Below are 72,089 nucleotides of genomic sequence, written 5' to 3' on the forward strand. Positions count from 1 at the left end.
CGGATTGTACCACACGCCTGTCTATTGATCTTGGCCCACTCCTTGTCATCCATCTTGTCAGGTTTTTCTTCAAGGGCTATATCTAGCTCTTGCTGACATAAGACATCCAGGATCTCACATTGCCACATACCAAAATTATTGGTACCGTCAAATTTCTCTACTTCAAATTTTGCATTTGTCACAGTAGTCCTTGCTGATGACGATGCTGCTGCCATTTTTCTCCTCAATCCCAACTACTGTATACGTGAACAGTACCGTATACGTGAATAGTGTCGTATACGTGAATAGTACCGTAAACGGTCGTATTCCCCAAGTACGAACCTGGTTCTGATACCAATTGTTGCGCGGAAGCGTGTGAAAGAGTAAAATTATTGTACTGAAAAATCACACTAAGTTCAATTCCCAGGAAAGAGAGGTAGATCACGAAGATCACTTAAATACCAAGTCTTTCCTAGCCAGAATATCCCTCTATCGTAATTTAATAGCACAATAAATCACTACAATCACATTCACAAAATATGCAAAACAAATAATAAAGAACACCAGAATTTTAACGAGGTTCAGCAAATTTTGCCTACGTCCTCGGGCACTACCAAATATATTTCACTCCAAAAATTACAAGTGAAATTTACAAATAGAGAGAGAGAATAATGCCTTAAGTAGAGAATGGCAATTATGGGATGAAGAAAGTAAGCAATGGTTAGGCCTATTTATAGTTGAGGTTCAAGGATCAACTTGCAATGTCCCTATACAATTAGGGACCAAAATTGCAATTATCCCATGCCAACTTTTAACCCAACTTGCCAACCAATATTACTTTCTACTTTCGGTGCCCACCCCATTTGACTTTTCAAACTATGGTGGGTTCCAATACAGATTTTGTCTCCTTGTACATGAATATATCCAAAAATTCCTCCACTTTGAATGCCTATAAAAGGCTAAGACTTCTTCTGAATTCTTTGCTCATTTTCACTCTCCCACACTGATTTTTTTGTTGCTCTCAAAGCTCTTCCTTTCTTCTCTGAATTTTTCAAACGTTCCGATAATAGAAAAAGGTAACGTTTATTCGTTGATTGTTGTAGAGGTGCTACTACTTTGATCACTATTGTTGTTGTATCTTGGGAGACCTTCGACCTACGTTTCTCCAAATACTGTCGGAGCGGCCGAATCTGTCTTAAGGAAACTGTGTTTCACAAGCCTCAACGTTTCGTAAAATCTTTTTCCTTCCTGTTTATTTCAACTTCTGTTACGGTTTTTATTTTTATTTTTGTATTTAACGAATTAATTATAAATCATTCTATTTGATTATATATGTGTTTATTTATATTTAATTATTTTGTTTGCTAACTTGTTTTTGTCCAGCATTTTCTCCTTGGCATAAAGAGCGATCGCTTTTCCACTATTTTGTTGAGCAAAACGGATCGACTCAGTGCCATGGATGCAATACTTGCTTCCTTGACGTTCGCAACAAAATGTCAATTGTTGAAACCCCATTGTAACAGTCAATTCACTTGGAAGTGGATTGCCATTATAACTAAACTCCCCCTTTGCTACATGGTGTGATGTAAGAACAATGCTCCCTATCTCCGCCATTTCTTCTTACAACATCGTAAATAGAATGTCTATGATTGCACTTCACAGAGCAATACTCTTAATTGAATGTGCATGAATGAAGAAGAGGTGTTAATTTGTAAACCTCCAAGGAAGGGGGGAGGGGGAGATTATATAGGTGAATGAACCAACTGCACTGGCTCAAAAAAACAAAGAAAAGTAAGACATTTTGTTTTTATGAAATTTAAATGTGGGGGAAACATGATGTGGCAATACTTTTTTTAGCTAATGACTCATTTTTATACTTCTTCACTAATTCAAAGGATTCCATTTTTTTAAAATCTTGTAAATATTTCTCTAACTTTTCTACTTTTTATTCTAAGGTATTTTGACTAGAGCGGCTATAACTATCATCATATTCCTCGTCATAGCTATCATCTCTACCATCCATATCAACATCCTCATCCTTTATATTTTCATTATCTGGGCCTTCATGTTGACGATCATGTTCGAAATGGATGAATTCTTCCTTTCTACGCCTGGGATTTTACTCTTGGTTTGTCCTATTTGCTTTGCACTCTTCAATGAACTTTTCATTTCTTCCATCTACCTGTTTTTTTTCCTATTCATCTGCTCCCAGATGAAATTATGTTTCTCTTCATATCTCTTTTTACTGGGAGGACATTTGCCCCTCCACACCTCTTATTCTCTATGGCATGTCTAGATATTGTTGATTATCGGACTGATGGTGCTAAGACCTTTGATCCTTCAGTGATGTTACAACTTGATGTTGATTCTGGGGGTTGAAATACCATGGGGGGATATTGATAAAACTGGTTATATGAATTTTGTTGGTAAGGGTTTTGTTCATTTTGATTTTGTGGGGAATATTATTGACCAACATGCAATGGGTCCTGGTTTGATTTCTTAGTCTGCTTCATATTTGCTCTAGTGTTATGACCCATGGGGTCTATAATCTGATCATTAACAGGATCAAACTCAGTACTAGGACGATCACTGCATAGGAGGAGATTGTTATACCTCATGTGGTGAACCTCAAAGACTTCCCAACATACATCGCAGACCTCACAACGTACCCATAGGAAACTAAACACCTGTCTCCCAATGGAATCGACTACATTGCAAACCTAGGCTAGTTAACGAACCTTATCTTGGTGAACTTTAGAAAGGGGACAGCTCCATTAGGACTATGTGAAGGCCACGTGAAACCTAGAGTAATTGAATTGCTAGAGCAATCCCTTCCAAAACTTCATACTCTTCTCATTGATTCTTCCTTCATTTTCTTTACTTGTTTGTCTCACTAGTTAACAATTGGTACAGTAAGAGTGGAAAGACATGACGCATCCAAGTAGAAGTCATCCTCCTAGTATCGATTTTGATCCTGTTAATGATCAGGCTATAGATCCCACGGGTCATAACACCTAAGCAAATATGGAGCAGACCAACCCCACACAAAACCCTTATCAACAAAATCTATATGACCGATTTTATCATAACTATGTGATTCGATTTTATTAATTCGATGTTTAGATTGAGTGTGGCCTCTTTCTTATGGTTAGATGTGACTTTATTGGCTTCGATTATATATGACCTTATTCTACTATGAATAGTTTCTAATGAATTAAAAGAATAATATTGGTGGATATTTGGCTTGCCTTTTGCCTTTTATATGAAAATGAAAAGCTCTAGTTTCGTTTTCAGTTCGATAGGGATGTTCTTTGAATTTAGTAGTTGTTGCCTCTTTTCCAACTTGGATTATTATTTCTTTCTTTTAATTCCACATGCTAATCGTAGGTTTTGTGCTTTGATGATGTTAACAGCTTAACGAAATGGTAGAGCAATTTAATCCTCAATTTTCACACAACCATTACTTTAGACATCAACATGTTAGGTTCTTGTCTCTTTGACTCTTTATTGTTGGATTTCAGTATATCTAAGCTAAGCTAATTTGGGTGTCTTATGTTGCATGAGTTCCGATTATGAAACAAAACTACTAATAAATATTGAGTTAAATTAATGCTTTTAATGTGGTATTTGTGTTTTTTTTTGTGTAATATGATATATTTATTTGATAAAATTATATATTTTGGTACTTGAAGGTGACAATATTAATTTTTTAGTATTTAATTTGGGTTTTAGAATTGATTTAGTAAAAATTAAAATTAACTAATTATATTAGCAATTAAATTTCATCAAATCAACTATAAAACTCAAATTAAATGATATAACTCAAACTGTGTTTGAAAAATTAAACGTAAAATTAAACAAATTTGCAATTAGTATTAAATTTATTATATTAACAAAATCATGAAAAACTCAAACGTAATTATATTAACTTTAGTCAAATCAACTCTAAAACCCTAATTAAACACAAAAAAAGTTAACATTATTATCTTTACGTACCAAAAATATAACTTTTGTTCAGTATAACTACCAAGATTAAAAAAATAAAATCACACATTTGTGAGTACCATAACAATGGTGTTCCGACTTTAGCCTCGATGGTCGACGGCCCTAGAACCTGGCCATTAACTTATGTTCAAGGGTCAAACTATCAACAAATCCGTTATCATCAATAAGTCAAAAGACAAAATTTCACCCAAAGATTTGTGTTTGTTTCACTAAAATAATTCTCCAAAAATTATTTTTGAAAAATGGATTGATTTTCTAAAAAAGTTAATTTTTTGATGTTTAGATTATTTTACATAAAATATTTTTCATTTTTTGGTAAATTTTCCTGAATCATTTTCTAGAAGTTTTCTTAGTAAAACAAACAATATTTGTTACAAAATATTATAGCATTTTCTTCTAATAATCTAAATTTATTTTATAATAATATAATATTTTATAATAATTAATATCATATATAAACATAACAATAAACAATGCCTAATTAAATTTTAATTTAAATTACATATATTACATATATGTGAATTCATAAAGACATTTAAATTGAAAGTGATAAATGAAGATAAATACGATTTAAATAAATATTCATAATACTTAAATTTAAATTTATTATTAAAATAAAATTAAAATATTAAATAATTTATTAAAATAATAAATTATATTAGTAATTTATTATATTATTAAATATAAATAATTATAATATTTGATATGAATAGTTCGAGATTCATTCCAATTTAACATGTTTAAGTCTTGAAAGAGTCCAATGAAAAATGTATCGAATTATATAACTGTATACACTAAAACAAAATTGCCACGATGCCCTAAGTTATGAAAGAAAAAGTTTAGATGCGCTAAAATACAATATTTTCTTATTTAAGAATCGAGGAATCAAGGAAGAGTTATACATAATTTTAAGTATTGTATGAATAAAAGGTAAATTGAAAAGAAAATAAAGCAGAAATAAGAACTTAGTTAATATATATTAATATGAAGCTCCACAGCAGGTATTTCATTTTCTGTAGACCACCATGTGGAAGCCCTCACCCTTTCTCTGGCATAAAGAGTGACCACAGCTCTCATATTTTATCGATCGAACAAACCTGCACCACTCCTCGCCATCGATGCGATACTCGTCTCTGTTACCTCTGCAACGAACTGTCAACTGCTGAGATCCCACTGTAAGAGCTAATTCACTTGGAAGTGGATTGCCATTATAACTAAACTCCCTTTTTGCTGCATGTTGTGATGCAAGAACAACGCTCCCTATCTCCGCTATTTCTTCTTACAACACCGCAATAGAATATGTCTATGATTGCACTTCTCAAAGCAATACTCTTAATTGTGTGTGTAAGAATGAAGAAGAGGGGTTAATTTGTTGGCTCGGGCAAACAAAGAAAAATCAGACATTCTTCTTCTAAAAAATTATATATTATAGCGAGAAAAAGGCTAAATATCTTACGACATCCTTGCATATACTGTAAATGTTTCTTTGTTTGGGTCATTGCGAGAACTAAAAAACTCGACGTTTAATACCTTAAAGTGCTTTTTTTACTTGGTCAAACAGCTAGCCTCAATTTGGTAGTGTGTTGCGCTGAGGTTTTTTTTTTTCATTCGATAGATCGAGAGAGAATCTGAGAGAGAAGGGACATAGCTCACCAGCTTTCTCGATATATGGTTAGTTTCGAAGCCATTAATTTATATTACTCTTATTGTTATCTTAAAGAGCAGGCCAGGTACCACCTACACACCAAAACAAGGACTCTGCGTTTCAATTTTCAAACTTTTTTTTTTAAAATTATATATGTGTAAGTTATAGTATCGACAGACAACGTTAATAATTTCTACTAAAGGAAAAAGGGTTGAATAAAATTAGTTATTTAATGGAAGGATCTTGCTGCGTTGACGATTTGCAACTTCAACCACGTGCTTTGCTCGCTCTATAACCCAACCATGTTAGCCGCAAGGATATTTATGACCATATATATATATGTGTGTTCATATTGCACGATGGGTTCTCCTCTTCAGAACATGTTGTGAGAGAATGAGAAAGTGAGTCAGCTAACTTTGATAAGAATGGTATAATCTAACAAAATCTAAAGACATTGCAAAATGATTTTTTGTTTCTAAGTTTAGAACTAATAATTTTTTGTTTAATTTAGTTGTATCAAAATTTGATTCCTTAGGCTATGAATTCTATTATTGTGAATAATGCTACATATTGTAAAAGTCGTATACTTAACATAACAGCTTTCGATTCTTTATCTATTTGAACTTAGGTTTTTACTTTCATGAAATAATCGAGTCACGCATACATAGTCCATCATCTATTCAAGATTAAGATATGGCACACTATGAACATTACAAGTGAATCAATCCACAGAAAGATTTAACATCTATTCTACTTTGGTCATGTCTGATGTATTGTTAGTCCAATCAGTCACATCTATATCGCTATCTTTTGGGAGTCATTCTCTCTAATGCTCAAGACAAAGCATCTCCCCAATTAGCCTAGATAAACGACATATTAGTCTTTTAATTGATCTGCTCATTTCTGATTAAACTAAAGACATGTTTAGGTTCATCTACTAATACAAGTTGTCTTTTCATACTACGATCCAACCATGTACTACCGCTTAGTTTTAGTTAAATGTTAGATAACTAGTGAGTCAATATTTGCTTCCATTTTGTTTTGTGTGCAAAAATATTGAGAACAATATACAAAGGGTATTACTATAATAAATGAATATTTTATTGAACGAATTTGTTCGAAAAGTACTATGCGTATACAATACGAATATACTACACTTAGAACACCAGATCTAACACGGACATCATCCAGGTTCACATACATTGGCTCATAAGGTTTTATGTTAAGGATACTATTAGTCAACTATTCAAAACGATGTCGCAGAATTGGTTCTCAAGAGTGAACCATGTCAAAGATTCTTGTCAGTTCCACAATAACCAGCGAAACCACTTCAGCCAATTACTAGTCCATGACCCTTTTCAACTTGGGGAATTGATATTTTAGGGTCATTCCCAATGGCAATAGCTCAGAAAATGTTTATAGTTATTGTTATTGAGCACTTTATTAAGTGGATTGAAGCTAAAGCACTAGCAACAATCACAGAAAAGTAGATAGAAAACTTCATTTGGAAATCTATTATATATCGCTATGGCATCCCAAACCTTATTATTACCGACAATGGTACACAATTGCAAGAAAAATTTAAGGACTTCTTCTCTAGTTTACATATATCATTGGCTCAAAGTTCAGTAAAAATGCCACAAACTAATGGACAAGCAAGGATAGCCAACAATAAAATCCTTCAAGGGTTAAAGAAGAAAGTTGATGATGCGAAAAGAGCATGGGTGGATGAATTGTCAGGTATATTATGGGCTTTAAGAGCTACATCCCACACTGGTATAGGTAAAGTATAGCTTGGTATAATCGTTAGTAATACAAAATTATTGAATACGTTGTAAGTGAATTTTAGAAATTCTAAAGTTATACTATTGCAAGCAAGGGAAGCTCTGTTTAAGTTGATGTTCGACATAGAGGTAGTAATCCTAGTAGAAATTAGACTTTAAACACATCGAATTATAACAATCTTTCTTCTGAGCAACAATATTTCATTTTTTTCTTCTATTGTTGTTCATTGGAAGGAATAGGAGACTTCTGATTTATTAGTTTACTCCTCAAAGCACTTAGACTTTGATTAACCGAATTTTTGATGGTTGAGTCTAAAGTGACTAAGGTTGGTAAACTAGATATAGATGAGGTAGGGGCAGTTGAGGTAGAAATGGTGAAAGTAGGAGAAAAAAACAGACATCTCAGATGTAGGCGAAGTTGAGGCAAGTGCAGTGGTAATAATGGGTGCAATAGGAACCTTAGGATTAACGAAGTACTTTCATTATCTCCAGTATGCAAACCTTCACCTTCGCATAAATCCTTTGCATGATAAAAAAATCACTATCAAATTATAATAAACAAGAAGACAATAAAAGCAATACACACTAGAGCTACCACTACAAGACCAATTAAAATTTTAACGAAGAACTCCATTAATAATATCATAACCTGATGAAACACATAATGGATGAATCTTGCCCTAGATTCTTTTAGGTTATTCATCTTTAATGCGAGTGCTTCTCTTGATTATAATAGTTCGTTTGCCTAGTGTTAGGATCGACCGGATTAAGCAACAAGTAAAACAAAATAACGGAATAAATTGAGAAATTGAACACACAAATTTAACGTGGAAAAACCCCCTCCAAAGAGGATAAAAAACCATGAGCAAAGATAATATAATGGCAAAAGAATGAAAAGTACAAAAGATGAAGATAAAAAACTAAACCCTAAAAACCCGAAAACAAAGAACTTTCAAAACGTAAACACAAAATTCTCTAAATGTGTTATGAGTTCTAATCTCTAATGTATATATTTTCTAAGGTTGTCAAAGAACATATTTATAAACTAAATTAGTAAGTCAAATAAACTATGCTAATAAATGCTAAATATATTATACTAATAAATACTAAATCTTCTAGAAAGAAAATATATTTTATTTAACTTGACTTGCAAGTATCTCTTAGAATTTGGGTCATACAACTCTAAAAATCTCCACCTTGACACAAATTCTTACAATGCCATCTTTGCCAAAGCCCGCCACGGGCTTATCTTGAACTATGTAAAGAATTAACTGGGTTGAATCTATGCTCATAAGCTGGAAGACTTCTAGCTTTCGACTTGTGCACTGCCAAATCAAAATTAACTCGGGTCTGATTTTCACGAACACAGTGCCCTAACTTTTCAAAACTTGCATCCAAAAGAGAACCTCTCTTCAACGAAACAGTCATACCTTTTTCCCTCCTATGACCAAGTTGCCTCCGCTCCAAACAAGTTGACTTCATTTTCTTAACGGACGAGGGACATCCAATTTCACCAGTCATTGTAGAACCTTCTAAAATATAAAGACTAACGGTTATTTTACCTTTTAACAAAACGAGAGCTCCATGAGATACTTTAATGTCGCTCGAATCGATGTTGATTCTCAATCCTTTCAAGTCTAAAATACTCAAGAAAATGAGATTCTTTCGTAAATCAGGTACATACCTAACATCTGAGAGTGTCCTAATCATCCTATCGTGTATCAAAATTTTAACAGTACCAATACCAATTACCTTACTAGATGAATTGTTTCTCATGCACACAACTCCACCTTCAACTAAACTATATGTGGAGAATCATTCTCTATTGGAACACATGTGGAAAGAACATCCTGAATCTAGGATTCACTCGGACGTGAGCTTGGAGTTATCACTCGTTGACACTAACAAGAAATTATCATTGCTTTCATCGGCCAAATTAGTACCAGCTACATCTTCCTCGTTACTCTCAGCAGCTCTTTTATTTCGCAGTTTATAACAATCTACTTTGACGTGACCTAACTTTTTACAATAGCAACACATTTTATCTCGTTTCTTTGATGCTACCAAAACAGAAGCTTACTAATCTACCTTGCTATCCAAACCAAACTCATTGTCGAGTTTGTCTCTACTCAACAAATGACCTTTCATAACTTTGAACAAAAGTTTGTGTCTGCTATAAATTAGGGTCCCCCTGAAAGACTTGTATGAATGGGGTAAATAGCACAGTAATAGCATAGCCTGATCTTCATCATCAATATGAACCTCAATGTTCTTTAAATTATTTAAAAGAGTAATGAATTGACTGATGTGATCTCTGAGAAGCTCACCTTTGTTCATGCGAAACATAAATAAACGTTGTTTCAACACGAAACGATTAGCCAGAGACTTAGTCGCATAAAGAGTTTCTAACCTTTTCCACAAGGCAGATGAGGTTTTCTCCATCAATACCTCTTACAATACCGTATTCTTGAGGCACAACTGGATTGCAGACAAGGCCTTTTCATCAAGCTCTTCCCATTCTGTTTGATTTAGGTTCTCAAGCTTTTTCCCGGTAACAACCTTTTTCAAGCCGATTTGAACTAGAATTGCCATCATTCGAACTTGCCACAGATTGAAATTTGTCTCACCATCGAACTTCTCAATTTCAAACATTGTTGCTACCATCTCTGAACTGCCCGATCTATGAAAATTGAACTAACTCTGATACCACTTGTTAGGATCGACCCGATTAAGCAACAAGTAAAACAAAATAGCAGAATAAATTGAGAAATTAAACACACAAATTTAACGTGGAAAAACCCCTTCCAAAGAGGATTAAAAACCCATGAGCAAAGATAATTTTACTATAATGGAAAAAGAACGAAGAGTACAAAAGATGGAGATAAAAAACTAAACCGAGGGTCCCCAGTGCATTTGTTAGTGGAAGGTTTAACCCAACCCAAAGGGAAAGGGAACTCTCCACAAGTTTGCTCAATTTTACTAAACTTATCCCTCGCCAAACGAAGATTGGTAGGAGTATTATCCATGATAGCTTTTCCTCCTCTTCAAGTGGTGAATATCACAAACCCCCTTTGTTACTCTCACTCGCAGTAGACACTATGTATATTCTCCTAATCACATTTACAAAGGGTTCTTCTCCATGCAATTGATAATCTAGGGAAAAAGCCGTTAACGTCCACCAACCCATTAATTTATCAAGAATCATTCCATATGAATTCAAAATTTCAACAAAAAAATGGGTGTAAAGGTAAATGGAATCTTGTTTCTATCACATATAAAGACAAAAAAAAAACCAATTGTTTTCCCTTCTTTGATTATTCATCTCACTCAATTGGTGTTTAGCCTTCACAACCTCGAATCTATACCTAAAGTTGTCAAAGCAGGTGATTCCCCTACATTCGAGCAATTTCCACATTTCCTCCACTGATGCCAAACATTCAAATTCCTCACTTTCAATGGGAACACTAAACAATTGAGGGTCCATGTTTCTGTAACACCCCCTACCCGTATCCATAACCGAAACAAGGTACGAGGCATTGTGAGTTACAAATTTATTTATCAGACATTTTATTTCATCTAGCATTCATATTTGGGACCAACCAAAATCAAACATATTGCCCCCTAAACAAACTTATTTTCCTTGTATCAACGTTCAAAGATAATCACATATTTACATGTCATGATAAATATCATTCTCTTACCGTTTCTTCATAAACATAAATCAGTTAATTTATTATATCAATATTTCATGTACCATCAACTCATATTTCCTTATATCACATAATTAAGTTTCACGAACTTATCTAGCTAAATTACAAAAATACCAAGATTTAGGGGCATTTCGATAATTTTCTATTTTCCTCGATTTTTCAACCAATCTTGATCTAAATTAATAATTTCATTCAATTTATTAATTTAGACAATAAAATAATCCATTTCACTCAATTTGGTCATTTTTTATATTTTTACAAAATTATCCCTAAAGCTTTTCTTTTATTCAATTTAGTCCCTGAGCCTAAAACATGAAAATTAACCACCTTATTGTAACCCATGTTAACTAAGTATTCATATATATTTTTCTCCTCCTCCTCTCCATTCCATATCCTTAATGTATATATAATTCCACTATTTTCTCATATGTTCATATCAAGCTGTCCACTTGAGTCATAGTCACTAAATTATTTATATATTGAGCTACAGAATTCTAAATTAAGAACCGCTTGATGTTTCTGAAACTAGACTCAAATATCTTTCTACCATAAAATTTTCATAATTTATAATTTAGCCAATAAGTACAATAAAATCTTCAAACTTACCCCTATTCTGCTGTTTAACAGCTTCGAACTTTCCTTATTAAAAATTAATTATCTTTTAGTAAAAAACTTGGATGATGTTTCTGTTTGTTTCTATTGAAAATAGACTCACTAAGGATTTAAACATATAAATTTAAGTCCCTAATTATTTTTCTCCAATTTTTTATGATTTTCCAAAGTCAAAATAGAGGAACCCGAAATTATTCTGATCTTGTCTCATAAAATTTATTATATCTCACAATTTACAATTCCATTGCTTACACCGTTTCTTTTATGAAAAACTAGACTCAATAAAATTTAATTTCATATTTTATTCAACCTCTAATTTGATTTCCACAGTTTTTGGTGATTGTTCAAAGTTTAACTACTGCTGCAGTCCAAAACTGTTTTAGTGCAACATATTGATTACCAAGTTTATAACACCCTTATTTCCATTCTCTACAATATTTCCCATCATTTTCTCTTATTTCCCTTCACTAATATATTAAGAACATAGAACATTATATAAGAAAACTCTCCCTTAACATCATTTTCATGCTTTTGATATTACCTTACATGAGAAACTCTACTTAAAATATATTGAAGTCTTAAAGTTCTTACCTTGTCCTATTGATTTCAATTTTTAACTTGATTTTTCTCTCTCCTCCAGCTTCTATTTCTTGAATCCAACTTGATATTCTAACTCCCCTTAGTCTCCTTAACATTTTTCTCTCTTGGTAGCTATGGAAATTCTTTTGATTTCTAAGTGAAATACTAAGTACCCTAACATGTCTCATCTTAGGACGTCACATCACCATAACTGCCAAAGATATCAAATTAGACTTTCATGTCAGCAATCTTAGGACACGTAGCTAAATTTATTCCCCATTATAAAAGGATTACACAAATAGCTCACGCAGGACGTTCCTTCTCCCTTTTTCTAAAAACTCTTTCCAAGAAATAATAATCTCTTCCAAAACTTCACACTCCTCTCTTTGATTCTTCCTTCATCTTCTTCCCTTGTTTGCCTTACTAGTTAACAAGTTCAAATTATTTTTTGATTATTTTTGTTTTTTTTCTCAGACCCAAATTCAACACATAAGTTATAACATATTCAATTTAGTTTATTCTCCATTTAAAAAGCCAATCAACTCACACTATATGTAATTGCCTAGAATATGCAACCTTGTCAGAAATCACTTTAAATAATCAAGGTTGTAGACTGGGGTGATGCCAAGAGGGCTGGCAAGCCCTAAAATAGAAAATTACATGCTTGGCAGGGGCGAAGCCAGGGGGGCTTGCATGGCCCCGGCCCCCTAAAATGTAAAATATTTTTTAGGTCCTTAAATTTTTTTAAAAATTTTAAATTAGTAAAGGTAAAATTACTCTTTGGCCCCCTAAAATTATAAAAATTCAATTTAATCCTTTACAAATTATAAAGATATAAACTATAAAAAATTAAAATTTCATCCAGCCCCCTCTAAAAAAATTTTTCTTGGCTCTTTAAATTTTTATGAAATTATTAGTACATGATAAAAATTGTAATTTGGCCTCATAATATGATAAGTTTTAATTTAATCTTTTAAAAATTATAAAATTATAAGATTATAAAATGATAAAGTCACATTTCAGCTTTCATAAAAATATATAACTTAATCCCGCCCTTGAGAAAAATGTCAGGCTTCAATCGTAATTATAAATATCCTTGAATATCCTAAAGACAAAGTGTAAATAATCACATGCTCTTTCTCATTTTTTGATACACTTAGCTTCTACTACTCATATAAAATTTACTGTGAGAAGTCTTTAAAATTACGTCCGCTTGCTAGTCAAAGAATCCCTCAATGAAAGGTATTATCCCTATGTAAGGGCTTTTTCCTTGACTTCTGTGGAGAACCATTAAACGATTCGTAGAACGGATGACGTTGCCATTGATAAAAATAGATACCTACAAATTCAAAGGAAATTTGTTAATATTATGCATAATATTAACTACCAAACTCTCCACGAAAACCTCGATTCAGAGATAACACATTTTTCTAAATCAACAACATTTTAAAAAGTGTGAAAATACAAAACCAACCTAGATTTTATCAATTAAAATAATAGTTTGACTGAATGAAGGTAAGAAATGTAGAAGTGGCGCGTGAAGTAAATAAACTAGATTTTATGATAGAAATAAGGATTTCACCTCCAAATCAACGTGGAAATGTGTAATTCCTTTTTCTCCGTTTTCCGGATAAGGTAAACATGTGGGTCCCACCGGGGAAGGACGATTCAGACAAAGACAATACCTTTGTTCCCCCTCATAATTGGTTATTGTCATCTCACGCGCTTCTTAAATGCGTGGCGCTCGGTCAATTCACTATTGAACGCCGTGTATGGTAAGCAAAATCCTTTTTATCTTATGAGATTTGAATTCCCCATCCCACGTTAACTTTCGACAACACTCAAGTTTCATTATATTTATAGCCAAACAAACCAAACTTTTACCAAATCTGTGCGACGAACTGACATTTCGCACGTGACATGCCATGTGATGTCTATTTCCTGCTTTAATCTGTATATTCATTGCCTTTATTTTTCAAAAACATTCAACTTAAAATTTATTGTATCATTTTCCTTTTCTTGAATTTATAATAATTTTGTATAATAAAATTGCATGTTAGAGTATTTTTAATTTAATAATTTAATATAAAATTTATGATTTTGGTCTTTAATATTTTATAATTTTATATCAACCTTTAATACATTGTGTTTTTTTCTTTTTTCTTTATCTTATCTCATGCTTTTGAAGTTGGTATGATTATTAGGGAAAAATTAATTATTTTTTATGTAGAGGTTAGAATTAAATTGTATAATTAATTTTATTATTTTAATAGTTAAAATTTTTATATTTTTTTAAATGATTAAATCAAATTTTATCATTTTAGAAAGTCATAAGTACAATTTTATTATGTATTATCTTTAAAATTTTATAAATTTTAAAAATTCACATCATAAATTTACCATTTTTTGGGAAAGCACTACAAATTTTAACAAAAATTACTAATATATCATTATTTGAAATGAAAATTATAAATAAGACTTCTTAGTTTTCACCTTTTTTTTGATAAAAACAAACAAAATTACATTAATTTAATCCAATTTAAAAGGATGTTCTCGACTAAATGAAGTCACTTGTTCAAAGGCCATCTTAGCAATGCGATCTACTTTGAAATTATCTTTGCAAGGTATATGTTCAAGCCTCCATTAATCAATATTTAACAAGTGTCTGTCTAAACTCTACTTATACTTTTAAACTCTTAAATTAAAAGATAATATGTACTTAAGCGTACTCAAACATACTAATTTCATTAAAGCTCAATTACCATATTTTGAATTTATTAAATGAAAAATTTAAACCCCAATTATCTTTTATTTTAAAGATTAAATAACTTCTTTGATAAGAAAAATATTGTTGGAAATTTAAAATCAGAAAAATAAATCACAATAATTTGGAATTCAAAATTCAAAAAAATTAATAGAAAAATGGAAAATAGACTGTTAAAAAAAATGAAAAAAATTGTGAAATTGATTAATTAGGGTCCATTAAAAAGAAGGCGGTCAAATTGGTCGTTGCCACCTGCATGTTTATAATTATAAAGGTTTCCCACATGTGTTTGCTGAAAGTACATAAACAGGCTCCATCAATGGTGACAATCATGATGCATGCTCTTTTTTTTTTTGGTAAAACTTACTTTTTTACTACTTTTGGGGGTAAGGAAAAGTAAAAAAGAAAAAAAAAGAAACTAAAGCTTATTTATTTGTTTCCGGTTTTAAGGGCCCCTTTGGTTTCAATTTTACCGCCAGTGAGGTGCGTTTATAATAAAAATTTGCTACCAAATTCACTGCAGCGTTGTTTGTTTGGACTATCAGTGCAGTGAGATTTCTTTCCTACCACACTGGTCAGCTGATTTTCAACTGGAGGAATCAGCAGCAGTGGATGAATTTCTTAAGCTGTTGGCACTGTAGCAGACAAAAACACCCTTACTTTTATTTATTATTTTACCATTTTATCCTTGAAAATTAGATTAATATCTTCCCGAATCTGCAGAAAACCCTGCTCTTCAACTCCTGCTCTTCAATTAACACTCACAGAAGACTCAAAGACACTCACAGCAGACTCAAAGAAGCTCTATTTTTCGACTCATATCTTGTTCTCAACTTTGCTCTAGTAAGTCAAAACTCTTCTTTTTCTACTCTATATATGTGTTTGAATTGTATCAAAGTAGTTTCTGTTTTTCCTTCTCATCTTGTTCTCATCTTCTTCTTAGCTAAGAAAATAACAACAAATAAATATGTCCTCACATGGAGGACAAAATCTTAAAGCAGTTAAGTAATTAGTAGAAATGAAAAAGAATTTTTGTGTTCATACACAAATCCATATGTTCTTTCTCCATTATTTTTTTACCTCTACTTGCCGTTAAAGAGATTGAACATAATTGATGATTTCATCAAGCATACCAGCTTTGCCTGTGATTTTGTTACATCCTGGTATAAATCTTGCAGATACTTCATTCTTTCACTGATTTTCTCCTTTCCAACCTATACAAATCAACATAATTAAAACATTACTATCTAATGAAAGAGACCTGATAAAATAAGAAAACAAATCAGTAATAATACCATCCATATTACCGAGTAACATGCCAACAACAAAAAAAAACATGCAAATTCATACTCACTTTCTCAGCTAAACTGTGGTTGGTTTGGCTCGAAAACACCCCACAACTTAACTCACTGAAATAGCTTTGCTGTTGTTGTTGTTGCTGAAACTGTTCCTCTTGCCATTTCAAGCAAGCCCTTTGCCTCTCGAGCACTACTTGCAGCAAGAAGAATGGATGCTGATTCAATTGCTGACATGTTGAATGCAAAATAAAATGGCTTCAGACCAAACTTCTTTCAGCTAGTCAAAAATATTCAATAAGAACTTAGTTTTAGATTACTTTTTGGCTTTCTTTCATAATCTGAGATCACCAAAGAACATTGCTCATATTTCAAAATTTAGGGCTATTCTAGGAAGCTGTTAAAAGTTCAAACTGATTCAATCAAGTAAACAACCAACCAAGAAATAACAAAATAATACTTCAGAAGCATGCATGTATAGCAGAAGTTTACAAGTTAAAAACAAAAGTACTTAACTTAGAAACAAAACATACCGATCTAATATATGGTTGCTGGAACAACCAACCAACAATAGGTATCCTCTGCAAAAACACTGCCAGTGTTGGCCAAAAACCACTGCCAAGTCAATAGACTAAAAGATAATCTCATTAATTCCATCTTCAACGTCCATACCTCCTCATTTGCTGTTAAATAAAATTAAAGCAAAAGCCATGTAATTTAAAAGTCAAACATGCCAACACTAAAACTTTGACTATACAAAATTGTTATTCTATATGTTGTTCGAATATGAAATGGAACAAGAGAAGCAATCAAAGTTCTAATAATCTCCCTCTTTGACATTTTGACAAGATCAACAACAAATAATTAACACACAATCTGAACAAATCAACGAAAACTAGAATATATCTCCCCCTAAGAAATAGAACCATGCTCGACCATACACTTCCCTTGTCAATATGATTGGTCATCACATTGTCCACCAAGCATACACACACTTTCCAAAGTAATTTCAAGAAATATAGAGCATGACAAATAATCCACACAAGTCCCATCTAGTATCAACAAAAACCACAAAAAGTAGCATAAAGAGAACACGAGATAAGCAACAAATCAACATCTATCGTATCTACCGTTTGCTACACCAGATCGACTCTGGCAAAGCATAAAGCAACAATCATTAACAATCACCATCCTCATTTTGAACATTTGCTGCTACTTCTCCCCCTTTTAGGCAAAGATGTCAGAGGAGCTCCCCTCACAGAAATTTTCAATTTTCAGGACAAATCTTTCAATCAAAGTCTGCTACTCTGTTACATCCTTCTCTATTCCATTTTTTTTTGTTGTAACAGGATTAGAGACATAAGTATTTTCTTCATTAGCTGACTCATATTCCTCATGTACTTCCATTCACTACCAAATTCTACTAGAAACCAAATAAAAGAACTTGCCAAAACAAATCCAACCACCATATCGAAAATCATTCCACAAGCATAATTAAAACAACTATAATTAGCATAATCTGGACCGTGCAGCTTACATGTCCATACAAAAATGGCGCTGCAATGTGTATTGTGGTTGACGGAGGGTTGGGAGTGTGTATAGCCGAGAGTACAATAAACCCATATGCCTAAAGAGCAAAATTAATAGAAGCCAAGGATTTTTATTAAATCAAGGGAATGAAAAATTCAAACCTAAAGAGCATAATAAACCCATATGCCTCCAATACCATGCCAATGATAGGCCATCCGATAACAACGAAAAAGAAGCCAACACCAAACGAAATTGTTCCCTGCATTCAATAGCAATAAATTATAATGAGAACAAGAGATGAACACACAATTGCGTCTGTTGATGTGCATATGTGTGAGACAAAGAGAGAGGGAGAGGATAAATCAAACCAAATGAAAAAAAGCGAAGAAAGCACAAATTAAATCAAATGAAAAGATTCAGAGATTCGTTAACCAAATGAAAAGAAGTAAAGAAAGCACAAATTAAATCAACAACAAGAAGGAAAAAAAAGAGCTCACTCTTTCGGTCGTTCATTTCAAAGAAAAAAACTGTTGCATTCAACACCTGGATTGGGAAGTTTCCCATTCACTTCCCAGGATTATCTTCACTGCTTTTTCCTCAATTTTGACCCAAATTTCCCCAATCATCTTATTTCTAAGAAACTTACAAATGCAATAAATTATAATGAAAACAAGAGATGAACACACAATTGCGTCTGTTGATGTGCATATGTGTGAGACAAAGAGAGAGGGAGAGGATAAATCAAACCAAATGAAAAAAAGCGAAGAAAGCACAAATTAAATCAAATGAAAAGATTCAGAGATTCGTTAACCAAATGAAAATAAGCAAAGAAAGCACAAATTAAATCAACAACAAGAAGGAAAAAAAAGAGCTCACTCTTTCGGTCGTTCATTTCAAAGGAAAAAACTGTTGCATTCAACACCTGGATTGGGAAGTTTCCCATTCACTTCCCAGGATTATCTTCACTGCTTTTTCCTCAATTTTGACCCAAATTTCCCCAATCATCTTATTTCTAAGAAACTTACAACTGCAATAAATTATAATGAAAACAAGAGATGAACACACAATTGCGTCTGTTGATGTGCATATGTGTGAGACAAGGAGAGAGGGAGAGGATAAATCAAACCAAATGAAAAAAAGTGAAGAAAGCACAAATTAAATCAAATGAAAAGATTCAGAGATTCGTTAACCAAATGAAAATAAGCAAAGAAAGCACAAATTAAATCAACAACAAGAAGGAAAAAAAAGAGCTCACTCTTTCGGTCGTTCATTTCAAAGGAAAAAACTGTTGCATTCAACACCTGGATTGGGAAGTTTCCCATTCACTTCCCAGGATTATCTTCACTGCTTTTTCCTCAATTTTGACCCAAATTTCCCCAATCATCTTATTTCTAATCATTTTATTTCTAAGAAACTTACAAATGCAATAAATAATTATAACTACAACCAAATTAATACAAAATATAATTACAACTACAAATTTAAATTCAAATAAACTTGGATAGGTTCATTTATACAAAGCTAGAGTAAAAAATCCATTTAGGCGAAGTCAAGGATTAATGTTGAAAATTCTACATTATGAAAGTTAAATTTAAATTATTAATTTTTAGAAGGGTAAAAGTATAATTGTCTCATCTAACAAAAAGTTCTAAAAATAAAAAACTTAAATTCATGCTCCGTCTAATAAGAGTATTATTATTATTTACTCATGTGTTAGTAAATGAGTCAAAATAAATTAATTTGATTGATAATATTTAGCCATTCTTATAACTTATCTTTGATAAAGAGATAAAATTTTCTGCTTATGTAATTTTTTTGTTTATTTTGAAAAGATCTTATTTTTTTACAAAAGTTTTTACTATCTTTCTTTTTCAAGTGTAAAACCGTATTAGCTATTCTTTATTTTATACCTAACTATTGTAATGTATGTCTGCATTTTTATCGTATTATAAAATGGTCTAAATTCTCCCGTTTAGCCAAGAGAGATTAAGGCCACTATCTGTCCCAAATAATTCTAGTAGTGAGCCACATATATAGTATTTAAATTAGAGGATTAGAACTTAAGATTTTAAAATTCTCAAATTTCTAACCTTATTAATTCAATCAAAATTAAAGGATTCGAACTTAAGATTTTAAAATTCTCAAATTTCTAACCTTATTCATTCAATCAAAATTAGAGGATTCGAACTATAATAACATTATTTGTCTTATGTAACAGGCCAATTTTATTCGGCCCAGAGAAAAATAAACAAAACAGATAAATTAAAAAATAAATAAGTCCATCTTACAAGCCCAAAAATACAGGGAAAATAAAAATGAATATTATGTAATATATTCGGCTATAAAAGCCATAACAACACATGTATCTATTTATAGACAATCAAAAAAGAGAAATCCAGAAAGAAACTACAACAGTTTTTTTTTCCAATTAAGGTGCCAGTTTTTTTTGGGTGTGGCTAGATAAAGATTAGCATTGAGAGACGTCTAATATAACTTATAGACTATATATTTGCTCTATGCTTCTTGGTGAATGCTAGCACATTGACTGAATTATATCAATGACAATAGATGGTAAAGACACGAAATTTTGTGGAAGGAGATAGTGGCTTAGCAACAAAAGCTGTTTGGGATGATGAGCTGACATTGATATTTTGTGAACTTTGCGTGAATGAAGTCAATGCTGGTAATAGACCGACAACTCATCTAAACTCAAAAGGATGGGAAAATGTTATTGCTCTTTTTCAAGCAAAAACACAAAAAAATTATGGAAAACCTCAATTGAAAAATAAGTGGGATACATTAAAAAAGGAATGGAGGTTATGGAGGGAGTTGCTTAAGGAATCTACAGGTATTGGATGGTGTCCAACTAAAAAGACGGTCGATGCTACCGAAGAATGGTGGGCTGCAAAAATACAGGTTAGTGTTCACTTTATCATTATTTTAATGCATAAAGTTTATTGAAATTAATAATTTACAATTATAAAAATCTTAGTATAACATTTAATATTTAGCATTTTATGTAGGAAAATCCTGATTTTAAAGGATTTAAGAAGAAAGGAATTGATCCACGATTGAATAAGTTAATGTGGCAAATGTTTGGTGGCATTGTAGCCACCGGAGAGAACGCATGGGCACCTTCGTCTGGTGTTCTTCCAAGTGGGGTTCCTATGGGAGATGATGCACCTAATGAGGGATTTGGTGATTCAGATGAACATAGTAACGAGAATGAAGGTATTCCCCCTGATGAGGTACCATCAAACCCTTCTCATGAAATCCCTAATCGAAGAAAGCAAACACTTGGGGCTGTACACGGTAAGGGAAAAAAATCAAGTTCAAGTAGAAAATCATCAAGAAATACATTAACTACTCAGATTGAGAAATTGTGTGAGAGTATGGCTAGTCCAAGGAAGTCAGTGAATGAAATTATTTTTCCTCACTCTCAATATACTATTTCAAATGCAATGGATGCTTTGCGTGCTTTGGGAGATGAAATTCCAAAAAGAGATGAATTGTACTATTTTGCCACCAAAATGTTCCAAATACCGATGAAACGAGAAATGTTTTTGAACTTAGATCCAGATGATAGGGTTTGGTGGCTTCGACGTGAGTATGCTGAACAAAATCCAATTGCATCATTTTCATCCTTGGTAGCAACATCCTCATTTCCCTTCCAACCATACCATCAACCACCTCCACCATCAGCTCCTTAGAAATATTATTGTAATATAACTATACTACTTTTTTATATGTAAAACTAATGTATGCTACTTTTTATGTTTGGTATTTTTATGTTATGCTTTTAATCAAGTTTTTGTGTTGTATAGAATGTCACGAGATTTTAAAGGATTTATTTTCATTTGATTACTTTTTCAGGTTATGGATGAATTTAACAATATGTTAATAGTTTTGATATGAATTATGATACCTCTGAATTAAGTGAAGAAGCTCAACGAAGAATAGCCACAATTGTTACCCAAGTTGAGCACAACAATTATCATAATGAGGAAGAATATGTGTTAAGCAGTGTATTGGTACACCATGAAACTTATTTCACTATGCAACCGCGTATGGATTCAAATTATACTGGTCAAATGTGGGTGGACGAAGTATTAAATGGGCACGATGATCGTTGCATGATTAGTTTTAGGATGCCAAAAAATATATTTCACAGATTGTTGCATGATTTGCAAACAAATTATGGCTTAAAGAATGGGAAAGTATCGGCGATGGAGAAGTTAGCATTATCATTGTACATTCTTGGAAATAGAGAATCAAATTCAAATGCAACAGAGCGATTTCAACGATCTGGGGAAACTGTTAGTCGAATTTTTACTGATATGTTGCATATATTTGCTCGAATGGGAATAGACACGATTAAACCCATTGAAGGTCAATTCGAGGAAGTACCGAACCATATTCGACATGATACAAGATATTGGCCTCACTTTAAGGTAAAATTTACACAATCTTTATATTTTTAAAACATAAATTATTTCTAACTTTTATCTTATTACTTGTATTTATTTTAAAGGATTGTATTGGGGCCATAGATGGAACACACATAAAAGCATGCATTTCGCCTTCTTCTCAAATACCTTATATCGGACGGAAAGGTGAACCAACTCAAAATATTATGGCAGCTTGTGACTTCAACATGTGCTTTATTTTTGCATTTCCTGGTTGGGAAGGAACAGCACATGATAGTAGAATTTTTTTGCAAGCACTTAGAAAGCAAGAGTTGAAGTTTCCACACCCTCCACCAGGTCGAACTTTAATTTTTTAATTACTTTTTACATAAAAAATATTAAAATTTTTAATTTATTTTTAAACTTGATATTATGTTTTACTTTTTTTGCAGGAAAATATTATCTTGTGGATTCCGGATATCCACAAATGGCAGGTTTTCTAGGTCCATATAGGGGGAACGATATCATTTACCTGATTTTCGTCGAGGTAATCATCAAGTATCTGGAAAAAAAGAAATCTTCAATCATGCCCATTCTTCGTTACGCTCTGTGATTGAACGAACATTCGGAGTGTGGAAAAAAAATGGCCAATATTAAGAGATATTCCAAGTTATTCATTCGACAAGCAAGTTTTAATAGTTATTGCAACAATGGTTTTGCATAATTACATTCGAAGACATGCTTGGTCAAATGATGAGGATTTTCGAGAATTTGAGAATATACCGGACATGCCAGTCTCTTCAAGCCAGTTTGACAGAGGTGAATCGAGTTCTTCTAGCAGAGAAAGTGACCTTGAAATCACAATGTTAAGGGAAACCATTGCAACTAGTTTAATGAATCAATATTTGTAAACACATTTTGTATCATAACCTAATTTCTAGTAATAATGAAACTTGTTATGTCTTATGTTACTATATTTTTTTTATTAAAAATCATCCGTTTAGATACTTCAAAATTAGATCCAAGTATAATGTTATTATTTGTGAAAATAATATTTATCATTGTTATAAAAAATATTTAATTATAACTATAAAAAAATTAAAAATAATTATCATTTTATCTAATAAATAATTTAAATTAATTATATAATTCATTAAAATATTGGAAGATACATTTTAATATTTTATTAAATGAATTTGCATATTTTAATAATTTTAAAAAGTAAAATAATTTAAATAACTTCTATTATATATCAATTCTAATTTGATGTCCTTAATAGTCATTTTTCATTTTCACCTCACCGCTACAGCTGCGTTTGAATCCAAACACACACTCCACCATTGTTTCTAATCTCACCGCTACAGTACCCAATCTCACCGCTACAGTAACTAATCTCACCGCCATCGCTGTTTTTAACCTCACCGGAGGTAAACACACCGCCCATCCAAACTAGCCCTAAGTTTTACACTTCATCTAAGATGAGGGAACTAAATTTACTGTAAAGTCAGTAAAAAGTCAAAAGTGGAAAGTTACTGGGAACAGAAAGAAAGAAGGGAAAAGCGAATTAAATGTCTTAAATATCATTTGATTTTGATGGTTAAAATGTATTTTTATATAATGGTTAATTTAACCAAAGGTCCTCATGTTATGATTCAAATTCTAGATTAAACCAAAACTTTTAAGATGTTTTAATTGAGTCCTTTTCTTTTTGGGTGATACAAATAAGATTAAACAGAAACGGTCTTCTATCACGAACTATCTTAACTAAGACATCAGCGATGTGTTGGATGCGCCACTTTTATTGGAAGTTATTAAATTCTTCTAATCAAAATTGATTTGTAAACTCGTGCAGATTCTTTTTTAAATAACAACAACTTCAAAACTATCTGTTTAAATCTCCGATCCAACGTAACTCGCAATTCAACATTCAAAACCCAGATATCTGCAGTACCCAAGAATCATTTAATTGGATCCTTCAAAATAGTACTTAATCATGGTAAATAGAGGAGTCAAAATGTGGGTGAATAATAATTTGTTCTGACAAATACTGTGACTGACACAACTTGATTTTGGAATGTGAAAGTAATTTAAATATTAAATTTGTTAGTTGAAATGGAAGGGAGACAGAAAAATAAATAGTAAAAGAGAGGTCTTTATCAACAATATTATAATATTATTTTTAAAATAATAAATATTTTAAAACAAAAAAGGTATAAGAGAAAAAGAAAGAATCAAACAAAAACAAAGAAAGAGAGAATGATGAAGGTGACCACTGGCTTAACCTAGCCACTCTGGCACCCACTACTGTTGATTTAATCCTATTATAATCTTTATTTACATTTTTAATTTTTAATAATTTAAGTCGATTGAATCTTAATTCAATTATTGTCAATATAAGAATACTTAAATTTGAATATACTAAAATGTATTATCCTCTTATTTATAAATTGCGAAAAGAAACCATAAATGATTCTAAAAATATAACCCAGTTTAAACTCGTGTTAATACTTTAATAATATTTGCTGACTTAAATAGTTATGGGTGGGATTTGTTTTTTGTTATTAATTGAATTTATTAATGAATTAAATTAGATGATTATCTGTTCATTTTAAGAGTTTATTTTCTTTTATTTCTTTCATAAAGCAAAGAAAGTGGGTCCAGGTGGGTGTTGGCTGGCTGATTAGTGTTTGTGAATTTTAATAATACTAAATAATATTTTATGGTTAAAATTTGTGTAATTTTTAAATTTTTAAAATTTAGTCCCTACTTTTTTATTTCTAGATTTTAAAATTTAGATTCAATTATTAACATTTTTATTAAATTCGTTTGTGTAATATTTTAAAATGTAAAAAAGCTTACTCTATAATTACGTAACCAAAAATATTATTAGTGTTAATAGTTAGATTTGAATTTTAAATTTTCAAAAAGGACTAAAATCCTAAAAATAAAAATATAAGAATTAAATTCTAAATTTTCAAAAAATAGAAAAACTTATCGCATATTTTAACCATATATTATTTTTTGTCCTATTTGTTTGTTTAAATATAATAGTAAGGAAAGGTAGAATGATTTGATTTGGGCACCTCCACTTCCAAAGGGGCTTTTAAAATTTTGGCAAAAGATGAGAGGACAAAATTGTACTTTAGCAAAGACAAAAGACTATATACATGTATATATATATAGTTTAAATTTAAATATTCAAGAGAATATAACTTTAGAAAAGGAAAGTCCAAATTTATTAAGTTTTTGTTACAAAAATATGTGATCATATGAATATGAAGATGTAAGAGGTAGGCAGTGCCCGTGGCCCGATAAATTATCGATTTAATTTTTTGATAAAAATATGCTTTAATTTCTTTAAAGATGAAAAAGTTCTAATTTAATTTTTTTAAATTCTAAATTAATAAGCATATACAAAAAAAAATTATATTTGACCCTTTTAAAATTTGATTTTAACCCTTTAAAAATAAATTTTTGGTTTCGTCCCGGAATAAATGTAATCTTATAGAGTCGAAACTAAATTGATACCAAAATTACGTTGATTACTTTTTCGTTTACAAATTTAACTACTATTATTATCACTGTGATTCGTACATGCATGCATGCATTAGGGTTTCAATAACATTATGAGTTTTTTTTTTTTTTTTGCATTTAAAATCTTAGGAAATTTTATGGATTCGAGCATGAAAAAAAAACATATAAGAAATGACAAACTTTTAAAACAAAAGAACAGTACTACTAACATAATTTAGGTTTGGTTTTTTTTATTGTAGCTTTTTCTTTTTCGATAAAATAGAAAGGAAAAAAAAAAGAATATTAGGGTGAAGGATCTTTTTCTTTTCGAACCAAATCTCCATTAAAATTGCCTAAACGAATATTTATTATATTGGATTTAATCCATTCATAATTTAATAATTCAATTAAATTTTTATCCGACACATTGTTAATATATAATTTCATAAATTTATTTTTAAAAATTTAAATGAATATCGATTATGATTTTTATTTGATATTTAAATAATACGAATTTAAATTCTATTATTCTTTTTCTTTTTTTTAAAAATTATAATAATAAAATAAATTTTAAACTATCAACGTGATTAACAAAACTCGAACCCAGATGACACTTGATATGATCAACATTCTCTTTCTCTACTTTATACTATAATGATAAAGAAATATATATTATGTCGTCTATTTCTACAAAATATAAGTCGCCAGGTTATCAAAAGAAGGGGTAGCCATTTGTTTACTTAATTAATTAAAAGAATATTGGGTTGGGTTTAAAGCTATGAGTTGTCCCAAGATGCTTCCCAGCTTGCTGATTGCATATTCTGTAATAGTTTTGTATTTATTAAATATATATTATTATATATTACATATCTATATTAAAAAAATTATACAAAATTGTGAAATCAACCTATAAACTCTGTTAATTCACCATTAACACATTTTCTCTCAAGTTTGATAAGACTTGTTGAAGTAGAGAGGATTTCATAGGCCTATGAATTGGATTAGCTTTAAGGGACTTAAAAGTAAATTTTGGATTTATATTATTTGGGTTTTTTTAATTGAGTCATTTTAAGTTTAGATTAATTCTAATTTAAGGCTTTTTTTTTGTGAAGAAAACGAACTATTTCATTATGTTAAAAATAAAAATAAAAAGCACCACTCGCTTTGTCTTGTTAAAACATATCTGAGACTTCATTAGGGATGACATCGAGGATTTGTAGACTTGATTTCCAAGTGAGACCCAATTTCGCCAAGTGATTCGCAATTGTGTTATCTTTTTTAGGTATATACCTCAACCACCATTGACCTTCAGCTTTCAAAAGTCGTCATACCCTTTTAAGCACTGTAATCTTGAAACTTCCAACTAATTATCAAACAAGACTTTGATGATTTCAGGATTATCAGATTGAATTGTAGTTTTTTTCTTGATTTAAGTTATTTAATAGAATTATTTTAGATTTGGGTCATTTTGAATTAAAGTCTTTAATGTTTAAAACTCAATTTTTCTGAGAGGAATTAAGATATCTTTTATGCCGATTTTTACAATATATAAAAATTGATTCTTTTGAAATTTGCGATTGTCTTTCCTAATAATATCATTTTTAAAATTCGAACCCATAAAACTTAATTTTTTTAATATCACAATAAGTGTCTTCATTTATTTTATAGTTTGAGAGCAAAAATGTTCAACCAATAGTTGTATAAGTAAAATCCCAAATATTAATGAGTCAAAGATTCGAATTTTATCCAAATAGATAAAAGAAAATCCACTAACAATTGTTACATAATGTTATTCACAAAATAAAGCTTGAATGAAATCAAAGGATACAATAGGAATTTCACATTATGTAAACTCATCATCAAAGGGCTTATTTTAACATTCCTTTATAGGACCCCATGAGTAGACTTTTGCTATAACTTTCTGCCCCCCCCCCCCCCCCCCCACACATCTGCTTTTATCTAAAGCCACCCTCTCGCTCTCATACACACACAAAGAGCTCAAAGACAACAGTCAATCACAAAACAAAACAAGCCCCACAATCAAAACTCTTTTTAGTCCTAAAGAAAAACATCTCTCTCGAGAAACCAAAAGAATTGATGATGGATCAGCTTTGAAACCCCAAAACACTTCCACTATTAAAATAAAAATCCAACCCCTTTTATTTTTATTTTTTCTCAGAAAACCCCACCATAATGGAACTTACATATTCTCAGAACAATAAGCAAACCAACAATAATACCAATTTGGTCTCTTCTGATGGCACCACCACCACATCTTCAGCTCCTTCTTCTACTAGCAACAACAACAACAGCCCTTTTAATATAACCTCCATATCTCACCTTCACCGCCGTCTTCTTCATCCTACTACTTCTTCAACAGCCACCGTTATAACCACTGCAACGCCGCCTCTTTCTTCTTCTTCTTCTTCCTCCTCTTCCACTACTAAGACTAACCCTGCTCAGCCGGTTGATGCTTCACTAGCTATTGCTACCAGATCTAGTGCTTCCCTTAACATCGATGATTCTACAAAGAAGAATCAACCCAACTTGCCACCGTCGTCGAACCCACCGGCGAAACGGTCCACTAAAGACCGTCACACGAAGGTGGATGGTCGGGGACGGCGTATAAGAATGCCTGCAGCTTGTGCAGCTAGGGTTTTTCAGTTGACTAGAGAGTTGGGTCATAAATCTGATGGTGAAACGATTGAATGGCTTTTACAGCAGGCTGAACCGGCGATCATTGCAGCCACCGGAACTGGTACTATACCGGCCAATTTTTCGACTCTTAACGTTTCGTTGAGAAGTAGTGGGTCTACGCTTTCAGCTCCACCGTCGAAATCTGCTCCTCACTCGTTCCATGGTGCTTTAGCTTTGGCTTCTCATCATCACCCATATGAAGAAGGGTTTGCTCATAGCGCTTTGTTCGGTCTCCACCATCATCAGCAACAGCTGTTAAGGGCAGATCAAATAGCTGAAACTTTACCTGCAGGTGGCGGTGGTAGCGGTGGTTGTGGGAATTCAAGTGAGAACTATATGAGGAAGCGTTTTAGGGAGGACTTGTTCAAGGATGATAACCAACAACAAGGTGAAACCGGTGGCGGCGGTGGCAGCGGAGATGGTGACAGTGGCGGTGATGGATCCTCCATTAAGGCTTTTAAAACTGGCTTACCTCAATTGCATAAGCCATCGAATATCTTACCTGCCACTGCCATGTGGGCAGTGGCACCAGCTCCCAGCAGTACAACTGGAAGTACGTTTTGGATGCTTCCAGTTACTACTACTGGTCCCTCAATTCTAACAGCCGCATCTGGAGCCGGTTCATCCGAACCCCAGATGTGGCCGTTCGGAACAGCGAGTGGCAACACATTGCAAGCACCCTTACATTTTGTTCCAAGATTTAACCTTCAAGGGAACCTAGAGTCCCAAGGTGGTAGAGCCAGCCCTCTGCAATTAGGTTCCATGTTATTGCAACAACAACATCAACCGTCTCAACACCTCGGGTTAGGGTTATCGGAATCTAATTTAGGAATGTTGGCCGCTCTTAACGCCTATTCTAGAGGCGGTCCGAACATTAATTCCGACCAAAATAATCCCATGGAACATCATCAACAACAAGGTACAAATAGTGGAGATGAAGACCCAAATAATTCTCAATGATGTGGTTAGTAGGCAAAAACTTTAATTCCCATAGTTGAGATGCTTTTGAATTTTTTTTCCCTTCAAGAAAATACATTTAGTTTTATAAATATGGGGAGAAATTAAGGTTCTAATTAGCTACTCTACCCTTCTTAGTTTTCTTTGTTTTGATTTGGTTAATTTATGGTTTTCATTCTTCTACCCTATTCAATTTTGAAATTTAGTTCATATACTTTAATTTGTTTGGCATAATTTAGTCCCTATTTTCATAAGGTTAAAATATGCTCTAGGTCCCTATACTTTTATTTCAAAGAATTTAGTTCCTCTACTTTTAAAATTCAAAATTACAAGTCTAATTTAAATATCGGTTCGTTATAACATTTTTTTTCTTGCTTCATGGTTACCAGTGGTTTTTATTTATTTATTTATTTAAAAGAAGACATACTAATGAACAATTAGACTTAAAATTTGAAATTTTAAAAATAAAGGGACTAAATTTCAAATTTAAGAAGAGTACATAGACTTGGATCATATATAATTTTTTTATAACGCCATTAATTAGTTTAAGTAATTAACACGGTTAATTATTCAGCTTTAAATACTTCTTAAAAACATACTTCCATGTCAACGTAATGAGTTCGAATAGATGATTTTAAGAAAAAGTCTAGATCATTATTTTAATTGAAATAGTTAAGAATGTTAATTGTTTAAATTAAGTAATGATATTATAAAAGATAAATAATCAAATTATGCTAAATTAAAATTCAGGAGTTGAATCCCGAATTTGAGGATAACAAAGAGGTTAAAATCATAATTTGACCTTTTTATTTTGGATTTATGAATATTTATATCTGGAATTTGATGTTGAGAAGTTTGAAAGTAAGCAATTTCAGGTGTAGTCCAAAGGGACTTAATTGGGAAAATGAGAGTTGTTTGTATAGTAAGATATTTATATTTATTTGTGTTTAAACAATGTTATTTGGTATTACATGCATCCTTTGTTTGTACTTATGATATTTGGAAAGTAACCAAATTTTTTTTTAAAAAATGAAACAAGGAAAATGAATTGCTTTTGCTTGCTTTTTTTTTTTTAATTTGTTGTAAATCTTTCTCTTTCAGGTTGGGAAATTTCATAAATGGACCCTGAAGTTTGAATGAATTTGGGTTCGATTTACTATAAGTTTAAATCATACGAGTTTAAGGTTTGGGTTTTTCAAATCAGGTCATTATAAGCTCAAATCATTTCAACTTACGGTATTTGTTCGGTACATTTCATATTCAAGTTGTTCTAGTTTTAGATTAGTTTTGGGTTTAAAGAAATTTGAGTTCGAATTGAATGAGTCCTCAACGTTTATTTCTTGTCATTTTAGTTTTATTTTTTTTGGGATCGTTTTGATTTTTAACCTTCAAATTTTTGTAAAATTATTTTTTAAAATGGAAAAGTTAACTGAACTGTCAATCCATACGTACTTTATAAAAAATATTTAAAAAATTAACAAATTAGTAAAAATCTTCACTTTTTATTCACAACTATGAAGTATAAGTAGAATCCATACAAACTACCACGTCAATTAAATAGAATTTTTCGTTAAAAAATAATTTAACTAAAATTTAAAAATGAATACCAAAATAATTAAAAAAGAAAAATCGGTACCAAAGTGAAAATAATTAAACATCAAAAAGTGCCATTATGCCTTTATTATTATATTAGTACGATTATAACCTTCTAAATGAGGAAATTAAAATGTCATTATTATGTTTTTTTTTTCTTTTGGGGGCAGGGGGCTGTGACTGCCTTTTTCTTTTTTCAGGTATGGAATAACATAGTTGTGCGTACCATATTGGAATAAAATAATCCAAATTAAAATGATATACACCTTAACATAATTAAATTATTAATGAATTTATGTTTTGATAATTTAATTTTAAAAAATAAAAAAAATCATTAAATTATTCAAAAATTTTCATTAAATTGTTTAACTATTCGAAATATTTTATTTAAGTCACTAATTTATTATATATATTTTTAAATCTGAGTAACAAGCTCCAAGCGATAATTTAATGATCGATATTATAAATCAATACACATCTATGATTAGAAGAGCATACCTTACACGCAAGTCAATTAGACGATTAATGTCGAAAATTAAAGGAAAAAAATTGCTTGGAGTTTACTTTGCAGATTCATGATGCTTAAATGTGCTTCTCAAAGAAAATGAACTATAGAAGACCTTTCAATTGATGTAGACGATATGATAAGGTCATACAACAATGATTTTAACATTCCGATGACTTGATGAAAACTTTCTAATAGTTCAATAATAATAGTAATATTTCAAAACCAAATTTAATAAAAATCTGAAATGCAAGCTAATTGCTTCAAATCAACACACACAATTTCATTCATTTCATTCAAATAATGTCACGTAAATCATATTATTTAAAACCATGTAGCTCAGAGTCTTCAATTTTTCGTCAAGTATTCGTGTCCAACATTCTGTGTCCTACATATGAATATAGAGATACGACAACCGTCTCACACCCGAACTGTACACATTTTTGGTAATCTCATAAAAGGGGCAGAAATCAATGATAAGTATAATGTTTTTACACTTCATTTCTGCAAATTTTTATGTACACAACACAAAGATACAAAAGAAATGAGATAAAAAGGTTCGGAAACTTCTTTTTTTCAGTCGAGCTTGTGGAAATGGACTTACAGGTCAAGAAGGTACGAGAGCATGGCCAGAATCTGTTATAGTGTTTTGTTGTCTTGTGCTCGTTCTTGAGATTCCGATGGGAAGAGGGACAAGACCCGTATCCTAGAGAAGAAATAAACACAAAAGTTATCGATTTTAAGACCAACCATGTTGAGGAGAAAGTGGAAATGAATAATATGGTTAGCTTACAATAAAGTGTCAGCTGCGTAAAATACCGGAACCTTCCCCAATTGTGCACCGGTAAATCTTCTTCTTTGAGTGGAAATAACCTGCTCGGCTTCTGTGCCTGTTGCAGTAAGAACAAACTGAAAGACATGCACGTTAAAGACAATCCAATGATTGGGAAAGCGAAATTCAACAATCACCAAAAGAACAAGGGGCCGAGATGAACCAGAGGGAAGAGTACAGCCATAAACCCATATCCCATGAGAGGTGAGAAAAAGAAAATCGCTAGAACACAAGGACTTCCTGAAAATCCCATTAGAACATCAGTGATCTCGAACGTGATATTAAAAACACGAAGTTTCTCGGGTTCTTTTCACTTCCATAACAAGCAAACTCGAAGAGAAATCAATTACCGAAACCAGCAAAAAATGCCCAATTAGTTTCAAAAAAATCCAATCTTTTCTCCAGGCCCCATTCAGTTAAGTTCCATTTGTACCTACAAAGATTAGAAGTTATTTCACCATTATCTTAGCTTAGACTAAGAGCAAAAAGATTTGAGACGGAAAATACTTGTTTTACCACGTACTCGAAACAGTAATACGCGTACATCCAAGAAAGAAGTACGAAATTGAGTGCCTTCCCAACGTAAGGTATAAATCCCGCGGCATAAACCTACATATATCGTAAAAGATGCAAGTCATCATCTCAAAATATATATAGATGACTTCATACATGGAAAAACAAGTTAAAAAAAAAAAAAAAAAACCTATACAAGATAGGCAATAATTTTACCTCGAAGAAAAAGAAAGTCAAAAGAAGCAACGAATACACCTGCTCCCCTATTCCGATCATGATCCTGTAGGAAAACATACAATGAAAACCGGACTTAAGACACCTATACGAAGTTTAATTGTTTGTTTAAGAAAAGCACCCACGACCATCAGTACCCTCCGAGGCCAGCAGGCCTAGCTGCATGCACTTTGCTGTCTGAGGTCAATGTATCATTTTGTTTCGAGGATTCCACCGTAGAAGGCCCGGATCTCCCCATTGCAGCAAAACCATGTGTAGCAATGTCATTGTACCTGGATGTTTATACAAAATAGGTTTATGTTCAACAAATAGAACTAATCCAGTTCAAAATGTTGCATCGAAGAATATAAATGCAAAACGGACGAGAACGTACCATAGATTGCTCAGAATAAAGCTGAATACGTATAAGGGATAGAACCAAAATACCTGCAGATAAAAAAATCGAATATGTAATAATAATCAGTCCAAGTAAGTGTTCATAACAAGATAAAAGCCGCAAGACATGATACTGTTTGTTATAAAGAATACTGTTAGTTATATCAATGAAACATAGAGCACGCAGTTCCCGACCAAACGGCGGGGATAATGAGATGATAACAGCAGTCACGAAGGTGGCCCGGGAGAAAGCAGCAATGACTAGTTTTATGGTATTGTTGCAGGGAACGGTCACGATTGTAGGACGTTTTGGGATTCGTTTCTTTCGATCAACTTCCTCGGCTAAGTACTAGAATAGCTACGGTATGACAATCAAACTTTACTAAAAGCACATAATGATTATAAACTACTACTTAAGCCGCATCGATTGGGGAAATTTGCAGGATTTGCATCATATACACAAATCAACACAATTCCATTAAACCAAACATTAGCATCTCAAATTCATATGAATGCTATATATATATGTCTGCCATCAAATTGGAACTGTTTCTAGGATTGTATATATGGTAAACACTTACATAGAATAGTTGTATGAGGAAGCCACGTAAGAAGGAATAAAATTTGAAGACACCATGGAATTCAGACATCGCTTCACAATTGGTTTGTGAGTAATGATCAGGCAATATCCATTGTAGTGTTGGGATAACTACTGAATTTAGGACAAACAAACTGAAAAATACAACAAAATTAACCCAATTTACACATAAATCATTAGCTAATCATCAATTATGAAAATTAAAAAATAAAAATCTCAGCTTTACCTTCCTAAGAATATGAAGCCATTTAAAAGAAAACACTGTCCCGTTCTAATCATAAGCTTCTTCGACCTACAAAAAAAACCCAGATTTTGTTTACATCAAAAAAGCAAAATAAAGTGATTAATTAACCAAAAAGAAGAAAAAATTAGAAACCTGCGACAAAGAACGATAACTCTGTGAAGACAACAAGCTTCTCTGAAACCCTCTGCCCATAGAATCAAAGCTTGCTTTAATTTAGTCCTCAAAGCTTCAATTAATGGTTTCATATGTTCCATCTGTTTTTTTTTTTTAATCGATAATCAAAGAGAGAAGGAAGGACTTCCAGTGTGACGACGTTTCAAAGACAAGAAAAAGGCTTTAGCTTTGATAGACTTATAAAGCTTTTGCCTTGAAAGGGCAAAAATCTTGAACTTGATTGGGCCACGTGTGGGCTTTACACGACAGCCATTAAAATGGGTTTTTTTGTAAGGGTTAAACTCGAAACCGGTTTAGCTGCCGCTTCTTCACTACAAAATTCTCGAGCTTAGGTGAAAAACCAGAACAAAGAGCAAAAAAGCTGAGACTTTATTTTTTCTTAAAAACAAAAGAGATGGCACAGCCAAGCAAAGAGCCTTGCAAGAAAGAAGCTTGCGATATTCAATCTTGTCTTTCAAAGAACAACTTCCTCCCTAAAAGGTAACATTTTTATTCTGTGATTTTCCCAAGTGATTCAGTAAATTGATTGATTTATGGGTATGATTGGATTTGCAGTATCTTCACAGTTTTCTAAATTAGAACTTTGATCGAAGGAACCTTGAAATCATCTTTGATTAATTCCATTGAAAAATGGATGGATCATGGATATAATTTATTTTTACAGACTACGGATTAGCTTAGAAATTAAATTCATGTACCATTTGATCCATCCTTTGATGCTGCAATTGTTTTCAAAAATGGATGCTTAACTTGGGTCCCATCCGTGAATAAGAAAACTATACTGGCAATTTCGAATTCAGGTCAATTTTCATTTCAAGTTCGACTAGCCATTGTGTCATTTCGAGTTTTATACTTGAGTTTAGGATCATTTCCGAGTTCAATTAGTGTTTTAAGATCAAATCGAATTGAATCAAAATCGGATTCAAATTTTCAAGTTCGGGTCAGAGATGCTGTTTATGCTTGATGTTGGACTTGTTATGAAATGATCCATGTTGTGCATTGTAGGTGCCAAAAAGTAATTGAGCTGCTCCAATCTTGCTGTGAGAAATGCAACTATGAATCCACTCATTGTGCTTCAGTGTCTGCTCTCCTAAAGCAAATAGCCAAATGAAAGACAACATGACTTTCCATGCTCAATTCATGCCATTCCCTTTGAAATACACATTTATATATCACTCAATGTAACCTTGTATTATATTTGATGTTGTTTGGTACTGACCATATTCTATAAGATATATATATATATATATATAGATTTGAGTTTTTAAGGGGGCATATAACTTCACTAACTGATTCATTGTATATAAATGAAAGGACCATAGTGGATCTACCAAATCAAAATTGCAAAAGATATTGCATGTTTTTGATTCCTCTTTGTTTTTTTCTCTTTTTCACACTTCACATGTTGAGAGAACTATGGATATAGTTTATACAAGGCAAAAGATACATTGGGCTATATATTTTTCCTGTATGAACTATGGATAGTTTATACAAGGCAAAAGCTGAAGTCTATAGTCTGTATCTTGAAGCTAAAGGGAAAAAGAGCCATAGATAATCTCACCTCGGATAACTCCCTCCAAAATATGAGTGTGATCAAATAAGTTTGTTCGTAAAATACACGTTGACATCAATAAGGCTTCTCCCCATAAGCTCTACTGAGATTTGTAGGATGACCTAAATTTTTGTTTCAATCAAGGTATTATTCTCAAAGAATCCTGCCGCTTAAGAGGGATGCTTTCGTCAAAGCCATCCTCTTCTTCGTGCTTTAATTGTCGCATTGACATAGATGTCAAACTTGTACCTGATTTAAGATGATTCATCAAATGTTTAAAATGCCAAAAACAATTTGAAAGAATATGCTCCATAATGCATGATTGAGAAGGTTCATGAGAACATACCATCAACCATATCCTTGGTTTTGTGAAGAAGAAAAGTTCCTGAAAGGATAGTCACAAATCCACACATCTCTGTTATAATCTGCGTAGGGTTTTGCCTGTCCCAATCCTGATAATAACATATATTTAGATTTGAATTAGTTACTTTCAATAATAAAAATGCTAACTAGGAAGCATTTTGTTAAGTCAGTCAAAACTTCACTTTTGAAATAGAGAAGTTAGGGGAAGCACCACATGGTGGAAGTAGCAAGCTAGAAGCTCAATTTCAGGTTATGGCAGACAACCATGGGTTAAAACTATACTCACTTGAACAAGAGAATTAAAACATGGGATTGTCAGTTAAAAATTCTTGAATGATAAACTATTCATGCTTCTGCATGTTCGCGTATATATAGGATTAAGTAATTCATTCCATGTTGTAGACAGATCAATAAGATGATAAAGTTGGAAAAGGGCTTGGGTTGAAAGACAATAGAGAGGCATCAAGGAAGATATGTTTTAGAATATGCATAAATGGAGTTTTCAACCATTCTGATACCATAAACGACTGGAAATTACCTTAAACATGATTACACTCGCCAAAATGGTCAGTGTCGTGAACATAACATAGTATATGGGAGAAACAACAGCTGTGTTGAAAGCATCAAGTGCCTGCAATTTTGAAGGCAAAAAAGAAAATATGAGTGTGAAACAGAAGTTTTAATTCAGCACACATGATCAACTCAAAATCAAGTATAAGAGTATGAAAAGCATAGTTTCTATAAATTATTCAAAACTAGAGAGGAAATAAAATTTGAAGTAAAATGATAAATTTCTCACATTCCCCACATTGCTTTCTAGTTCCCTTTCTTTAAACTGTCACTTGAAAGACATCAAGATAAAGAGGGAAACAAAAAAAAGGGGGGGGGGACAACAAGTAAACATTACCTTGTTTAAATAATTCATTTGAGTAACCACACAAGTAACCACAACTAAAGTAAAGGCCCATGTTTGTGGATATACAAGCTGATTCATTCCTGAAAAAGTTAACTTCAAGGCTATGCCAAGTGCTTTAACACTCATGACCTATTAAAGAACACTTTGATAAATTACAATCTGCAAAAACATAAGAAGGTAAACAACACTAAGCTACCAACAGCCTGACAGGGATGCATACCGAAATGGAACCCACAAGAGAGCAAACTCCAATGTAAACCATAATGTGTGACTGTCCATATTGTGGAACAAAGTGGAATATAAGTATAAAGACAGCTGTTAAGACCAATAATGCGTAAAAGAGGAACCCTGCAAGAAGATCCAAGGAAAACTACAATCATTTTCTTTCTTAGCAGTTCAACAATTTTGAGCATAAAACAATGTTCAGAGCTGAAAGCAAACATAATGGAACCTGGCTCTGTAGCAAGATCCCAAACTTCCGTTACAGATTCAATCTGACGTTCTGGGGGAGCATGCAAAACAATTGCTGTAGATCCCACGACACATAAAACACAACCAAGAATCCCAAAAGTATGTAATTTTTCCCGTAAAATTATATGTGCTAGGGCCGCACTGCAAGAGAAATGACAACTAGCAATTAACACTAAAAGGCCAAACCAGAAATTTGAGTGATATATTTCCATACCTGATAATTATACTGAGGGCACCAAGAGGAGTAACCAGTATAGCAGGTGCAAACGCATAAGCTGCAAAATTAGCAATTTCCCCAACAACCACTGTTGCATAGCCAAGTACGAATTAGAATTTAACCACTTTTCCTTCCAGAATCATGAACCATAAGCAACTCAGACAATTCAGTAAATCTAACAAGATTGCACAATTTGTTCAGCCCCTAAACAATAACATGTATGCGTGCAACAAAACTAAAAGAACTATGTAGATTCCAACAAAACACAAAAAGATGATCTTTTCAATAGGTGCAATGTTGCTTCTACAGAATCATATAACCATAAAATATTGAGTTAATGATCAATGAAAAATCCATAAAACTTACTTGTTATCATGCCCACCCACCAAAGTGGCTCCAACAAGTAAGAATAACCTCCACTGCCTGTGCAAAAAGTACAACAAATAAAACAATCATTGGCACCGTGTTACGCACTAGAGCAATACCAGTGTCAAATTTTGATAAAACACTTAATGATAGCAGTGCATTTCAAAGAGTTCTTTAGGTAACTGAGGTAACCAAAAAAACAAGGTGCTAACAGCAACGCAACATAACAATTTGGGCAATAACAGTCATAACATGAACAGTTTTTTTTTGTTTTTGTTTTTTTATTCCATAGCAACAAAACAAACAATCATCTGAACAAGCAGATCATTTTCCCCAAACACTTCTCATACTAGATTTCCGAAGGCTCAAATCAATTTAATGACCGTGCTTGTTAATTAAATTCCCAAGGCAAATTGATTTCCAACAGCTACAGTTCACTCAAATTGACTTTCCTAAATTGAGTAGACTACTATTCAATGCGTCACAACACCCTGCAGTAATCCAGAAAGACTGAAAATTATATTTTAAAATAAAACAAAATCACCCAATTCTAATGATAACAAAAATAAGAGAAAATATTAGTAAAACTTCGATAAATTGAAGTACCTGCCCTGATACCAGAAGCACCAGCTTTCTTCAAGCCTTTTTTCTTAACAATGAAACTTGCTCCAATAAATAAACTGGAAGAAAGTGCTAAAACCAAACCCTTAACATTATCTGAGGACATGCCCTCACTCCACCTTCGCACAGCTGCCATACTTTGAAAAAAAATCTTCCAAAAACCCTAATTCTGAAGGGATAACTCTACATAGAGTCAACCACAACTTGACTCGATCCTCAATCTAACCAGAACTCGGACTGAGTCTAAAAACCGAGTTCATGGATCGCGATTTCAACCGATCTTGGAATAGGTTGAAACGTAAGATCGGAACAGAGTTGGAAGACCACAAGCTAACGGATCTATACTCCTTAAAGAAACTACTTACACAAATAGCAGTGAGTCCTTAGTCGAATGAGTTGAAATATGAGACGGAAATTTTGAGGAAGAAAAGGGGGGGAAACAACGAATATTTACAATGTGAGTGAAGAAGAGAAAGTTGACTGGGTTGACGCGGAGTGAGTTGAAGCGGAAGGAGTAGATCTCACGTCTTGAGAGACCAAAAAAAAGAAGAAGCAGATGAAGAAGGGTTGGCTGTCTGTCAACGAGAATTGAGGACGACTGAGTTTGCCCGAGTTTGGTGAGTTGGTGAGAAGAGAAACAGCTTTTAATTATTGTAAAGAGGTTTTCTTGGAATGGAAGTGAGAGACAAGAAAAAGAAAAGCGCGTGGTGGAGATTGCGCGGGGTTTTTATGCTACGGCTTTGGTTTGGTTATGATGAATCAATGATGATTAGGAATTGAATTATATTTTTCACCATAATTATGGTTAAATTAAATTAATTATATCATTGATTTATTTATTTGATTGGTCCATTAGGTTTACTAAATAAATAATTAGAAAATTTTATAAAAATATTTAAAGATTTATATTCAATCGGTTCAATCAAACTGTTTAATTGAGTTTTTTTTCCTCAATTCAACTGGTTTTTAAGTTAACATGTCCAATACCTTTTTTTCAAATCGATACCTTAGTCGGTTTTTGGTTCGATTTAGTTTAAACAATCATGATTTTATCAATAATTTTTAAGCTGGATTGATAGTCGAACCAATTAAGTTATCGATTTTAAGTCCGATCAATTCATACGGTACTAATTAAATAAATTATTATAAATTTATAAAAATTAAAAATTATAAAATCCGATTCGACCAGATTCTTAGCTTGGTTTAGCTAGTTTGATAATCAATTGATACTTTACCTTGCTCCGGACTAATGTATCGACTGATTCTCAATCCAATTAATCTAATCGCCCGACTCAATCCGTTTTCTAATATTTTGCATTTGATTTATTAAATTTAAATAGATCGAAACCCAATTTTAATCTAAATTCAAAATAATTCGAATTTAAAATAATTCAACTCAAAATAATCCAATTTTGAAAAATTTTAAACCTCTAATCTGAAATTATTTAAGCATGAATCTATCTAAGCTCAAAATCAGCTACCCAGATTTAGAAAATACATAATTAATCTGACGTGTCTAATTCACGTGTTAGATATATAATTATTTAAGGACTGTTTTGTTTAATTAATTATGAAAATAACATTTGGACAACTTTGCAATTATGCAAAGTGAAATTAATGGAATTTACTTCTTTTATTTTATTTATTAAAAACATTAAATTCTCTTGGTTTCTAACAAATTATGAATTTAACGTTTTCTCTAGAATATTTTTTTAGTATAGAGAGAATATTTTTTTTATTTGCGTTTCGTATTGAATTAATTATATTTTAACTGAATTATAGAGTAAAAATTTATAAGTTATAATATTATTTAAACTTTTATATTCTTCGTATATTTATAATTTAATTCACATACTTCTATTTTAAAATTAAATTGAATTTAAGTATTGAATAGTCTAGTTTAAATGAAAATTTTAAATCAAAGTTAATTGTGAATAAAAAAATGTCATACAGTATCGATTTTAACAATTCAAATACTATTTTATAATTTTTTGAAGTTAGGTGAACAAAATGTAAACTTACTAATAATTTAGTGACACTGGATGTAGTTTACCCAAATAGTTATTGAAAGAGCACAAGTCGATTTACTCTTTGTTCAAATTGATGTCCCAACTGCTCTTTGGATAGATGTTCGAACATACGTATGAATAAGACATTTTAACAACAATTTATAAACGGAGAGTAAGACAATGAGAGAAATCAACACACATTATTTGTTAATGCATTTTGGATTCACCAATCCTATTTTGCAATGTCTTTTTCGATGAATGATTTTATTTAGCAATCGTCCGAATCATCTATGAGCTAAAACTCAATCTACTATTAAACAAAGAAGTAATTGCAATCTCAATTGCTACAAATTACTCGCCCAAACAACTTCGTTTGCAACATGGTTTACTCTCCAACAAAAGCGTAACACAATAGTGCAAAAATATCAAATATAAGATACACAAGTAGCCAGCCTAAAGCACTCCCACTAGCACACCGACATGTGCGGAAATGCAACCTATTTATAGGCCAAGAATGACAACTTGTCAAAGTAAATTTTGATAAGATAAAACTCTTAGTTAAAAGCTAAAGTTATCTATTGAATCATGTTCAATAATTATCTCATAAAATTTATTCACATTTATGTAAAACAATCAACTTAGTCTTCAAGTAAAAGGGTAAGGATAACACTTTGACATGGAATTATTGATCCATCCTCCTCCTACTATTCTCAATTTCGATCAACAACAACTAAGATCTAATAAAACATGAACAGTGTAACACACCATGAAGATCAAAGTATAAAATGATATGCACTTAATTATCCTAAAGGCATGTTCAGAGTGTTGTCTAAAGGTCTGTCCAGTTTGAATAAGGGATGCAAAACATGCCATGCATTAAGCTGTTCAAACATGAGAAACTTTAGATATAAGGACAGTTAAGGTCCCAACATTTATCATCCATATTATTATTATTATTATTATTATTGTGTTTGTTTGAAATATGTTTGTTAGTCCTAAAAATATCAAGAAAATATTAAGAGGGGTGAATTGGTATTTTTAATTTCTTTACACACTTTTCTAAATGATAAGGAAAGAGAAGAAAAGTTTGGACAATTCAATTTATAATAGTTCGAACACAATTACCTACTTTCACTATTTTGGTATATCTTAACCAAAAAAAATTTCAATTCACTATACTTGAATTGTTACCTTTCAAGGAAAATGTATATCTTTCACAATCCCTATCTTTTTCACAAGGTTTAGATAAAATCTTTCTCCCTGGCTTTTATGGCTAAACTAGAACCTTTCTTAGTTTTTATGGCTCAACTAAAACCATCACAATTTATAATCGGTGATTTGAATGAAAGAAAACAAAGAGACTTCTACAAAGTATTTATTTACAAAATTAAGCTCTCCAAGAAATGGAATGAAAGTGATAAAAAAATCTAACAATAAGTTGCTAGAGAATATTTACAAAAGAAATAAAAATAAAAAAATAATTGAATACTTTTCTCTTGATCTTGATGCTTGAATATCTGTCTCGAGTCTTGAAGTGTTCTTGAGGTGTTATACCAATGAACAAGTTTGTGGATGTTTATGATCGTTAGGGATGAAATCTAACCATTGGAAGCATTAATTTCAAGCTTAAAAACTATCCCTTCACATCATGTCTCGAGACATATCAAGATTTCTTGGGACAAGGCTGAAAAATAATAGTTATATAGCCATTGGCAGGTAATGTCTCGATACAATATGCAATTTTATCTAGACATACCATACAATGTCTCAAGACAAGTAGATCCTGAAGCAGAGTTTTGTTTTGAAATTTTCATATCTCAAGATACGTAATCATATGTCTCAAGATTTGCATGCCAAAGTCCCTTTAAAATATTTTAAACATCGTAGAATATTTTTGTATTAACCCAAAAACATTTAGATAAATTAAAAAAAATTAAACATATATTTTTTTGAATATTTTGCAAGTCTTTAAAAATACTTTGAAAATATTTGATTAAATTTTCAACAAATAATTTAGGACATATGATACATATAAAATTTGTTTTAAATGTTGTATATATATATATATATGATATAGATGAAGTCATACGACAATGTTTAACTTATAACTTTAAAACTAGAATTCAAACTAATGAAAATGAACATTGCAAGAAAAGAAACAAAGGGATGGTCCACTCTGGTTTGGGCTTCTTCAATTAGCTAAAAGGAAGGGCAAAGCTTGCTTATGTTTCAATGGGCTATTGGTGGTTTAGGAATATCATCATTCTTAATGGACATTATAAAAATTAATCAATTAAAATTTATTCAAGTTAAGACAAAAGTTATGAAAGTTTTTAATTTCTCCAATCAAAACTAGTCTTGTATTTTTATTTGTCGTGATGAAAATAGGTTTGCTCATTGTCTCATGATGATATTTGGAGTTCTCTTCCATCTTTTTTTACTTGATGTTCTTCAGTTTGATTCTATGTCTTCAACTAGTGATTTGTGGAAGTGATTAGGTTTGAGTGTATTAGGGAACTCTGTTAATTTGGGTTTAGTTTATCTCGGTTATAAAAATGGAGGGTAACAAAATAAGGGTTATTATTTGGTATACTGGCAGAACAATTTTTTTTATTTCGCAAGTAGTTTCAAAAAATGTCATGTGTTTTTTTGGGATAAATCTCAAAATTATACATGAACTTTAATTTAATGTGCAATTGTATATATAAACTTTAATTTGATGTAATTATACACGTGAAACTCTAATTGCGATTCAAATGTATACTTGAAACCATAATTTTGATTTAATCATACAAATTTAAAGAAATAAATACATCAATTTATTTTTATATTGGGTAAATATAATTATTTATGTATGCAATATATTAATATAAAATGATGTTCTTTCAATAATTGTATTAATAATTTACAAAAATTGGACCAAATCAAGATTTTATGTATTAAATTGTACATTAAACCATAGTTCATGTACAATTTTGAGATTTATTCCTGTTTTTTTTCATATTTTCCTATACTTTTATAAGATACTTGTCAACTCCTTAACTTTACTTGTGAAGCCCAAAAACTCCACCAACATTATACTAAATATTTTTCAATAAAATAAATGTGGATTTGTGCATTTAAGCATGAAAATGCCACTTTAATTAGTGGTTTGTAATGTGCAATTGGTGCATATAACCAATAAAGAAGCTATGATGAATGCATTGAAATTTGTTATGGAAATTATGTAAAGTTTATATTTTTTTTATATTTTCAAAATTTTAACTAATTTTTACAATTTTTTTTTCATTTTAAAATATATTTGATAATTTTTTAATTATTTTTATAGATTAACACGGGTTAAATCATTGATAAAGGATTGATTAAAATGGTCAATGTGCCACGTGACTGGTCAACTTATCATGTCATTGATGACGTAGCGCATTTTGATTAGCTAGTTTTTTTTTTATTTACGCTAGCTTTTAGATACCAAAACAAGTAACAGTATAAAGTTCAAGTACTAAAATGGAACAAAAAAATAGGTACATAACCTAATATTATTTTAACCCGTTAAAGTGGTATAATAGGGTTGATAACAAAGCAAAATGTGTCACATGTCACTCTTTTATTGGAAAATTTGACACGTCCACAAAAATTTTAACGTCATTAAGGTCAATATCGAAATGGTTAACAAAAATAAAGCACGTATTGGACATTTTAAAATTGTAGGTACCATATTAAAACAAACCACAAAGTATAGGGATCTTTCTTGCCATTATCTTGGGTATCTAATCATATATATATTTAATATAACAATATACAAAAGCACATAATGATAACAAGTGGTTATCTCTCTTTTTTTTTGTATGTAATTTTTAAGTTTTTTTTTATTTAATTGTTCATTATTAATTAAGTTTGAGTTTTCAAACTTTTCTTTATCTATTAGTTGTATTTATATGTTAATAATAAAATTCAAAAAATTATTTTATTTTTTTTAGAGAAATAAAAGTGTCCTAAATTTCGCATTGATTGAAGAATACTCTTATAGCTCATGCTTACATTACAAATAAGTATCAATTTACTCGATATTTTTATAATCTGTTTAGAATTTCTTCATTTGAAAAAATTCACAAGAAATGACTTATAGTTTAAAGTTATATATATATACAATATGACATATATTATGTGAAAGAAAAAAACAACAATGTTCAAAGAAATGAGTTAATTTAGAGATAATTTGGAACCTAGTGATTCCAATAGTGGTGATTCTATTACAAAGCTAAGTTTGTTTTAAATGTAAGGCTGCAAATGTTAGGTTAGAATTGTAGTAAATTTATTCTAGAATTTGTTTTAAATGCTAGGCTAGAATTGTACTAAGTTTATTTTATAATTGGAATAATGTACTAATATAGTAAGGCTGACATATATAGTGTGCAGGATGTATCTTGAAAATATTTTTTTTTATGGTTTTTTCTTCTCTTGAGTGATTTCTTGCATTATTCATTTCAAAAGTGCAACAAAAATTACCCCGTTCGAGAAAATTATAAGTGTATATAGACGAAAATACTACACTTAGGGTACTAGAGTCCAACAATTAAATGGTTAAATTGAGCTTGTGCAGGAATATGGGTGAGGAGAAAATATGAAGAAAAACATCCACTGTGGCCAAGATCGCGACACCAATGCCTCCATCACCACTCAAGGAGTTGGACTTTAGCAATGTGTAATTAAATGGCCTATCTTCGAAGTCACGACATTAAGGTAGTGATGTCGTGACACCCATCTTCATCGTTGCTATGCTAAGTCACCAATTACAACCTTTAGTTTAGACACCAAAGTGAGGAAACTAGGTTGCTTGAGTGCCAAGTCGCGACACCAGAAGATCATGGTCGTGACATTGAAGCTCCAAAACAATCCTTGAAGTCAACTGATGAGGGTGTTGTGACATCGAAGCCTGACAGGTGAAAAAATACAAGGGAAATTTTGTGGCCAAACAAGCTTAAGTCACTTTTCATTTAAGGGCATAATTGTTAATTAATCCAAAAAAGGATAAAAGTTACATAGGTTTGGGGCGCAACCTAGGAGCTCAGAAAGGGCAACGGGAGGCCCAAAAGAGGCTTTATGAACTCCTTGTATGAATTGATGAATAAGTGGAAAAGACTTTAAAGACCAATGTTTTAGATGCAAATGGAACTGATAAAAGACTTTAAGGGGGCCTACAGGCTCCTTACAAGAGGATTAATGGATTTTGAGGTATCTAAGAGAGATAGGCTTAGGAAGTGCGAGAGAGACATAATAAATTGATAAATCATACATAATAATAGACATAATGAACTTGAATAATTCATATGTCAACATGGTGGAACACATCTTTATCCATTGTGACTTTGTGCGGGCTATCTAGTTTGGAAGTTATCTCTTTGATTGAATCCAACATGTCTTGTTGAACTCAATTAGTGAATGGATTTTTCAATGAAAATGATATGGAGTACAAAGAAGTAATAGATTTTCCTCAATTTTCATGTGCATTCTATGTGGAACATGGGAGGCAAGGAATATGGTGGTATTTTTTCTGAAAGAATGTTCAAACTCAATTTGCACGTTAGAACAAATCAAGCGGATGCTACACTATATTCACAGAGCCATTGATACACCGCCAGATGTAACCTCAAGTTAGAATGAAGAAAGAACAAGGAAGTTGAGGCTTACATCTCAATCTAGAGGAAGTGTAGCTAGTAATTGGAAACTGGTGTTTTTGTATTATTAAAGGGCATGGGATAACAACTTTGGAGCAGAGATTCAAGGAGGAACACGATAATTGTTTGTAACCTTAAAATCCAATTGAAGCTTTAGAATGGGATTACAATTTTAAGATTGATATTGGTATTCTTGAAATAGAGAGATATTTGGAGCAAGACTTCTTAATAGAGCTAAAAAATGGACCAATATTTTAAACAACAAGAGCAAGGTTGATGGAAAGTGTAGCGACGTAAAAATTTTAGCTTAGCTTGGTCGCTAATTGTGGCGATTTATTGAAAAAAAGTTTGAAATTTGACGTTTGATTTTTGAAATAAACAGGGAGTCGCCACCGATCCTTTTTCCTAGGTGTGATCGGACACCTATTAGATCTCTTATTAAAACAAATAAAAGGCTGAGTTTAGGTCTACGTTAAAATCCAGAGAAAATTTAGGGTTCGTGAGTCGGTTACGCGCGAGGAAGGTATTAGCACCCTCGCGACGCCCAAAATTGGTATCTTATTAAACACATGTTGTCTTGATTTTCAAAAATACGAATTCAATTTGACATTTAAGTGTGATCCGATTGAATGAAATGAGAAGTTGCAAGTTTTTTTGTTTTTTTAGAAGGACGTCCCGTTTTTAACACAAGCCGATTAATTTCACCCAACATAGCGATGAAATCGAATACTTAATGTTAAAATCGGTACATTACCTTATTCTTAAAATTAAAATGTAAAAAGTTTTTAAAATGATAGTAAAAAAATCCAAGAATATTATTGTAAAAAAAATGCGAATAATGATGTGAATAATAAAATATATAAATATAAAATATTAAAATATCAAAATATTAGAATAATAATTAATATTGACAAAAAAAATAAAATAGAAATAAAAAAATGTACATAATATATATATTAGAAATAATAATGATGTTTAAAAAAAACAATACTATTAATAATACTACATCAATATGTACATATATAAAAAAATAAATACGTGATAATATTAAAAATATGTACATAATATAGTGTTAAAATTACATACATAATATAGTTAAGATATATACATAAGATAACATGTAGAAAAACAAATATATATAAATAATATAATATTAAAGATATATACATAAAATAGTATAATATATATATACGTAATATAGAATTTAAAATATACCTAATATATTAAAAGAATATATATAATATAATATTAAGAAATATAATAATAACAAAAAAAGAGAGAGAGAGGGAGAGGGTGGGTGATTTTCGGCCACAAGGCCGGCCATCGTCTGGTCGCCGGACCGCCGCCGGCGCCACCGTACACGGCAGCCGGACCTCAAAAAAACTTTTTCGGTAAAAATGGGTAAGCTTCCTCCTTTTATTTTTTTACTTTCGTATAAAAGAAACAAAATAAGATTGAAAGGAAAACAATAAGTAAACAAAGAACTTAAAATGAGAATAAATAAAGAAACCTCTTTTGCTTTGATCCTTGATTAATCTCCAAAAAAAAAAACTAGCTTATCCAAAAACTAGCCTTTACAATAACTCTTCTCCTTGATTACTTTAAAAAGAAACCTCTCCAAAAATCCTTTACAATAACTTTCTCTCCCAAAAACTCTCCAAAAAAAATCCCCCCATATACAAAATATGAGAAGGCTTATATAGCCATTTACAAAATATTTTTTTATTGTTTATGTCTTCATTTGTAGGTACAAGTGGTGGTGGAGCAAGTATGGTTAGTGGAGTAGGTAATGGAGCAAGTGTGGCTAGTGGATTTGGTGGTGGAAAAGGTATGGCTAGTGGAGTTGGTGGTGGAAAAGGTGTGGCTAGTGGAGTTGGTGGTGGAAAAGGCTAAGATTTAGTTGAGAAAAGTTTAAGTTGTGGGCTAGGGTTTTTTTTATTTTGATTTGGGCTTAGGGTTTGGGCCATTGGGGTTTTGATGTAAATTGGGCTTTGGGTAGTTAATATTTTGGGTTTTGGGTTTAATTTTGGTGGGTTAGGTAAGGCTAAATTGGGTTTTGATGTAAATGGGCTAAAATTGGCCTATAACAGCTGCCCCTCTTTGCTTATTATCGTGTAACGAGAATAGAGCAAAGATACAAAGAAAGGCCAATTTTGCCCAGTTTTTCTAAGTATGGACTTCTTTGGTGCTCTTCTTATCCAGGTAGTCTCTTTCCAGTCCATCGCATCTTGTAACTTTGGTTCAATCCACTGCAAATTCGGAGATATGCCTTGTAGCTTCAATCTGTTCCAATGTAACTTCAAGGATATGAGATTTGTGGCTTCGACCCGCTTCACTGTAACTTCAGAAAGATAAGATCTACAACTTCAATCCGTTCTTCTATCGCTTTAGTGGGATAAGGTTTGTGGTGTTTTCTTCTACGACTTCAGAAAGGTAAGATCTAATATCTTCGATCAGCTCCAACGAAAATTTTGAAGAAACAAAAATCTGGTGTCTTCAATCAGCTCCAATCTTTATTCTTTACTCGGCATGTGATCCTGAGCTCAACTCATTTCTCGCAATATGAATTGGCTTTTTTTGAAAACAGACATTAAAACAGAAATAGCTCAGCACGTGAGCTAAGGCTCAACTCACCTCTCGCCATATGAGTTGGTTTTTTTGAAACTTAATTTGAAAAACAGATTTTGAAAATACCTCGACATGTGACCCGAGGCTCAACTCACCTCTAGCAATATGAGTTGATTTTTTAAAAAGAAGAATTTGAAAAGCATAAATTGAAAAAACAAAAATTGAAAATACGTCAGCGTGCGAGCTGAGGCTCAACTCACCTCTTGCAATATGAGTTGATTTGACGAACAGAAATTGAAAAGACCTCAGCATGTGAGCTGAGGCTCAACTCACCTCTCGCGATATGAGTTGATTTTTGACAAACAGAAATTGAAATTACCTCAGCGTGTCCTGAGGCTCGACTCACCTCTCGTAATATGAGTTGATTTCTTTGAAGAGCAGAAATTGGAAAGTAGAAATCGAAAATACCTCAGCGTGCCCTGAGGCTCAACTCACCTCTCGCAATATGAGTTGATTTTTTTTAAGAGCAGAAATTGAAAAACAGAAATTGAAAATACCTCAGCGTGCCCTGAGGCTCAACTCACCTCTCGCAATATGAGTTAATTTTTTTGAAGAGCAGAAATTGAAAAACAGAAATTGAAATTACCTCAGCGTGTCTTAAGGCTCAACTCACCTCTCGCAATATGAGCTGATTTTTTTGAAGAGCAGAAATTGAAAAGCAGAAATTGAAAATACCTCAGCGTGCCCTGAGGTTCAACTAACCTCTCGCAATATGAGTTGATCTTTGAAACAGAAATAAAACATTAGATTACCAAAACATGTCATCTGGAGGAACTCATGTGTCTTTTCAGCTATCATCACATCCTCTTGCTCTACTGGCGTACTTGTAAATGTCATGCATGATGTTATCATGATATGCACATGTTTGTCTTAAATACATTTATGCCTACATGATTATGATATGAGCTTTAGGCATGTTTGTCATATATCCCTTTTTCGTCACGATTTTTTATGACCTATGTTCATTGCTTTGATTCTTGACTTTCTCTTCAGGCTATGTACCCGTCCTCAAGCTTCATGAATAATCTGTATTTCCCAGATATCACTCTTTGGCCCCTGGTTGAGCTTTGTCCTTGCATTGAGGCTCTTGTACTTATCAAATTCTTACCCGGGTAATGCTTAACATTTCTTTTGTTTAGAGTATGTCATTTCACTATTTATCATGTAAATGAACCACATAATGAGATGAACAAAACAAAAAATGGTCAGGTAGGGACAAAGGGATACCTCACATTTATTCATTTAAAATGTAGCAAACAAAAAAAGTTAACCAATGATAGTAAAAAATGTTATAAAAGAAAAGGATTGCGCTCAACAAATACAAGTGCTCTAGATAATCAATGCATGAACTCTTCCACGTTCCTCAATAAAGAATCTGTTCGAGTATGGCTTCTTGCGCAGAAAATTTCGAGCTTTCATAAATGCTTCAAATACGGTAGTCTCACTATTTGACCCACCGTTCAAAACGCCTTGTTCTTTAAGCCCGGGGTTTACTTCATTAGAACGCCCTTTTGGGTTTTCGTGCCAATCTTTTGTGTTTAATCAAGACACCCTTTTCGGGTTTTCACCATGATCTTTTTTTTCTTTTCATTTTTTTAAGATGCCCTTTTTGGGTTTTCATCTTTGTTTCTTTTTTCAAGCATAATATTTCTTTACAGCATCTGAGTTTACTGAATTCGGTAACTTCTTCCCATCCATCTTGGTGAGAATCAAAGCTCCGCCCGAGAATGCCTTCTTTATGACGTATGGACCTTCCTAATTTGGCGCCCATTTTCCTCGGAAGTCTTTTTGTATTGGGAGAATCTTTCTTAGCACGAGTTCTCCTTCGTGGAATTCTCTTGGCCATACCTTCTTATCATGAGCCGCGATCATTCTTTTCTGGTACATCTGTCCATAACAAATTGCCTTTAGACGTTTTTCTTCAATGAGGTTTAACTGGTCATATCGAGCTCGAACCCATTATGCTTCTTCTAATTTCGACTCCATTAAGACTCGTAGAGAGGGGATCTCAACTTCGATAGGTAGCATAGCTTCCATTCCATAGACCAGAGATAAAGGAGTTGCCCCCGTAGATGTCCGTACAAATGTGCGATATGCATATAAAGTAAATGGTAGCTTCTCGTGCCAGTCTTTATATGTCTCGGTCATTTTCCCAATAATCTTCTTAATATTCTTGTTGGCCGCTTCAACAGCTCCATTCATCTTTGGGCGATAGGGCGAGGAGTTATGATGCTTTATTTGGAATTGCTCACACACTTCTTGCATCATCTTGTTTTTCAAATTCAAGGCGTTATCTGAAATGATTCTTTCAGGCAAACCATATCGACAAATGATTTCCTTTTTCAAAAACCTGCAAACCGCAGTCTTCGTCATATTGGCAAACGATGCAGCTTCTATCCATTTTGTGAAGTAATCAATAACCACAAAAATGAATCGGTGTCTATTAGAAGCTTTTGGGGAAATTGGCCCTATAACATCCATGCCCCACATAGAAAAAGGCCACGGAGAAGACATGACGTGAAGAGGCAAAGGGGCTACATGAATTTTATCACCATAAATTTGACATTTGTGGCATTTTCGTGCGAAATTAATACAGTCGCTTTCCATCGTCAGCCAGTAATATCCGAGTCTCATAATCTTCCTGGCCATAGTGAAACCATTGGCGTGTGTCCCACAAATTCCTTCATGGATATCTTCAAGTATTTTTCTGGCTTCAACAGCATCCACGCATCTCAAGGGCACCTGATCTTTTCCTCTTTTGTATAGGATGTCCCCATCAAGAACAAATCCCGCTGCCATTCTTCTAATTGTTTTTTTGTCGTTCTCATTTGCTTGTTCAGGATACTTTTGATTCTTGATATATTCTAAGATATCATGGAACCATGGCCGTCCGTCTGGCTCCTTTTCAATGCTGAAACAATGGGCAGGGACTTCATATATGCTCATGTGAAGAGGCATTATTTCAGTTTCTCTGCTCGCTTTGAACATTGAAGCCAACGTGGCCAGGGCATCAGCTAACTGGTTTTCTTCTCGTGGGAAGTAATTAAAAGTTATTTCTTTGAATTCTTTAATCAATTCTGCCACTAGGTCACTGTATTTAACCAGTTTCGAGTCTCTCACTTCCCAATCTCCATGGATTTGGTAAATCACCAAGGTTGAGTCTCCGTATACCTCTAAAGTTTTGACGTTTCGTTCAATAGCTGCACGAAGTCCCATGATACATGCCTCATATTCCCCTATGTTATTAGTACAGAAGAAGTTCAACCTGGCAGTGAGTGGGTAATGGTTCCCTTCTGGTGATACTAAGACTGCTCCAACCTCGTGCCCCAATGCGTTTGATGCACCATCAAAGCTCATCTTCCATGAATTCTCTTTTGGTGACTCGCATTCTTTTTCTGTAATGCACATCAAATCTTCATCCGGGAATTCAAACCTCAATGGCTCATATTCATCCATTGTTCGGGTTGCCAAAAAGTTAGCTATTGCGCTTCCTTTTATTGATTTTTGACTCACATAGACGATGTCGTACTCTGATAGTAAGATCTGCCACCGTGCCATTCTTCCTAAGAGTGCAGGTGATTCCATCATGTACTTTTCTTGGATCTAGCTTTGAAATTAACCATGTCGTATGATACAACATGTATTGCCTGAGTCTCCGAGCTACCCAAACCAGAGCGCAACAATATTTTTCAATGGATGAATACTTTGCCTCATATTCAGTGAACTTTTTACTGAGGTAGTAGATCGCCTTTTCTTTCTTTCCTGACTCGTCATGTTGCCCCAGTACGCAACCCATTGAATTTTCGAACACTGTCAGATACAAAATTAATGGTCTTCCCGGAGTTGGCGGTACTAGTACTAGAGGACTAGACAAATACTGTTTTATCTTGTTAAAAGCCACTTGGCACTCCTCGTTCCATTCTCCGGGATTATGTTTTCGAAAGAGTCAAAAGATGGGGTCACATTGGTCGGTAAGTTGAGCGATAAATCGGGCGATGTAGTTTAATTTCCCTAAAAATCCTCTGACTTCCTTTTGCGTGCGCGGAGGTGGTAACTCTTGAATGGCTTTTATTTTATCTGAATCAACTTCAATACCTCTCTCGCTGACAATGAAACAAAGCAATTTTCCTGAGGTAGCCCCAAACGTACATTTGACCGGATTGAGCTTTAGCTGGAACTTTCTCAGTCTATCGAACAACTTCTTCAGGTTCACTACATGCTCTTCTTCCCCTCGGGATTTAGCAATCATATCGTCGACATAGACCTCTATTTCTTTATGCATCATATCATGGAATAACGTCACCATAGCCCTCTGATATGTTGCCCCTGCATTCTTTAACCCAAAAGGCATCACCTTGTAGCAGAATGTTCCCCACATCGTTATGAAGGTAGTTTTCTCCATATCTTCCGGGGCCATTTTGATCTGATTGTACCCCGAGAATCCATCCATGAAGGAAAACAATGAATGTTTTGCCGTGTTATCCACCAACGTATCAATATGTGGTAAGGGAAAATTATCTTTAGGACTTGCTCGATTCAGGTCACGATAATCCACGCACATTCGTACTTTACCATCTTTCTTTGGTACCGGGACTATGTTAGCCACCCATTCTGGATATTTGGAGGCTTGTAGGAAGCCAGCATCAAATTGCTTCTTGACTTCCTCGTTTATCTTCAACAACATCTCAGGCCTCATCCGTCTTAGCTTTTGTTGAATAGGCTTGCATTCTGGCTTTAATGGGAGCTTATGGACCGCTACATCTTCATCCAATCCTGGCATGTCCTGATACGACCATGCGAATACATCTTTGTATTCACGGAGCAAAGCAATCAAATTATGCCTGGTGCCCTCTGAAATAGAAGTCCCAATCTTCACTTCTTGCTTCCTTTCTTCAGTTCTCAGATTTATTGTTTCAACAGATTCTTGATGAGGCAAAATCTGTTTATCCTCTTGTTCCACCATTCTTAACAAATCAGGAGACGAGACATAGTCTTCAACGTTTTCTTCGGCTTCGAATTCTCCTAAACAAACAGCCTTCTCAAAATTGGTTTCAGGACTCGTAACGGGTTTGTTCATGCTGTTGACATCTGAGCACCTGAAAGTTGAATGGAAAAGGGAACTATAGAGGGGCATCCAAGTATTGAAACCAACAAATGAAATGTTATGGCATGGGATTGGGCAAATGTAAAGATTGGCTATGAAATGAGAAAATGATTATGAAATTAGTGATAATGTGAAAGATTATGACGAAATGCATCTTCATTGATATTCATTTGAATGATAAAGAGCGAATGCAGGCTCTTACAAAAGAATTCTATTATATCTAAGGACATAACAGAATGTTAACGTTTGAGCATTACTCTGAAGACTTATAATCTACAAGAAGATCCTCGGCAGTCCAATTGTTCAACCTGAAACCCAGGGGACAAAGGCGTATCCTCGAGACGTCTTTACTTGCATTAGTTTCTTTGTCAATGACATTTATACTGACATTCTGAAGACCCTTTTCAATTAATAACAGCGTGCTTTGTATATTATCCTGTCTGGGGTATATCATTCCTGCAGATATAAATGTTTTTGACAAAGGAGGGTACGTTATGGGCTCCCATTCTATTTCTCAGCCCAAAGGTCTCGCAATCCTTCTCTCCTGATCCTTCTTCCACTGTTTTCTTCTTTGACGCATGTCTGGCTGGAACCCCAAACCGTATCGGGCCTTATGGTGCACTGGCTTTAGGGCCCTGATTATTCCTTACAGGTACCTTCCCAAACCTTTCCTTGCTCGGGCTCCCTTTCCTACAGTCAACTTGACACCCATCTTGGTATTTCTCGACAGTTTTGGCTTGAGAGTTCTGTTTCCCTCAGCGACGAATGTGGCATTGACAAATTCAAGAGATCGGAAGGAACATTCCATAGCATCTTTACTCACTTCAATATATGGTGCGTCAGCAGAAATAGATGTCCATGATGAATTTCACCTTTTGATGAAGGGATGATGGGACCGCTTCAGCAGAATGAATCCAAGGTCTTCCCAAGAGACAATTGTATGATGGTGTAATGTCCATGACTTGAAATTCAACATCGTATATGTAGGGACCCACTTCTAAAGGGATCTCAATTTTTCCAATAACTTCTCGTCTTGTTCCATCGAATGCCCTTACTGTAGAATGGCAAGGCCTTAGATAGGACAAATCCATCGGAATCCTGGAAAGTGTGGCCAAAGGCATGACATTGAGTGCCGATCTATTATCGATGAGCACGTTCGGTATTATATAGCCCTTACAACGGCTTGTGATATGCAATGCTTTCACTGAGCCTCTACCATTGGGCGGTATTTTATCATCATTAAAAGAAATAAAATTATCCGCTTTCAAGTTGTTCACCCACCTATCCAGTTTTTCAACGGATACATTGTTTGCCACATAAGCTTGATTTAACACTTTCAGCAGAGCGTTCCGGTGTGGTTCTGAATTTAACAGCAGAGATAATACCGAGATTCGCGCTGGCTGCTTACTCAATTGTTCTACCACGTTGTACTCATTGTGCTTGATAAATTTTAAAAATTCCTGTGCTTCTTCCTCGTCCACAGGCTTTTTAGCTTCTTGTTCAGGCACAGTTCATACTCATCTTCAGTCACATGCATCGGTGCTTTTCCTTTCTGTTTCAAGTCACTGTTCTTCTTTACTGATTCGACCTATTTCAAATAACATCTTCCGCTACGAGTGAAATGACCTACTTCCCCAACGTTTCCAGTCATGGCTTTGGGTTTTTCATCTTCAGGTGTGACGATATTAACGTCATATTTCCATGGTACTGCTTTATTGTCCTTGTAGGGGAAAGAAGATGGTACCTCGATTATCACTTTTGGTTTCATTGGTTCCTTCTTCGCGTCATAATAAATTATTAACGGTCGGTTGGCGCTATACGGACAACCTGACGATTGATTGTCGGAGGCACATACTTCTTTCTCATTGGCCTCTTCGCCTTTATAAAAAATCCCAATCTCCTTATTGTCCATCATATTTTGTAGTAATCTCCTGAACTCTTCGCAGGATTGAATGTCGTGCCCCTCAATACCATGAAATTCGCAAAAACTTTGATCTTTTATATTCCTTCCCTCGAATACTCTGTTAAGATGACAAAGCAAACCCTTTTCAACTAGCACCTCCCAGATTTTCTGCAGAGGTGTTCTTATTTCAGAAACTCATCTTCTACTTTGTCGTTTGTCCTCCTCTCCTACTGCGCTCACATTCCTTTCGACGTGGTTTGGGAATGGGTTCCCGGATGTACCGCCAGTGCCATCAAATCGCAGAATACTCGCATCGATAAGTCCTTGAACTCTCCTTTTGAAGGCCAGACGGTTTTTCGTAGAGTGCCCCTGGTTCCCGGCATGGTATGCACAACTAGCATTTGGATCATACCATTTCGGGTATAGAGGTTTAAGGGGTGCCATGTAATGGGGAGATATTAATTGCTTCTCCAGAAGTTTTGGGTACAGTTCCCCATACGACACAGGAATAGGGGTGAATTGCTGTCTCTCGGGATTGGGCCTTGTTGGTCTTGGTTCAATTTTGGGTTGGCTTTGAGCGGTAGAGTGTTTTGTGAGAATGTAGTGATGGGCCTTTGATTATTCATGGCGTATACAAGGTAGGAAGGAGGTGATGCTTGGTAGTAAGGGGTTTGAGGAGGATAATAGAAATTTGGAGGAGGATAATTTCGAGGTCGGGGTTGGTTTAGATATGGATTAGGGGTATAACGGCTTCCCATTCCTACCATATGGGCTTCTGGTTCTTTCTTCTTCATGGGCGCTGCCTTTTTTAAACTTTCTGAACCTTCCATCCTTCCACTTTTGATGGCATTCTCTATAAGTTCTCCGGATATTACGATATCCGAAAAATCCTTCGTAGCACTTCCAACCAGCTTGTCATAGAATGGTGCTTTTAGAGTATTGATGAAAAGGACTGTTATCTCAGTCTTAGTCAGTGGAGGCTCCACTTGGGCCGAGATATCTCTCCATCTTTGCGCATACTGTCTAAAGGTTTCTGTTGGTTTCTTTTCCATCATTTGTAAGGTCATCCGATCAGGCACCATATCCGACACATGTTTGTACTACTCACAGAAGGTTGACGCCAAGTCCTTCCAAGATCGGATCTTTTCCCTACTAAGCTGGTTGTACCACCGAAGAGCCGATCCTACTAGACTATCCTAAAAACAATGTATGAGTAGCTGGTCTTCATTCACGTAACCAGTCATTTTTCGGCAAAACATGACCAGATGCGCATTTGGACATCTCGTGCCATCGTATTTTTTGAAATCAGGCACCTTGAACTTCGGAGGCAGAACTAGATCAGGCACCAAACTGAGCTCTTTGGCACTTAGTGTAGAGAAGGCTTCAGTACCCTCTATTACTTTGAGTCTTTCCTCTAAGCTCCTATACTTCTCTTGAGTCTCATGATCGTTCGTTCTCAACCTGGCTATTTTCGCTGGATCGTCCAAATCTGGAGCAATTGGATTGGCAGGATTAGCCCCAGAATTTGATATGAATATTCCTTGCCCTAAATGAGTATGTGGCACCGGCCGTTGCTCTAGGTCTGTGGGTTCTCCTTGGGTGTACCCTCCTTGTGCTGCGCGGCTATGTGGTGGAGTGAATCCGGGAGGATAGAGCGGGTTTTGATTGTGATTAAATCTTGACTGAGATTCCTCGATGTTAGGGCTCTGCATGAGTCCCTTTCCTTTAACTAAAGCTGACATCATCTCCATCATCTTGGCCATTTGATCCTTCTATTCGAGCAATTCTTCTCGTGATCTCACCATTAAGTCTCTCGTCTCTTGCTGTGACCTAGCCAACTGCTCTTGTAATTCCTTTTGAATTCTTTCCATTCTTTCAATCCTTTCATTGAATTCAGCCTCCATTGTTCTAGTTTGTCGATGCGTTCGATACGAGTGGCGTGGTTCCAGATTTGAAGTATTGCAACTGCGAATTGTACGTTTTAACCTCAGTAAATGAGTATGGGATATGCCATGAATGAATGAATAAATGCATGAATGCTTGAATGCCAAATGAATGTTAGTCATGAATGACATGTAAGGAATTGGTGTTGATTTCAAGATAGCCCCTATTTAGGCATTTCATTTATCAAAAGAGTTCATTACAAAACATTTTGCCATTTTTGATTCAGCTATTACACAAACTTTCTAGCTATATCGCCATATTTCTTTACTCGCTCTAAGAATTCCGATATGCTTGATCGTTGGCTTGGTGGGAATTGGCAACTGAGATTTTTAGCTTCTTTCGATAATTGTACCACGTGCATGGCTACCCCGCGAACTTCATTGATCAAATAGCTAAGTTGCCTTTCTTTTTCCTGAAGGCCCTTTTCGTAAGCACGAACGTCTCTATCATACTGACTATCTTTTTCTTCCAAAGCTTTCAAGAGAGTATCTAACTGTTGTTGGCGATCTTGCAGCATATCTTCTAACTCTCGTATCATTTCTTTTAGTTCTTGACGTTTAGATCGACTAGTCATCACTTCGGCAGACACGACTTCGTATTCGGCGTTCTTCTTCCTCAATTCTATCATAGCCCGCGCAGCTTTTTCTTCCTCTTTCTTTGCTTTTCCTTTCCAAAACTCCATCCCTCCTTTAATATTGCTTATCTCCTATTTCCATTCTGCTGACGACTTGCCCAGCCCACTATTTTTTATTGTGCCTCTTAACTTTTTATTTTCCAGATGAAGGTCTCTTAAGTCATTTCTCACGACTTCAACTTCTTTTTGCGCTTTCTCGGTTCTGGATCTTTCAATCTGAATGTCGATCTTCAATTGTTAGTTTTCTTCTTGAAGGGCACTAAGGTCCCGAGACATCTTGGCCTTTTCTCGTTCAAATTCTTGTCTTGCTATTTCTAGCTCAGACGGCATTTCCTTTGAGAAAGGATTCTGGAGGGTGTAGTTTGTTGACGAGATTTGCTGACTATTTATCCGTTGCTTCCTCCATATGTCGTAATCTTGGGTGAGGGTATCAGCGTATAGAGCCAATTCCATGAGATGAACTTTCTTCCAAGACTTTGCAGTGTCTCGGACCCTCTTCATATACCCTTCACCTGCGAAAGCGAATTCGGATTGTGTCAATCCTCTAGTGGCGGGTATAAATTATCGCGAAGAAAATTACCTTTGGACTAATAGTGGGGCATATCCGACTCCTCCCCATAATCCAAGTAGTGGTACCAAATTTTGATCTCCGACCTTGTATAGCAGAACTGACGGGCGTATCCACGGGGCTCTCCAAGTTACGTCATCGGCGCGAAGATTCTGAAAGACTGAGACCCAGTGTTGTTCGGTGACCTCCTTCGGCCATTCTTTCTTGAGATAAGCTTCTAACGGGGAGAATGTTTTAGAAAACATATGAAACGGTGTGCGTTCCATTTTCCAGAAGTGGCTCAAAATCCAGACATTGAGTAACTGCGCACATCCGATAAAACGACCTTTCCCTTTCTTCTTATAGCTACTTAGTGATCTGAAGGTTTCGGCCAGGATAGTTGGGACGGGGTTGATTCCTTGTTTTAATCTTTCGAAGAAATCTACCACCGCAACTTCTATGTGTCCAAGGACCTTCAGGAAGATGATCAAACCGTAAATGGCCAGAGCGAACGGATTTACCCTTTTCAACATGTCGGGATGGTTCAGAACCAAATCTCGTAGGGCAGACCATGGAATACAAATGGTTTTATTCTTCTTCTTTATCTGTTTTTCGGCCCATGTGTCAGTCATGTCTGTCAATCTCACCAACTTTTTCTTGAAGGTCATCGGCTTAGGTTCTTTCACGTATATCTTATAGGATTGTACGTCATCGATACGAAGCAGAACTGCGTACTCTTCTATAGTCGGGGTCATGTCTTCCTGGTTGAAAGTAAAACATTGGTAAGCTAGATCCCAAAATCTGACCATGGCTTGGATCAATCGTTCGTCTATGTTGACAGCAATCAAGTTGGCTATGTCCCCATATCTTTCAGTAAAGATACCCCTAGTGTCTGAGTCCCACTGATTCCAAACCAGAACCAAATCTTCAAGGTTATTCTGGCGAACATTCACAGTTACGTGCTCGGGCAGATTGGCAATACATCCCTCCACTAGACTATCTCTTTTTTCTTTCTGAGTTTTTAGAGACCAATCTCAGACTACGGCATTTTTCTCGGTTGTTTGTATAATTGACTCTTCCATTAGAAACCCGTTTTTTGGCAACCGATCTTTAGTCAACACCTTTCTAATATGATGCCTATAATGCATGATGAAAAACAATACGGAAAAGACAAACAACCTTGATTAGTAATTAAATACAGACAGAAAAAATTATGGAAAATTTAACGAATCAAACTACCCAAATCTAGTTTATTAAATAGACCCAATCCCCTTGTATAGAAAGTGAAAATGCAAAAGGCAAGAGGCGTTCCTCCCATGCACTTATTTTGGTAACTACTAAACGGACGGAGGTTCGTCATGGCTCTAGTTAGGTGGCCCGTATGGTTCATTATATGCGGTTTTGGTTCTAGATAGGTACTCGAATTGTCCATACTGTCATCTGCTAAGATTAGTACGAAGCCTCGGTCATAGCCTATCACAGACTCACGAGTTCAATTCGAGGGATTACATTTACTTATGCCTATGCGGAGGGACAAGTTAACTCACGAAAGCATAAGTCATATGTATCCCGAAAGTATTCACTAGCCTGTGCGGAGGGACGAGTTAACTCACGAAGGCATAGCGTTTACTTTCACTTAAACGGACGGGGCCCGGGTTGAGAGCTCATGTTATGCGAAAATGCAAGTGCACGGTGTGTGGGGAGAAACTTGCAAACCTTTTCTCTTTATTTAAAACTAAAAACTAGAATCGTAAAAACTTAGAGCTGAAAAACGGATGATAAACAAGTTAGGAAAATATTTACAACACGATACAAATGATTCTTCCAAATTTAAAATTTTAAGGATCACGACTAAATATGTTTTTGAACAAGGAATTTTTGCAAATTTTAACAACACATGCTTAACTCGACTCGACTCTTAAAAAGGGTCCCTAGTGGAGTCGCCAGCTGTAGCGACGTAAAAATTTTAGCTTAGATTGCTCGCTAATTGTGGCGATTTATTGAAAAAAAGTTTGAAATTTGACGTTTGATTTTTGAAATAAACAGGGAGTCGCCACCGATCCTTTTTCCTAGGTGTGATCGGACACCTATTAGATCTCTTATTAAAACAAATAAAAGGCTGAGTTTAGGTCTACGTTAAAATCCAGAGAAAATTTAGGGTTCGGGAGTCGGTTACGCGCGAGGAAGGTATTAGCACCCTCGCGACGCCCAAAATTGGTATCTTATTAAACACATGTTGTCTTGATTTTCAAAATTACGAATTCAATTTGACATTTAAGTGTGATCCGATTGAATGAAATGAGAAGTTGCAAGTTTTTTATTTTTTTAGAAGGACGTCCCGTTTTTAACACGAGCCGATTAATTTCACCCAACATAGCGATGAAATCGATGACTTAATGTTAAAATCGGTACATTGTCTTATTCTTAAAATTAAAATGTAAAAAGTTTTTAAAATGATAGTAAAAAAATCCAAGAATATTGTTGTCAAAAAAATGCGAATAATGATGTGAATAATAAAATATATAAAATATAAAATATTAAAATATCAAAATATTAGAATAATAATAATTAATATTGACAAAAAAAATAAAATAGAAATAAAAAAATGTACATAATATATATTAGAAATAATAATGATGTTTAAAAAAAACAATACTATTAATAATACTACATCAATATGTACATATATAAAAAAATAAATACGTGATAATATTAAAAATATGTACATAATATAGTGTTAAAAATACATACATAATATAGTTAAGATATATACATAAGATAACATGTAGAAAAACAAATATATATAAATAATATAATATTAAAGATATATACATAAAATAGTATAAAATATATATATACGTAATATAGAATTTAAAATATACCTAATATATTAAAAGAATATATATAATATAATATTCAGAAATATAATAATAACAAAAAAAGAGAGAGGGAGAGGGTGGGTGATTTTCGGCCACAAGGCCGGCCATCGTCCGGTCGCCGGACCGCCGCCGGCGCCACCGTACACGGCAGCCGGACCTCAAAAAAACTTTTTCGGTAAAAATGGGTAAGCTTCCTCCTTTTATTTTTTACTTTCGTATAAAAGAAACAAAATAAGATTGAAAGGAAAACAATAAGTAAACAAAGAACTTAAAATGAGAATAGATAAAGAAACCTCTTTTGCTTTGATCTTTGATTAATCTCAAAAAAAAAAAACTAGCTTCTCCAAAAACTAGCCTTTACAATAACTCTTCTCCTTGATTACTTTAAAAAGAAACCTCTCCAAAAATCCTTTACAATAACTTTCTCTCCCAAAAACTCTCCAAAAAAAAATCCCCCCATATACAAAATATGAGAAGGCTTATATAGTCATTTACAAAATATTTTTTTTATTGTTTATGTCTTCATTTGTAGGTACAAGTGGTGGTGGAGCAAGTGTGGTTAGTGGAGTAAGTAATGGAGCAAGTGTGGCTAGTGGATTTGGTGGTGGAAAAGGTGTGGCTAGTGGAGTTGGTGGTGGAAAAGGCTAAGATTTAGTTGAGAAAAGTTTAAGTTGTGGGCTAGGGTTTTTTTTATTTTGATTTGGGCTTAGGGTTTGGGCCATTGGGGTTTTGATGTAAATTGGGCTTTGGGTAGTTAATATTTTGGGTTTAATTTTGGTGGGTTAGGTAAGGCTAAATTGGGTTTTGATGTAAATGGGCTAAAATTGGCCTACAACAGAAAGTTTGCACTAGCATATAAAGATACCATGCTTTTGACAAGCACAATTTAAGTACAATTAGAAGTCAAGCCATGAGTAAAGATAGGATTCTTGCCTTCAAATGTGTCAACAAATACAGTTAATTCAGAAACAATTTTAAAGGAATCGAAAAAGAAGGGATTAGTTTTCTTACCCAAAAGAAGTTGTGGACGTTGATGTTCATTAGAAAGCCTTTTGACTTTTTTTTTGACACTGTTTGGACTCATCAAGCTTGGATTGGATTAAGGAAATTGATTTCTCTATTTTGAAGAAATTGGATCTATTAAATTTGGAATTATATCCTAAAGATTCAAGACTTATCCTAAACTTATTGAAGATATTCTTAGCGCTGATTATCTTATTGTTTTAATGAGAAGACTGGTTGTAATTGATCTAGTAAGTCAACTAATCTCAATTCCTTACATATTGAGGAGACTTATATAGATGATGTAATGAATTGAGAGCACTTGTTCTTTTTCATTGAACGTTTTCTATGAGTGCATTAAATGTAAAATCAAGTGTCCTACTTGTTTTGTCCTACTTAGAGGAGAGTGATATAAATATTAAGTACAAAAACGAGATTATAATCTAGTGAGTGTTAGAACTAATAATCATTTATTGTACGAGGTGTTAAGATAATAAATTATTTTTCTAGACAATACCTCGCTGACAAAAAAAATGAACCATATAAATATATCATGTGTTATTCATTGTTCTTTATCAATACCTGGAATAATCGTCACGGCTCAATTTACCTACAAACATCAATTTAAATTCTTTCAAAAATAAATAAATGAATAAATAGAACCGTTGACTCAAAGAATTAATGCCAATCAACCATCATAATTTTCCTTTGACAATTTTTATCTGAATTTTATGTAATTGTCTTTGTCGTACTTACTTTCTAAAGTGGGTTTGTTTCACGTTTCTATCTAATAGAAAGGACTAATTATTTAATTAATAATTAATACAAGTCATATATTCCAATGGTTAAGTTCACAACCACTCATTAAATTATTAAGTACACTATATTGACTGCAACTTTAATTCATTTTGGTAAATGACATAATTAGTCATTAAATTATGTGTAATTTTTCGTTTTGGTCATTTAATTAAAAATATTATAATTTTATTATTAAATTTTTTAAAATTGTCTTCTTTCTTATCACTCGATTATAAAATAGCACTTTTTCTAATTGATATGGTAAAAGTTTTGTAGATAAAAAAATCTAAAAATAGATAAAATAAGGGAAAATTATTTTTAGATCCTCCATATTTTCTCTATGTATTGTTTGTATAGGAATATGCAATGCCTATTCTTTAAAAAAACATTATAAAGACAAAAACATTATCTAAAATTATTGGTTTTCTATTTTTACCTCTTCTGTTTTTTGACATAACTTTTCGTTATAAGAAAAAAGAAATTCAAAATATAATTATTTTTTTTACAATTGGGTTTTAAAAATAATTTAAAAGATTAAAAATTTGATTTGAGTCCGAAAAAGAAATTTTTGTGATATATTTTGTATTTTTTTGCTAAAAAAATGGCATCAAAGCCAATTTCACAACCTTTTATAATATCAGTTCTAGATGTTTTTCAAGGGCATAGAACTTGACTTGAAGATATTACTAATTTAGTTCCGAGAAACATTGAAGAAACTTTTAATGATCTAACATTTTTTTTGGTTTTGTTTTATTTTTAATTTTTTTGAATGATAATTTTCTTTATTCCTCATTAATATTAGTTCTTCAACAACAACATTTTCAATATTTTACTTTCTAGAATTTTTATATAGAATTTTCTATTTTTTAAAAATAAATTTGTGCTTTTTTATAATTTATATATAAAAACAGTGCCAAATTAAAAGAAAATATAAAAGCTGAGAACTAAAATTTTTATTACCAACTAAAAAAGTGCCTCTTAACAATTGGATGACCAAAAACAATTTCGAAAACTTTAACTACTAAATTGTAACTTTTTTTAGTCAAGTGACCAAAACAATGACTTATTCATAATTTAGAGACTAATGGTGTAATTTATCCATTTTAAATAATCATATTAAAAATACAAATGTTAAATTGCGAAGCCAAACTTTTGTGTTAGGGGCACAAAATAAAACTAAAAAAATTTGAGAGGGGCTAAAGCATAATTTTTATATTAAAAAAACTTAGAGATTAAATTATAATTTTTGAGGAAGGACTAACATATCAATTTAACCACTTGAACAAATGGGGTAATTCTCTTACCTAACCCCCATGTTTTAAATAAAATAATTATATTATTTTCCAGTTTAATCATTATATTAATATCATTTCATCATATTAATAAAAAATAAGGGTCAATTCACTATTAGTCACTAAATTATGGGTAAGTTTTCGTTTTGGTCACTAAATTATTCAAAAGTTTTCGTTTAAGTCTTTAGATTGTTAAAATCAATGTTATATGACATTCTCCGTTTGCACTACCTATACCAATCGAAAGCTCTCTTTCCCCTTTTTTTCTACAGTTCAGTTTTTTCATGAATTTTTTTTAGATATAAGGAATCTACGAATCAAAATTCAAACAACTTTTGTCTTTGATCTCTGGCATGGATTGTCAAATCGACTTGGATCTAAAGTATGTTCTTCTACTCATTTATAGATATTGATCCACTGTACTGATAGTCGAATTGTAGCTTAAAGCTTGCTAGTAGAACTTTAAAAAAAAATTCAGTGACTTAAATAAAAACTTTTGAATAGTTTAGTGACTTAAATGAAAACTTTCAAATAATTTAGTGACCAAATTATAACTTTTTTAATTAAGTGACCAAAACGAAAACTTAACCAGAGTTTAATGACTAATGGTGTAGTTTATTCAAAAAAGACGCATTAAACACTAAAAGAGTACATGAGTTACATTATATGCGTTACACTTTTTTATTTGATGAAGAAACATTTTTATTTATTTATTTTAATATTATAAGTTTAGAGATGCTTGTGTGTTGGGCCAGGTTCAATTAAAATTTTAGGCCTATTTGTTAGGCACGAGTTCAAAAAATGAGCCTAAAATTTTACACAAACCTGGTCTGGATAAAAATGCTAAAATCCAGTCTCGACCCACCTGTATTAATTTATTATATAAATTTTAAAAAAAGATATAATACATCCAAAATACTAAAAACATTAAATGTTCCCAATAAATTGAAAAAATATATATTTTTAAATATGTATACTTAAATAGCACTAAGATAGGTGCAACTTTACAAGCAAATTCCTCTAAAATAATAACAAAATTAACAATAAAAAGATTTATGCAATAGCAATATAATAGTGAAACAATAGCAAAATAGCAACAAAACAGGAAAAAAAGCAATAAAATAGTAAAAAAATAACAATTTTTTTGCATATTCAAGCAGGGCCGGGCTTGGGCCAAAAAAGCCTTACCCAAGACTTGGCCTGTTTTTTAAATGGGCCTTATCTTTTTGCCCAAGCCTATTTTTTGAGCCTATAATTTTTACCTAAACTTTCTTACTTTTTTAGACAAGCCTTCAAGTCGAGTCAAGTCTATATAAATTGCTTAATAATATTTTTCATTAAAGGTTATTGCTTAATATTACAATTTATTAAATTATTAAATTTATACAAATATATATTAATCCTAAAGATATCTAAACACAAAGATAATTCTCAAACTCAACAAACCCTTTAATAAAATAACAAAAAAGAAGTACAAGATTATTTTAATATGGTTTATATAGGTTTTTTGTAATAGAATTTTATGGTTTATTAATGTGTAAATTTTATTGGATTAAGTACGATTTAATTTTTTAACAACTTTATCATATATAAAAATTCAGATTCTAATTAAAAATTTTAATTGTACGGACCAAACAAACCATCCCGATTACGGATTAAAACGTTTTTGCCAATTATATATTATTTCAAATATCAAATAATGACCCTTTTTGAAACGATACCAAAAACAATATTAAGATGATCCTATCTATTTATTAAATTTTATAATTCAATATTTTTATCGATTTTAGACTAAAATTAAAATTTAACTAGTAATAATAAAATAAAATAAATAAAATAAAACTCAACTAACAATGGACTTGGTCTCTTTGGGTGCGCCCCTCTCCTTATTATTAAAACCTAATTAAGTAGCTGTGGCGCCCCCAATTTTGACGAAAATAATGATAATAATATCCAATAGCCCAAAAAATAAGGGTAATATTAAATTGGAGAAAGAAATTTTTAAAGATAAATATTCTAATAAAAATTAGGTTATTGGAATTGAATAAAAATAATAAATAACTTCAAAATTTTTGAGAAAATTCAAGAATTTCATCGCAATGGTGATTTATTGAAATTCATAATAATTTTATTTCATTTAATACACCTATTTACACTATAAAACAAAAAATAAAAAATATTTTATTTAATTTAATAGATATTTTTAAATAGTTTAAATCATGCTAGTCGCATTTTACCCTGTTATCGTAATTCATAAAAGAAAATTTTCTTTATTGAAGGATATATATGCATATTAAAAAATAGTGTATCAAAAAAAGAATTTCAACCATAGTTATAAAAAATAATAATTATTATATGTTACGTTATTATCATATCTTTAATTATCATCATATAAATTTGGTAGAGTGCGGCCTTCCATCTAACCAAAGATTTCCTCATTATTTATAATAAAACTCAGAACGATCTGGTGAAATCCAAAATAAAGAAACATGCAATTATGAAATTTTAATAGTTTTTATATACTTGCATGCTGTACATTCCAACTACCCTAATATGCTTAAAAAACCCTTAAATAATTACATCTTGTTTAAGTAAGTCCCTATTTCCTAATGCAAACTTAATTATATGCCTTCTAGAGAAGAGGTCAAACTTAATTTGTTTATACAAAAAGTCAAACTTAAATTTCAATTATCTGCCTTTTTAAATTAAACTTCCATGCTAAACACGGTGATAAGAAAATTGGTATTGTTTAGAGCATTTTGGTTTTCCCTAGGAGTAGACTTTGACAGAGTAAATGGAATAATAAATATAAAACTTGTCAAACTTAGTTATAAATAAGTGTAACACATTTCCATACTCACAACCAACTTAAGAACATGAAGGTCCTTCAACTTTCTGTGCTTTCATTCCTTATTGTGATATTGTCATTGAATGGGGCAACTTTAGCTCATCCTTATGGAGATTTCCTTCATTGCCTTTCTCTTCGTATATCAAACTCTTCTACTATTTCTAAAGTTATTTACACCCAAAATAATCCCTCGTATTCATCAGTTTTGAATGCTTCTATTCATAATACTAGGTTCGCTACACCCACCACCCCTAAACCCTATGCCATTATTACACCACTCAAAACATCCCATGTCCAATCAACAATTTATTGTTCCAAAAACCATGGCTTCCAACTTAGGATTCGAAGTGGTGGTCATGATGTTGAGGGTGTTTCTTATGTTTCTCAAGTTCCATTTGTCGTCCTTGATTTGGTCAACTTTCGAGATGTTAAAGTTGACACAAAAAATGAAGTTGCCTGGGTTCAATCTGGTGCAACTACAGGTGAATTATATTATGGGATTGCTTCGAAGACACAGACGCTCGGCTTTCCTGCTGGTATTTGCCACACTATAGGCATTGGTGGGCATTTAAGTGGGGGTGGATTCGGCATATTGGGCCGTAAATATGGTCTTGCTGCTGATCATGTAATTGATGTTAAATTGGTTGATGCTAATGGAAGGGTTCTTCATCGAAAATCCATGGGTGAAGAATTGTTTTGGGCTATCCGAGGAGGTGGAGGAAATACCTTTGGAGTTGTTCTTGCTTGGAAAGTAAAGTTAGTCCCTGTTCCACCTGTTGTAACTGTGTTTACAGTTAACAAGAACTTGGAACAAAATGCAACCAAAATCTTCCATCGATGGCAATACATTGCTCACAAGTTACCCAATGAGTTATTTACGGCTGTTGGGTAATGAAGGTGAATTCCAGTCAAGTAGGGAAGAAAACAGTTCAAGCTGGTTTTAGGGGCATGTTTCTTGGTGGGGTTCATGAGTTGATTCCATTGATCCAACACGAGTTCCAGAGCTAGGACTTGCCAAAGAGAATTGTACCCAAATGAGTTGGGTTCAATCTATTCTTACTTTGGAGGACTTCCAATTCAACCCGTGAATATTTTGCTTAATAGAAGTGCTCTCCAGTATCAAGCCTCAAAGCCAAAACGGACTTCGTCAGGGAACCGATGTCTGAAACTGGAATCGAAGGGTTCATGAACATGTTTCTTGAGGAAGAAGCTGACTTTGCTATAACGATGATAGAGGCTTTCGGAGCAGAATGGATGAAATCCGGGAAAATGAATTACCTTACCCACATAGAGCAGGCATCTTGTTCGAATCCACTTACATTGTCCAATGGACAAATGAAGCAGAAGCGGGAAGGTACATAAGCTGGATCCGAAGACTCTACAGTTATATGGCCAGTTATGCTTCGAAATCTCCGAGAGAAGCATATTATAATTACAAGGATCTAGATCTTGGAACTAACAACATTGTTGGTTACACAAGTTACGAACAAGCTAGCGTTTGGGGTCTTAAATATTTCAAGAATAACTTTAAAAGATTGGTGCAGATAAAGACCAAGGTTGATCCAATGAATTTCTTTAGAAACGAGCAAAGTACCCTCCTCTTTGATCTCCATGAAAGAAGAAAGGTCGTCAGGGTTGAAGATTTGAGTTTTTTTCTTAAACATGAAATAATATTTGGGTGAAAAGTAACACTATATTGAAAAATAATTTGTTTCTTTGTCACTATATATGTCATGATGAATAATTTAGTGCACAATGTATTAATTAAATATAAATTTGTCTTTATTCTAAATAGTTTTGTGCGATGAATGTATTTGAAAGGTCCTGCATTATAGGGATTGAATCACATGGCTTGTCATTTTAATTTTTTATTTAATAAAATTACAATAAAAAAGATCTGAATAAGGTAATAGTATGGGTGTACCTCGCATTTCAGACCTTTCAGGCACTTATCGTTACCCTGTCACAACACAGGACTTTAGAACATAATACCCATAGGATGACATCGTGACGAGGAGGTTTTCGATGTCACGACAACGGATGACATCGTGGTGAGATGATTCGGGACACTGTGACATGGCGACGTGTTCCCACATAAATCAGGTTTCTTTTCCCAGTCAAACTCTGGTTATCCTCGAAATATTTTAATAAGATATTCACACTCATTTCAACATATAAAAGGGTTTTAGTAACCCTAGAATTTCAACATATCTTCATCACATTAAGATTAAGAGAGTTTAACGGAATTTCGTGTTTTAGCTAGAGAACTTTTTTTTTTTGAGATTCAAAGTTTTCTGTTATGATTATCTCCATCTTGTGCTCTTCGTTATTTCCTTATTAAGTAAAACCTACTTTGCCTGTGATTTTTTATCCTCTTCATAGGGGGTTTTCCATGTAAATATTTGTGTGCCCAATTTTCTTTCTCTTTTTGTTGCGTATCGATCCACAACAAACTGGTATTAGAGCTTGGCTTGTTTTACACAATCAATTCATTCAGGGATGTCAATGAGATATGATATCGAGAAGTTCAATAGCATCACAAGCTTCAGTTTATGGCAAGTCTGAATAACAATTATTTTGATTCAGTACGGCCTGAAGAAGGTCATTGCAGGGAAAAAGCCCACAAATATGAATCAGTCAGAATGGGATAAGCTTGATAAGAAGACTTTGTCAACAATTCAGTTGTGCCTCACAAATAATGTATTGCAGGAAGTGTTTATAGAGAAAATTGCAACAACCTTATGGAGTAAGTTAAAAACCCTATACATGACAAAGTTTTGGCAAATCGATTGGTGTTGAAACGACACCTCTACACGTTTCGTATAGCCGAAGATGAGTACCTTAAGGGTCACATGAGTCAATTTGTTACTCTCTTGAATAATCTTAAAAACATCGAGGTTAATATAGCTGATGAAGATCAGACTATGTTATTATTGTGCTCTTTGCCACCTTCGTATAAGTTTTCAAGGAGACCTTGATTTATAGTAAGATAAACTCCGTTCAAGGAAGCGAAGCGAAACTTGTTGACCAAAGGCAGACTTGACAATGAGTTTAGTTCGGATAGCGAGTCAAATGAGCAAGCCTTGGTTTTTGGTTGCAAGAAGCAAGAAAACATCAAAGTTGAGGAATGAGACAAAACATGGGCTACTGCAAGAAGTTAAGTCACATTAAGACAAAGTGTTATAAGTTGTAGAAAATCAAATACTAGTTCATTGTATGCATGACTTTTTAAGATGCATGATTCTGATGGGTACATAAATATAATATATATATATGACATGCATATATTTTTACAATCATGAAAAAGAGAAAGAAAGAAGTTAATGAAATTTAAGCAATGCAAGGAAATAATGTTTCAGTTGGTGCCTTAAGCCAAAACACAAGTTTGTTCGATGATTTGAAATCCAAAAAACCATGTCTATTTTGTAAACTTCCATACATGAAAAGTTATGACTTTTCAAAAGGCACTTATGTATTATTGGTACAGTATATATAGTTGTTTGGTTGGAGTTGAATTAATTTAATTCATCCATCCAATTTCTTAGTGAAATTTAGTACAACATTATTCTTTCTTTTAATGATATTCAATTTGATATATGATATTAATTTATTTAATAATATTATACAACATTTGATAATTTATGACATATTTTATTGTAAAAATAAAGTTTGAGATGATAATAATAAAATAAATTTAGTTGTTTTTTAGTAACCTTAAGCTAAACGAGTTTTAATATGATGCATTTTTTATTCTATATATACGTTTGGACGAATGA

At 33.0% G+C, this 72,089-nt stretch overlaps 6 protein-coding genes across 8 annotated transcripts; 4 read left to right on the top strand and 2 right to left on the bottom strand.

Annotated features, from left to right (window-relative positions):
* Positions 1-20,770: 20,770 nt before the first annotated feature.
* Positions 20,771-21,681, top strand: LOC121228276 (uncharacterized). The gene is made up of 2 exons (XM_041111687.1): positions 20,771-20,819; positions 20,927-21,681. The coding sequence occupies exon 2, from the start codon at positions 20,987-20,989 to the stop codon at positions 21,611-21,613; it is 627 nt and encodes a 208-aa protein (XP_040967621.1). The 5' UTR covers positions 20,771-20,819; positions 20,927-20,986; the 3' UTR covers positions 21,614-21,681.
* Positions 21,682-27,778: 6,097 nt separating this feature from the next.
* LOC107938762 (transcription factor TCP8) lies at positions 27,779-30,917 on the top strand. The gene is made up of 2 exons (XM_016871999.2): positions 27,779-29,483; positions 30,578-30,917. The coding sequence occupies exon 1, from the start codon at positions 28,016-28,018 to the stop codon at positions 29,477-29,479; it is 1,464 nt and encodes a 487-aa protein (XP_016727488.1). The 5' UTR covers positions 27,779-28,015; the 3' UTR covers positions 29,480-29,483; positions 30,578-30,917.
* A 947-nt stretch (positions 30,918-31,864) lies between these two features.
* Positions 31,865-34,684, bottom strand: LOC107938760 (protein EI24 homolog). 2 transcript variants are annotated; one of them, XM_016871997.2, is made up of 12 exons: positions 34,503-34,684; positions 34,353-34,418; positions 34,110-34,260; positions 33,527-33,579; positions 33,291-33,425; positions 33,136-33,199; positions 32,930-33,015; positions 32,757-32,839; positions 32,570-32,646; positions 32,368-32,483; positions 32,179-32,280; positions 31,865-31,962 (listed from the first exon to the last, which is right to left on the bottom strand). In XM_016871997.2, the coding sequence occupies exons 1-11, from the start codon at positions 34,622-34,624 to the stop codon at positions 32,214-32,216; spliced, it is 1,020 nt and encodes a 339-aa protein (XP_016727486.1). In that variant the 5' UTR covers positions 34,625-34,684; the 3' UTR covers positions 31,865-31,962; positions 32,179-32,213. The 2 variants fall into 2 exon arrangements, with proteins under 2 accessions (XP_016727486.1, XP_016727484.1); XM_016871995.2 differs by lacking the exon at positions 31,865-31,962 and adding an exon at positions 32,007-32,078.
* A 209-nt stretch (positions 34,685-34,893) lies between these two features.
* LOC107938761 (cx9C motif-containing protein 4) lies at positions 34,894-35,914 on the top strand. The gene is made up of 2 exons (XM_016871998.2): positions 34,894-35,024; positions 35,550-35,914. Exons 1-2 carry the CDS (start codon positions 34,939-34,941, stop codon positions 35,653-35,655), a joined length of 192 nt encoding a protein of 63 aa, XP_016727487.1. The 5' UTR covers positions 34,894-34,938; the 3' UTR covers positions 35,656-35,914.
* LOC107938759 (probable magnesium transporter NIPA3) lies at positions 35,873-39,790 on the bottom strand. Of its 2 annotated transcripts, none has more exons than XM_016871992.2 (9): positions 39,036-39,790; positions 38,430-38,486; positions 38,061-38,151; positions 37,827-37,987; positions 37,596-37,723; positions 37,367-37,504; positions 36,998-37,090; positions 36,443-36,548; positions 35,873-36,345 (listed from the first exon to the last, which is right to left on the bottom strand). In XM_016871992.2, the coding sequence occupies exons 1-9, from the start codon at positions 39,184-39,186 to the stop codon at positions 36,236-36,238; spliced, it is 1,035 nt and encodes a 344-aa protein (XP_016727481.1). In that variant the 5' UTR covers positions 39,187-39,790; the 3' UTR covers positions 35,873-36,235. The 2 variants fall into 2 exon arrangements, with proteins under 2 accessions (XP_016727481.1, XP_016727482.1); XM_016871993.2 differs by having other exon boundaries at positions 39,416-39,749.
* A 28,525-nt stretch (positions 39,791-68,315) lies between these two features.
* On the top strand, positions 68,316-69,329 carry LOC121228277 (berberine bridge enzyme-like 18). Its single transcript, XM_041111688.1, has one exon. The coding sequence runs from the start codon at positions 68,342-68,344 to the stop codon at positions 69,203-69,205; it is 864 nt and encodes a 287-aa protein (XP_040967622.1). The 5' UTR covers positions 68,316-68,341; the 3' UTR covers positions 69,206-69,329.
* Positions 69,330-72,089: the final 2,760 nt, after the last annotated feature.

The sequence above is a fragment of the Gossypium hirsutum genome, chromosome A04 (assembly GCF_007990345.1).
Source record: "Gossypium hirsutum isolate 1008001.06 chromosome A04, Gossypium_hirsutum_v2.1, whole genome shotgun sequence".
Lineage (NCBI taxonomy): Eukaryota > Viridiplantae > Streptophyta > Magnoliopsida > Malvales > Malvaceae > Gossypium > Gossypium hirsutum.

What these genes read in the sequence shown, in the direction of transcription:
- LOC121228276 (XM_041111687.1), top strand. Translation starts at nt 20,987, where the DNA reads ATGTGGCAAATGTTTGGTGGCATTGTAGCCACCGGAGAGAACGCATGG.
- LOC121228277 (XM_041111688.1), top strand. Translation starts at nt 68,342, where the DNA reads ATGAAGGTCCTTCAACTTTCTGTGCTTTCATTCCTTATTGTGATATTG.
- LOC107938761 (XM_016871998.2), top strand. Translation starts at nt 34,939, where the DNA reads ATGGCACAGCCAAGCAAAGAGCCTTGCAAGAAAGAAGCTTGCGATATT. An exon ending in AACAACTTCCTCCCTAAAAG is followed by an intron (nt 35,025 to 35,549) that starts GTAACATTTTTA and finishes TGTGCATTGTAG; the next exon opens with GTGCCAAAAAGTAATTGAGC.
- LOC107938759 (XM_016871992.2), bottom strand. Translation starts at nt 39,186, where the DNA reads ATGGCAGCTGTGCGAAGGTGGAGTGAGGGCATGTCCTCAGATAATGTT. An exon ending in AAATGAATTATTTAAACAAG is followed by an intron (nt 37,091 to 37,366) that starts GTAATGTTTACT and finishes TCAAAATTGCAG; the next exon opens with GCACTTGATGCTTTCAACAC. An exon ending in AACCAAGGATATGGTTGATG is followed by an intron (nt 36,346 to 36,442) that starts GTATGTTCTCAT and finishes ATCTTAAATCAG; the next exon opens with GTACAAGTTTGACATCTATG.
- LOC107938760 (XM_016871997.2), bottom strand. Translation starts at nt 34,624, where the DNA reads ATGGAACATATGAAACCATTAATTGAAGCTTTGAGGACTAAATTAAAG. An exon ending in AGGCCTGCTGGCCTCGGAGG is followed by an intron (nt 33,200 to 33,290) that starts GTACTGATGGTC and finishes GTTTTCCTACAG; the next exon opens with GATCATGATCGGAATAGGGG. An exon ending in TGACTTTCTTTTTCTTCGAG is followed by an intron (nt 33,016 to 33,135) that starts GTAAAATTATTG and finishes CGATATATGTAG; the next exon opens with GTTTATGCCGCGGGATTTAT.
- LOC107938762 (XM_016871999.2), top strand. Translation starts at nt 28,016, where the DNA reads ATGGAACTTACATATTCTCAGAACAATAAGCAAACCAACAATAATACC.